Raw genomic sequence first — 72,089 nt, 5'->3', positions numbered from 1 at the left:
TAAACCTCTTCTGTGAGTCCAGTTGAAGATACCGATGCTTCACTTCAGGTTTACTGTATACCTTGGACCTTCTTATTGACGATGAAACACAGAAATTGCATCCAAATTTAATACAAATGGCACAATGCCCACTTAAGCACAAGAAGACTGACACTCTATCTTTCTATGATTTGAACTTCTCCTGTGAGTCCAGTTTTAGATTCCGATGCTTGACTTCAGGTTTACTGTATACCTTGGACCTTCCTATTGACGATGAAACACAGAAATTGCATCCGAATTTAATACAAAAGGCACAATGCCGACTTAAGTGCAAGAGGAATGACACTCTAACATTCTATGATTTTAACCACTACTGTGAATCCAGTTTTAGATTCCGATGCTTCTCTTCAGGTTTACTGTATAGTGTGGACCTTCTTATTGACGATGAAACACAGAAATTGCATCCGAATTTAACACAAAAGGCACAATGCCGACTTATGTACAGGAGGACTGACAATCGAACTTTCTACGATTTGAACCTCTCCTGTGAGTCCTGTTTTAGATTCCGATGCTTCACTTCAGGTTTACTGTATCCCTTGGACCTTCTTATTGACGATGAAACACAGAAGTTGCATCCGAATTTAATACAAAAGGCACAATGCCGCGTTAAGTACAAGAGGACTGACACTCTAACTTTTAATGATTTGAACCTCTCCTGTGAGTCCAGTTATAGATTCCGATGCTTCACTTTAGGTTTACTGTATCCCTCGGAACTTCTTATTGACGATGAATCACAGAAATTGCATCCAAATTTAATACAAAAGGCACAATGCCGACTTGAGCACAATAAGACTGACACTCTAACTTTCTACAATTTGAACTTCTCCTGTGTGTCCAGTTTTAGATTCCGGTGCCTCACTTCAGGTTTACTGTATACATTGGACCTTCTTATTGACGATGAAACACAGAAATTGCATCCGCATTGAATACAAATGGCACAATGCCGACTTAAGTACAAGAGGACTGACACTCTAACTTCCTATGATTTGAACCTCTCCAGTGAGTCCAGTTTTAGATTGCGATGCTTCACTTCAGGTTTACTGTATACCCTGGACTTTCTTATTGACGATGAAGCACAGTAATTGCATCCGCATTCAATACTAATGGCACAATGCCGACTTAAGTACAAGAGGACTGACACTCTAACTTTCAAAGGTTTGAACCTCTCCTGTGAGTTAAGTTTCAGATTCCGATGCTTCACTTCAGGTTTACCGTATACCCTGGACCTTCTTATTGACGATGAAACACAGAAATTGGATCCGCATTTAATGCAAAAAGCACAATGCCGACTTAAGTATTAGAGGACTGACACTATAAATTTCTATGATTTAAACCTCTTCTGTGAGTCCAGTTTTAGATACCGAAGCTTCACTTCAGGTTTACTGTATCCCTTGGACCTTCTTATTGGCGATGAAACACAGAAATTGCATCCAAATTTAATACAAAAGGCACAATGCCGACTTAAGCACAAGAAGACTGACACTCTAACTTTCTTTGATTTGAAATTCTCCTGTGAGTCCAGTTTTAGATTCCGATTCTTCACTTCAGGTTTACTGTATACCTTGGACCTTCTTATTGACGATGAAACACAGAAATTGCATCCGAATATAATACAAAAGGCACAATGCCGACATAAGTACAAGAGGACTGACACTCTAACTTCCTATGATTTGAACCTCTCCTGTGAGTCCAGTTTTAGATTGCGATGCTTCGGTTCAGGTTAGTGTATACCATGGACATCCTTATTGACGATGAAGCACACAAATTGCATCCGCATTCAATACAAATGGCACAATGCCGACTTAAGTACAAGAGGACTGACACTCTAACTTTCAAAGGTTTGAACCTCTCCTGTGAGTTGAGTTTTAGATTCTGATGCTTCACTTCAGGTTTACTGTATACCCTGGACCTTCTTATTAACGATGAAACACAGAAATTGCATCCCAATTTAATACAAAAGGCACAATGCCGACTTAAGTAAAAGAGGACTGAAACTCTAACTTTCAATGATTTGAACCTCTCCTGTGAGTCCAGTTATAGATTCCGATGCTTCACTTCAGGTTTACTGTATTCCTTGGACCTTCTTATAGACGATGAAACACAGAGGTATCATCCGAATTTAATACAAAAGGCACAATGCCGACTTAAGTACAAGAGGACGGACACTCTAACTTTCAAAGGTTTGAACCTCTCTTTGAGTTGAGTTTTAGATTCCGATGCTTCACTTCAGATTTACTGTATACCCTGGACCTTCTTATTGACGATGAAACACGGAAACTGCATCCGAATTTAATACAATATGCACAATTCCGACTTAACTACAAGAGTACTGACACTCTACCTTTCTGTAATTTGAACCTCTCCTGAGAAACCAGTTTTAGATTCCGATGCTTCACTTCAGGTATACTGTAGCCCTTGGACCTTCTTATTGACGATGAAACACAGAAGTTGCATCCGAATTTAATACAAAAGGCACAATGCCGCGTTAAGTACAAGAGGACTGACACTCTAACTTTTAATGATTTGAACCTCTCCTGTGAGTCCAGTTATAGATTCCGATGCTTCACTTTAGGTTTACTGTATCCCTCGGAACTTCTTATTGACGATGAATCACAGAAATTGCATCCAAATTTAATACAAAAGGCACAATGCCGACTTGAGCACAATAAGACTGACACTCTAACTTTCTACAATTTGAACTTCTCCTGTGTGTCCAGTTTTAGATTCCGGTGCCTCACTTCAGGTTTACTGTATACATTGGACCTTCTTATTGACGATGAAACACAGAAATTGCATCCAAATTTAATACAAAAGCCACAATGCTGACTTAAGCACAAGAGGACTGACACTCTAACTTTCTATGATTTGAACCTCTCCTGTGAGTCCAGTTTTAGATTCCGATGCTTCACTTCTGGTTAACTGGATACCTTAAAAATTCTCGTTGACGATGAAATACAGAAATTGCATCCGAATTTAATACAAAAGGCACAATGCCGACTTAAGCACAAGAAGACTGACACTCTAACTTTCTATGATTTGAAATTCTCCTGTGAGTCCAGTTTTAGATTCCGATTCTTCACTTCAGGTTTACTGTATACCTTGGACCTTCTTATTGACGATGAAACACAGAAAGTGCATCCGAATATAATACAAAAGGCACAATGCCGACTTATGTATAAGAGGACTGACACTCTAACTTTCTATGATTAAAACCTCTCCTGTGAGTCCAGTTTTAGATTGCGATGCTTCGCTTCAGGTTTACTGTATACCCTGGACTTTCTTATTGACGATGAAGCACAGAAATTGCATCCGCATTCAATACGAATGGCACAATGCCGACTTAAGTACAAGATGACTGACACTCTAACTTTCAAAGGTTTGAACCTCTCCTGTGAGTTGAGTTTTAGAATCCGATGCTTCACTTCAGGTTTACTGTATACCTTGGACCTTCTTATTGACGTTGAAACACAGAAATTGCATCCGAATATAATACAAAAGGCACAATGCCGACATAAGTACAAGAGGACTGACAATCTAACTTACTATGATTTGAACCTCACCTGTGAGTCCAGTTTTAGATTCCGATGCTTCACTTCAGATTTACTGTATACCTTGGACCTTCTTATTGACGACGAAACACAGAAATTGCATCCGAATTTAATACAAAAGGCACAATGACGACTTAAGTACAGGAGTACCTACACTATAACTTCCTATGATTTAAACCTCTCCTCCGAGTCCAGTTTTAGATTCCGATGGTGCACTCCAGGTTTACTGTATCCCTTGGACGTTCTTATTGACGATGAAACACAGCAATTGCATCCGAATTTAATACAAAAGGCACAATGCCGACTTAAGTACATAAGGACTGACACTCAAACTTTCTGTGATTTGAACCTCTCCTGTGAGTCCAGTTTTAGATTCCAATGCTTCACTTCAGGTTTACTGTATCCCTTGGACCTTCCTATTGCCGATGAAACACAGAAATTGCATCCGAATTTAATACAAAAGGCACAATGCCGACTTAAGTACAAGAGGACTGAAACTCTAACTTTCTGTGATTTGAACCTCTCCTGTGAGTCCAGTTATAGATTCCGATGCTTCACTTCAGGTTTACTGTATCCCTTGGACTATCGTATTGACGATGAAACACAGAGATTGCATCCGAATTTAATACAAAAGGCACAATGCCGACTTAAGTACAAGAGGACTGACACTCTAACTTTCTGTGATTTGAACCTCTCCTGTGAGTCCAGTTTTAGATTCCGATGCTTCACTTCAGGTTTACTGTATCCCTTGGACCTTCTTATTGACGATGAAACACAGAAAATGCATCCAAATTTAATACAAAAGCCACAATGCCAACTTAAGCGCAAGAGGACTGACACTCTAACTTTCTATGGTTTGAACCTCTCCTGTTAGTCCAGTTTTAGATTCCGATGCTTCACTTCTGGTTAACTGTATACCTTGGACCTTCTTCTTGACGATGAAACACAGAAATTGCATCCGAATTTAATACAAAAGGCACAATGCCGACTTAAGTACAAGAGGACTGACACTCTAACTTCCTATGATTTTAACCTCTCCTGTGAGTCCAGTTTTAAATTGCGATGCTTCACTTCAGGTTTACTGTATACCCTGGCCTTTCTTATTGACGATGAAGCACAGACATTGCATCCCAATTTAATACAAAAGGCACAATGCCGACTTAAGTACAAGAGGACTGACACTCTAAATTTCAAAGATTTGTACCTCTCCTGTGAGTTGAGTTTTAGATTCCGATGCTTCACTTCAGGTTTACTGTATACCTTGGACCTTCTTATTGAGGATGAAACACAGAAATTGCATCCGAATTTAATACAAAAGGCACAATGCCGACTTAAGTACTAGAGGACAGACACTCTAACTTTCTATGATTTAAACCCCTCCTGTTAGTCCAGTTTTAGATTCCGATGCTTCACTTCAGGTTTACTGTATACCTTGGACCTTCTCATTGACGATGAAACACAAAATTGCATCCGAATTTAATACAAACGGCACAATGCCGACTTCAGTACAAGAGGACTGACACTCTAACTTTCAAAGGTTTGAACCTCTCCTGTGAGTTGAGTTTTAGAATCCGATGCTTCACTTCAGGTTTACTGTATACCTTGGACCTTCTTATTGACGTTGAAACACAGAAATTGCATCCGAATATAATACAAAAGGCACAATGCCGACATAAGTACAAGAGGACTGACAATCTAACTTACTATGATTTGAACCTCACCTGTGAGTCCAGTTTTAAAATCCGATGCTTCACTTCAGATTTACTGTATACCTTGGACCTTCTTATTGACGACGAAACACAGAAATTGCATCCGAATTTAATACAAAAGCACAATGACGACTTAAGTACAGGAGTACCTACACTATAACTTCCTATGATTTAAACGTCTCCTCCGAGTCCAGTTTTAGATTCCGATGCTGCACTCCAGGTTTACTGTATCCCTTGGACGTTCTTATTGACGATGAAACACAGCAATTGCATCCGAATTTAATACAAAAGGCACAATGCCGACTTAAGTACATAAGGACTGACACTCTAACTTTCTGTGATTTGAACCTCTCCTGTGAGTCCAGTTTTAGATTCCAATGCTTCACTTCAGGTTTACTGTATCCCTTGGACCTTCCTATTGACGATGAAACACAGAAATTGCATCCGAATTTAATACAAAAGGCACAATGCCGACTTAAGTACAAGAGGACTGAAACTCTAACTTTCTATGATTTGAACCTCTCCTGTGAGTCCAGTTATAGATTCCGATGCTTCACTTCAGGTTTACTGTATCCCTTGGACTTTCGTATTGACGATGAAACACAGAGATTGCATCCGAATTTAATACAAAAGGCACAATGCCGACTTAAGTACAAGAGGACTGACACTCTAACTTTCTGTGATTTGAACCTCTCCTGTGAGTCCAGTTTTAGATTCCGATGCTTCACTTCAGGTTTACTGTATCCCTTGGACCTTCTTATTGACGATGAAACACAGAAAATGCATCCAAATTTAATACAAAAGCCACAATGCCAACTTAAGCGCAAGAGGACTGACACTCTAACTTTCTATGGTTTGAACCTCTCCTGTTAGTCCAGTTTTAGATTCCGATGCTTCACTTCTGGTTAACTGTATACCTTGGACCTTCTTCTTGACGATGAAACACAGAAATTGCATCCGAATTTAATACAAAAGGCACAATGCCGACTTAAGTACAAGAGGACTGACACTCTAACTTCCTATGATTTTAACCTCTCCTGTGAGTCCAGTTTTAAATTGCGATGCTTCACTTCAGGTTTACTGTATACCCTGGCCTTTCTTATTGACGATGAAGCACAGACATTGCATCCCAATTTAATACAAAAGGCACAATGCCGACTTAAGTACAAGAGGACTGACACTCTAAATTTCAAAGATTTGTACCTCTCCTGTGAGTTGAGTTTTAGATTCCGATGCTTCACTTCAGGTTTACTGTATACCTTGGACCTTCTTATTGAGGATGAAACACAGAAATTGCATCCGAATTTAATACAAAAGGCACAATGCCGACTTAAGTACTAGAGGACAGACACTCTAACTTTCTATGATTTAAACCCCTCCTGTTAGTCCAGTTTTAGATTCCGATGCTTCACTTCAGGTTTACTGTATACCTTGGACCTTCTCATTGACGATGAAACACAAAATTGCATCCGAATTTAATACAAACGGCACAATGCCGACTTCAGTACAAGAGGACTGACACTCTAACTTTCAAAGGTTTGAACCTCTCCTGTGAGATGAGTTTTAGAATCCGATGCTTCACTTCAGGTTTACTGTATACCTTGGACCTTCTTATTGACGTTGAAACACAGAAATTGCATCCGAATATAATACAAAAGGCACAATGCCGACATAAGTACAAGAGGACTGACAATCTAACTTACTATGATTTGAACCTCACCTGTGAGTCCAGTTTTAAAATCCGATGCTTCACTTCAGATTTACTGTATACCTTGGACCTTCTTATTGACGACGAAACACAGAAATTGCATCCGAATTTAATACAAAAGCACAATGACGACTTAAGTACAGGAGTACCTACACTATAACTTCCTATGATTTAAACGTCTCCTCCGAGTCCAGTTTTAGATTCCGATGCTGCACTCCAGGTTTACTGTATCCCTTGGACGTTCTTATTGACGATGAAACACAGCAATTGCATCCGAATTTAATACAAAAGGCACAATGCCGACTTAAGTACATAAGGACTGACACTCTAACTTTCTGTGATTTGAACCTCTCCTGTGAGTCCAGTTTCAGATTCCAATGCTTCACTTCAGGTTTACTGTATCCCTTGGACCTTCCTATTGACGATGAAACACAGAAATTGCATCCGAATTTAATACAAAAGGCACAATGCCGACTTAAGTACAAGAGGACTGAAACTCTAACTTTCTATGATTTGAACCTCTCCTGTGAGTCCAGTTATAGATTCCGATGCTTCACTTCAGGTTTACTGTATCCCTTGGACTTTCGTATTGACGATGAAACACAGAGATTGCATCCGAATTTAATACAAAAGGCACAATGCCGACTTAAGTACAAGAGGACTGACACTCTAACTTTCTATGATTTGAACCTCTCCTGTGAGTCCAGTTTTAGATTGCGATGCTTCACTTCCAGTGTACTGTATCCCTTGGACCTTCTTATTGACGATGAAACACGGAAACTGCATCCGAAATTAATACAATATGCACAATTCCGACTTAACTACAAGAGTACTGACACTCTAACTTTCTGTGATTTGAACCTCTCCTGTGAGTCCAGTTTTAGATTCCGATGCTTCACTTCAGGTTTACTGTATCCCTTGGACCTTCTTATTGACGATGAAACAAAGAAAATGCATCCAAATTTAATACAAAAGCCACAATGCCAACTTCAGCGCAAGAGGACTGTAACTCTAACTTTCTATGGTTTGAACCTCTCCTGTGAGTCCAGTTTTAGATTCCGATGCTTCACTTCTGGTTAACTGTATACCTTGGACCTTCTTCTTGACGATGAAACACAGAAATTGCATCCGAATTTAATACAAAAGGCACAATGCCGACTTAAGTACAAGAGGACTGACACTCTAACTTCCTATGATTTTAACCTCTCCTGTGAGTCCAGTTTTAAATTGCGATGCTTCACTTCAGGTTTACTGTATACCCTGGCCCTTCTTATTGACGATGAAGCACAGACATTGCATCCGAATTTAATACAAAAGGCACAATGCCGACTTAAGTACAAGAGGACTGACACTCTAAATTTCAATGATTTGAACCTCTCCTGTGAGTTGAGTTTTAGATTCCGATGCTTCACTTCAGGTTTACTGTATACCTTGGACCTTCTTATTGAGGATGAAACACAGAAATTGCATCCGAATTTAATACAAAAGGCACAATGCCGACATAAGTACTAGAGGACAGACACTCTAACATTCTATGATTTAAACCCCTCCTGTTAGTCCAGTTTTAGATTCCGATGCTTCACTTCAGGTTTACTGTATACCTTGGACTTTCTCATTGACGATGAAACACAAAATTGCATCCGAATTTAATACAAACGGCACAATGCCGACTTAAGTACAAGAATACTGACACTCTAACTTTCTATGATTTGAGCCTCTCCTGTGAGTCCAGTTATAGATTCCGATGCTTCACTTCAGGTTTACTGTATCCCTTGGACCTTCTTATTGACGATGAAACACAGGGATTGCATCCGAATTTAATACAAAAGGCACAATGCCGACTTAAGTACAAGAGGACTGACACTCTAACTTTCTATGATTTGAACCGCTCCTGTGAGTCCAGTTTTAGATTCCGATGTTTAACTTCAGGTTTACTGTATACTTTGGACCTTCTTATTGACGATGAAACACAGAAATTGCATCCGAATTTAATACAAAAGGCACAATTCCGTACAAGAGGACTAACACTCTAACTTTCTGTGATTTGAACCTCTCCTGTAGGTCCAGTTTTAGATTCCGATGCTTCACTTCAGGTTCACTGTATCCCTTCTACCTTCTTATTGACGATGAAACACAGAAATTGCATGCAAATTTAATAAAAAAGGCACAATGCCGACTTAAGCACAAGAGGACTGACACTCTAACTTTCTATGATTTGAACGTCTCCTGTGAGTCCAGTTTCAGATTCCGTTGCTTCACTTCAGGTTTACTGCATACCTTCGACCTTCTTATTGACGATGAAACACAGAAATTGCATCGGAATTTAATACAAAAGGCACAATGCCGACTTAAGTACAAGAGGACTGACACTATAACTTCCTATGATTTGAACCTCTCCTGTAAGTCCAGTTTTAGTTTGCGATGCTTCACTTCAGGTTTACTGTATCCCTTGGACCTTCTTATTGACGATGAAACACAGAAAATGCATCCAAATTTAATACAAAAGCCACAATGCAGACTTAAGCACAAGAGGACTGACACTCTAACTTTCTATGATTTGAACCTTTCCTGTGAGTCCAGTTTGAGATTGTGATTTTTCACTTCAGGTTTACTGTATCCCTTGGACCTTCTTATTGACGATGAAACACAGAAATTGCATCCGAATTTAATACAAGAGACTCAATGCCGACTTACGTACAAGAGGTTTGACACTATAACTTTCTATGATTTGAACCTCTCCTGTGAGTCCAGTTTTAGATTCCGATGCTTCACTTCAGGTTTACAGTATCCCTTGGACCATCTTATTGACGATGAAACACAGAAATTGCATCCGAATTCAATACAAAATGCACAATGCCGACTTAAGTACAAGAGGACTGACACTCTCACTTTCAATGATTTGACCCTGTCCTGTGGGCTGAGTTTTAGATTCCGATGCTTCACTTCATTTTTACTTTATACCTTGGACCTTCAAATTGACGATGAAACACAGAAATTGCGTCCGAATTTAATACAAAAGGCACAATGCCGACTTAAGTACAAGAGGACTGACACTCTTACTTTCTATTATTTAAACCTCTTCTGTGAGTCCAGTTTTAGATACCGATGCTTCACGTCAGGTTTACTGTATACCTTGGACCTTCTTATTGACGATGAAACACAGAAATTGCATCCGAATTTAATACAAAAGGCACAATGCCGACTTAAGTACAAGAGGACTGACACTCTAACTTTCTATTATTTGAACCTCTCCTGTGAGTCCAGTTATAGATTCCGATGCTTCACTTTAGGTTTACTGTACCCTTGGACCTTCTTATAGACGATGAAACACAGAAATTGCATCCAAATTTAATACAAAAGGCACAATGCCGACTTAAGCACAAGAAGACTGACACTGTAACTTTCTATGAATTGAACTTCTCCTGTGAGTCCAGTTTTAGATTCCGATGCTTCACTTCAGGTTTACTGTATACCTTGGACCTTCTTATTGACGATGAAACACAGAAATTTCATCCGAATTTAATACAAAAGGCACAATGCCGACTTAAGTACAAGAGGACTGACACTCTAACTTCCTATGATTTGAACCTCTCCTGTGAGTCCAGTTTTAGATTGCGATGCTTCGCTTCAGGTTCACTGTATACCCTGGACTTTCTTATTGACGATGAAGCACAGAAATTGCATCCGCATTCAATACAAAAGTCACAATGCCGACTGAAGTACAAGAGGACTGACACTCTAACTTTCAAAGGTTTGAACCTCTCCTGTGAGTTGAGTTTTAGATTCCGATGCTTCACTTCAGGTTTACTGTATACCTTGGACCTTCTTATTGACGATGAAACACAGAAATTGCATCCAAATTTTTGTACAATATGCACAATTCCGACTTAAGTACAAGAGGACTGACACTCTTACTTTCTGTGATTTGAACCTCTCCTGTGAGTCCAGTTTTAGATTCCGATGCTTCACTTCAGGTTTACTGTTTCCATTAGACCTTCTTATTGACGATGAAGCACGGAAATTGCATCCGAATTTAATACAATATGCACAATTCCGACTTAAGTACAAGAGGACTGACACTCTAACTTTCTGTGATTTGAACCTCTCCTGTGAGTCTAGTTTGAGATTCCGATGCTTCACTTCAGGTTTACTGTATCCATTGGACCTTCTTATTGACGATGAAACACAGAAAATGCATCCAAATTTAATACTAAAGCCACAATGCCGACTTAAGCACAAGAGGACTGACACTCTAACTTTCTATGATTTGAACCTCTCCTGTGAGTCCAGTTTTAGATTCCGCTGCTTCACTTCTGGTTAACTGTATACCTTGGACATTCTTCTTGACGATGAAACACAGAAATTGCATCCGAATTTAATACAAAAGGCACAATGCCGACTTAAGTACAAGAGGACTGACACTCTAACTTTCAAAGATTTGAACCTCTCCTGTGAGTTGAGTTTTAAATTCCGATGCTTCACTTCAGGTTTACTGTATACCTTGGACCTACTTATTGACGATGAAACACAGAAATTGCATCCGAATTTAATACAAAAGGCACAATGCCGACATAAGTACAAGAGGACTGACACTCTAACTTTCTATGATTTAAACCTCTCCTGTGAGTCCAGTTTTAGATTCCGATGCTTCACTTCAGGTTTACTGTATACCTTGGACCTTCTCATTGACGATGAAACACAAAATTGCACCTGAATATAATACAAACGGCACAATGCTGAGTTAAGTGCAAGAGGACTGACACACTAACTTTCTGTGATTTAAACCTCTTCTGTGAGTCCAGTTTTAGATACCGATGCTTCACTTCAGGTTTACTGTATACCTTGGACCTTCTTATTGACCATGAGACACAGAAATTGCATGCGAATTTAATACAAGAGGCACAATGCCGACTTAAGTACAGGAGGACTTACACTCTAACTTTCTATGAATTAAACCTCTCTTGCGAGTCCAGTTTTAGATTCCGATGTTGCACTTCAGGTTTACTGTATCCCTTGGACCTTCTTATTGACGATGAAACACAGAAATTGCATCCGAATTTAATACAAAAGGCTCAATGCCGTCTTAAGTACAAGAGGTTTGGCACTCTAATTTTCTATGATTTGAACCTCTCCTGTGAGTCCAGTTGTAGATTCCGATGCTTCACTTCAGGTTTACAGTATCCCTTGGAACTTCATATTGACGATGAAACACAGAAATTGCATCCGAATTTATTACAAAAGGCACAACGCCGACTTGAGTACAAGAGGACTGACACTCTAACTTTCTGTGATTTGAACCTCTCCTGTGAGTCCAGTTATATATTCCGATGCTTCACTTTAGGACTACTGTATCCCTTGGACCTCCTTATTGACGATGAAACACAGAGATTGCATCCGAATTTAATACAAATGGCACAATGCGACTTAAGTACAAGAGGACTGACACTCTAACATTCTATGATGTGAACCTCTCCTGTGAGTCCAGTTTCAGATTCCGATGCTTAACTTCAGGTTAACCGTATACCTTGGACCTTCTTATTGACGATGAAACACAGAAATTGCATCCGAATTTAATACAAAAGGCACAATGCCGACTTAAGTACAAGAGGACTGACACTCTAAATTTCTGTGATTTGAACCTCTCCTGTGGGTCCACTTTTAGATTCCGATGCTTCACTTCAGGTTCACTGTATCCCTTCTACCTTCTTATTGACGATGAAACACAGAAATTGCATGCAAATTTAATACAAAAGGCACAATGCCGACTTAAGCACAAGAGGCCTGACACTCTAACTTTCTATGATTTGAACGTCTCCTGTGAGTCCAGTTTTAGATTCCGATGCTTCACTTCAGGTTTACTGCATACCTTCGACCTTCTTATTGACGATGGAACACAGAAATTGCATCGGAATTTAATACAAAAGGCACAATGCCGACTTAGGTACAAGGGGACTGACACTCTAACTTCCTATGATTTGAAACTCTCCTGTAAGTCCAGTTTTAGTTTGCGATGATTCACTGCAGGTTTACTGTATACCCTGGACCTTCTTATTGACGATGAAGCACAGATATTGCATCCGAATTTAATACAAAATGCACAATGCCGATTTAAGTATAAGAGGACTGGCACTCTAACTTTCTATGATTTAAACCTCTACTGTGAAACAAGTTTTAGATTCCGATGCTTCACTTCAGGTTTACTGAATACCTTGGACCTTCTTATTGATGTTGAAACACAGAAATTGCATCCGAATTTAATACAAAAGGCACAATACCGACTTAAGTGAAAGAGGACTGACACTCTAACTTTCTATGATTTGAACCTCTCCTGTGAGTCCAGTTTTAGATTCCGATGCTTCACTTCAGGTTTACTGTATAATTTGTACCTTCTTATTGACGATGAAACACAGAAATTGCATCCGAGTTTAATACCAAATTTACAATGCCGACTTAAGTACAAGAGGACTGACACTCGAAATTTTAAGATCTGAACCTCTCCTGTGAGTCCAGTTTTAGATACCGATGCTTCACATCAGGTTTACTGTATCCCTTGGTCCTTCTTATTGACGATGAAACACAGAAATTGCATCCGAATTTAATACAAAAGGCACAATGCCGACTTAAGTACAAGAGGACTGACACTCTAACTTTCTACGATTTGAACCTCTCCTGTGAGTCCAGTTATAGATTCCGATGCTTCACTTTAGGTTTACTGTACCCTTGGACCTTCTTATTGACGATGAAACACAGAAATTACATCCAAATTTGATACAAAAGGCACAATGCCGACTTAAGCACAAGAAGACTGACACTCTAACTTTCTATGAATTGAACTTCTCCTGTGAGTCCAGTTTTAGATTCCGATGTTGCACTTCAGGTTTACTGTATCCCTTGGACCTTCGTATTGACGATGAAACACAGAAATTGCATCCGAATTTAATACAAAAGGCACAATGCCGACTTAAGTACAAGAGGACTGACACACTAACTTTCTATGATTTGAACCTCTGCGGTGTGGCCAGTTTTAGATTCCGATGCTTCACTTCAGGTTTACTGTATACCTTGGACCATCTTATTGACGATGAAGCACAGAAATTGCATCCGAATTTAATACAAAAGGCACAATGCCGACTTAAGTGCAAGAGGACTGACACTCTAACTTACTATGATTTGAACCTCACCTGTGAGTCCAGTTTTAGATTCCGATGCTTCACTTCAGATTTACTGTATACCTTGGACCTTGTTATTGACGATGAAACACAGAAATAGCATCCGAATTTAATACAAAAGGCACAATGCCGACTTAAATACAGGAGGACTTACACCATAACTTTCTATGGTTTAAACCTCTCCTGCAAGTCCAGTTTTAGATTCCGATGCTGCACTTCAGGTTTACTGTATCCCTTGGATCTTCTTATTGACGATGGAACACAGAAATTGCATCCGAATTTAATACAAAAGGCACAATGCCGACTTAAGTACAAGAGGACTGACACTCTAACTTTCTATGATTTGAACCTCTCCTGTGAGTCCAGTTTTAGATTCCGATGGTTCACTTCTGGTTAACTGTATACTTTGGGCCTTCTTCTTGACGATGAAACACAGAAATTGCATCCGAATTTAATACAAAAGGCACAATGCCGACTTAAGTACAAGAGGACTGACACTCTAACTTCCTATGAATTGAACCTCTCCTGTGAGTCCAGTTTTAAATTGCGATGCTTCACTTCAGGTGTACCGTATACCCTGGCCCTTCTTATTGACGATGAAGCTCAGAAATTGCATCCGAATTTAATACAAGAGGCACAATGCCGACTTAAGTACAAGAGGACTGACACTCTAACTTTCAAAGGTTTGAACCTCTCCCGTGAGTTGAGTATTAGATTCCGATGCTTCACTTCAGGTTTACTGTATACCTTGGACCTTCATATTGACGATGAAACACAGAAATTGCATCCGAATTTAATACAATTTGCACAATTCCGACTTAAGTACAAGAGGACTGACACTCTAACTTTCTGTGATTTGAACCTCTCCTGTGAGTCCAGTTTTAGATTCCGATGCTTCACTTCAGGTTTACTGTATCCATTGGACCTTCTTATTGACGATGAAGCACAGAAATTGGATCCGAATTCAATACAATATCCACAATTCCGACTTAAGTACAAGAGGACTGACACTCAAACTTTCTGTGATTTGAACCGCTCCTGTGTGTCCAGTTTTAGATTCCGATGCTTCACTTCAGGTTTACTGTATCCATTGGACCTTCTTATTGACGATGAAACACAGAAAATGCATCCAAATTTAATACAAAAGCCACAATGCCGACTTAAGCACAAGAGGACTGAGACTCAAACTTTCTATGATTTGAACCTCTCCTGTGAGTCCAGTTTTAGATTCCGATGTTTCACTTCTGGTTAACTGTATACCTTGGACCTTCTTCGTGACGATGAAACACAGAAATTGCATCCGAATTTAATACAAAAGGCACAATGCCGACATAAGAACAAGAGGACTGACACTCTAACTTCCTATGATTTGAACCTCTCCTGTGAGTCCAGTTTTAAATTGCGATGCTTCACTTCATTTTTACTGTATACCCTGGCCCTTCTTATTGACGATGAAGCACAGAAATTGCATCCGAATTTAATACAAACGGCACAATGCCGACTTAAGTACAAGAGGACTGACACTCTAAATTTCTGTGATTTGAACCTCTCCTGTGGGTCCACTTTTAGATTCCGATGCTTCACTTCAGGTTCACTGTATCCCTTCTACCTTCTTATTGACGATGAAACACAGAAATTGCATGCAAATTTAATACAAAAGGCACAATGCCGACTTAAGCACAAGAGGCCTGACACTCTAACTTTCTATGGTTTGAACGTCTCCTGTGAGTCCAGTTTTAGATTCCGATGCTTCACTTCAGGTTTACTGCATACCTTCGACCTTCTTATTGACGATGGAACACAGAAATTGCATCGGAATTTAATACAAAAGGCACAATGCCGACTTAGGTACAAGGGGACTGACACTCTAACTTCCTATGATTTGAAACTCTCCTGTAAGTCCAGTTTTAGTTTGCGATGCTTCACTGCAGGTTTACTATATACCCTGGACCTTCTTATTGACGATGAAGCACAGATATTGCATCCGAATTTAATACATAATGCACAATGCCGACTTAAGTATAAGAGGACTGACACTCTAACTTTCTATGATTTAAACCTCTACTGTGAGACAAGTTTTAGATTCCGATGCTTCACTTCAGGTTTACTGAATACCTTGGACCTTCTAATTGATGTTGGAACACAGAAATTGCATCCGAATTTAATACAAAAGGCACAATACCGACTTAAGTGAAAGAGGACTGACACTCTAACTTTCTATGATTTGAACCTCTCCTGTGAGTCCAGTTTTAGATTCCGATGCTTCACTTCAGGTTTACTGTATAATTTGTACCTTCTTATTGACGATGAAACACAGAAATTGCATCCGAATTTAATACCAAATGCACAATGCCGACTTAAGTACAAGAGGACTGACACTCGAAATTTTAAGATTTGAACCTCTCCTGTGAGTCCAGTTTTAGATACCGATGCTTCACTTCAGGTTTACTGTATCCCTTGGTCCTTCTTATTGACGATGAAACACAGAAATTGCATCCGAATTTAATACAAAAGGCACAATGCCGACTTAAGTACAAGAGGACTGACACTCTAACTTTCTATGATTTGAACCTCTCCTGTGAGTCCAGTTATAGATTCCGATGCTTCACTTTAGGTTTACTGTACCCTTGGACCTTCTTATTGACGATGAAACTCAGAAATTACATCCAAATTTGATACAAAAGGCACAATGCCGACTTAAGCACAAGAAGACTGACACTCTAACTTTCTATGAATTGAACTTCTCCTGTGAGTCCAGTTTTAGATTCCGATGTTGCACTTCAGGTTTACTGTATCCCTTGGACCTTCTTATTGACGATGAAACACAGAAATTGCATCCGAATTTAATACAAAAGGCACAATGCCGACTTAAGTACAAGAGGACTGACACTCTAACTTTCTATGATTTGAACCTCTGCTGTGTGGCCAGTTTTAGATTCCGATGCTTCACTTCAGGTTTACTGTATACCTTGGACCATCTTATTGACGATGAAGCACAGAAATTGCATCCGAATTTAATACAAAAGTCACAATGCCGACTTAAGTACAGGAGGACTGTCACTGTAACATTCTATGATTTAAACCTCTCCTGCGAGTCCAGTTTTAAATTCCGATGCTTCACTTCAGGTTTGCTGTATACCTTGGACCTTCTTATTGACGATGAAACACAGAAATTGCATCCGAATTTAATACAAAAGGCACAATGCCGGCTTAAGTGCAAGAGGACTGACACTCTAACTTTCTATGATTTGAACCTCTCCTGTGAGTCCAGTTTTAGATTCCGATGGTTCACTTCTGGTTAACTGTATACCTTGGGCCTTCTTCTTGACGATGAAACACAGAAATTGCATCCGAATTTAATACAAAAGGCACAATGCCGACTTAAGTACAAGAGGACTGACACTCTAACTTCTTATAAATTGAACCTCTCCTGTGAGTCCAGTTTAAAATTGCGATGCTTCACTTCAGGTTTACCGTATACCCTGGCCCTTCTTATTGACGATGAAGCTCAGAAATTGCATCCGAATTTAATACAAAAGGCACAATGCCGACTTAAGTACAAGAGGACTGACGCTCTAACTTTCAAAGGTTTGAACCTCTCCCGTGAGTTGAGTTTTAGATTCCGATGCTTCACTTCAGGTTTACTGTATACCTTGGACCTTCATATTGACGATGAAACACAGAAATTGCATCCGAATTTAATACAATTTGCACAATTCCGACTTAAGTACAAGAGGACTGACACTCTAACTTTCTGTGATTTGAACCTCTCCTGTGAGTCCAGTTTTAGATTCCGTTGCTTCACTTCAGGTTTACTGTATACATTGGACCTTCTTATTGAGGATGAAGCACAGAAATTGGATCCGAATTTAATACAATATCCACAATTCCGACTTACGTACAAGAGGTCTGACACTCAAACTTTCTATGATTTGAACCGCTCCTGTGAGTCCAGTTTTAGATTCCGATGCTTCACTTCAGGTTTACTGTATCCATTGGACCTTCTTATTGACGATGAAACACAGAAAATGCATCCAAATTTAATACAAAAGCCACAATGCCGACTTAAGCACAAGAGGACTGAGACTCAAACTTTCTATGATTTGAACCTCTCCTGTGAGTCCAGTTTTAGATTCCGATGTTTCACTTCTGGTTAACTGTATACCTTGGACCTTCTTCGTGACGATGAAACACAGAAATTGCATCCGAATTTAATACAAAAGGCACAATGCCGACATCAGAACAAGAGGACTGACACTCTAACTTCCTATGATTTGAACCTCTCCTGTGAGTCCAGTTTTAAATTGCGATGCTTCACTTCAGGTTTACTGTATACCCTGGCCCTTCTTATTGACGATGAAGCACAGAAATTGCATCCGAATTTAATACAAACGGCACAATGCTGACTTAAGTACAAGAGGACTGGCACACTAACTTTCTATGATTTGAACCTCTCCTGTGAGTCCAGTTTGAGATTCTGATTTTTCACTTCAGGTTTACTGTATCCCTTGGACCTTCTTATTGACGATGAAACACAGAAATTGCATCCGAATTTAATACAAAAGGCAGAATGCCAACTTAAGTACAAGAGGTTTGACACTATAACTTTCAAAGATTTGAACCTCTCCTGTGAGCTGAGTTTTAGATTCCGATGCTTCACTTCAGGTTTACTTTATATCTTGGACCTTCATATTGACGATGAAACACAGAAATTGCATCCGAATTTAATACAAAAGGCACAATGCCGACTTCAGTACATGAGGACTGACACTCTAACTTTCTATGATTTAAACCTCTTCTGTGAGTCCACTTTTAGATAGCGATGCTTCACTTCAGGTTTACTGTATACCTTGGACGTTCTTATTGACGATGAGACACAGAAATTGCATCCGAATTTAATACAAGAGGCACAATGCCGACTTAAGTACGGGAGGACTTACACTCTAACTTTCTACGAATAAACCTCTCCTGCGAGTCCAGTTTTACATTCCGATGTTGCACTTCAGGTTTACTGTATACCTTGGACCTTCTTATTGACGATGAAACACAGAAATTGCATCCGAATTTGATACAAAAGGCTCAATGCCGACTTAAGTACAAGAGGTTTGACACTCTAATTTTCTATGATTTGAACCTCTCCTGTGAGTCCAGTTATAGATTCCGATGCTTCACTTTAGGACTACTGTATCCCTTGGACCCCATTATTGCCGATGAAACACAGAGATTGCATCCGAATTTAATACAAAAGTCACAATGCGACTTAAGTACAAGAGGACTGACACTCCAACGTTCTATGATTTGAACATCTCCTGTGAGTCCAGTTTTAGTTTGGGATGCTTCTCTTCAGGTTTACTGTATACCCTGGACCTTCTTATTGACGATGAAGCACAGATATTGCATCCGAATTTAATACAAAAGGCACAATGCCGACTTAAGTACAAGAGGACTGACACTCCAACTATCAAAGATTTGAACCTCTCCTGTGAGTTGAGTTTTAGATTCCGATGCTTCACTTCAGGTTTACTGTATCCCTTGGACCTTCTTATTGACGATGAAACACAGAGATTGCATCCGAATTTAATACAAAATGCACAATTCCGACTTAAGTACAAGAGGACTGACACTCTAACTTTCTGTGATTTGAACCTCTCCTGTGAGTCCAGTTTTAGATTCCGATGCTTCACTTCAGATTTACTGTATCCCTTGGACCTTCTTATTGACGATGAAACACAGAAAACGCATCCAAATTTAATACAAAAGACACTATGCCGACTTAAGCACAAGAGGGCTGACACTCTAACTTTCTATGATTTAAACCTCTCCTGTAAGTCAAGTTTTAGATTCCGATGCTTCACTTCAGGTTAACTCTATACCTTGGACCTTCTTCTTGACGATGAAACACAGAAATTGCATCCGAATTTAATACAAAAGGCACAATGCCGACTTAAGTACAAGAGGACTGACACTCTAACTTCCTATGAATTGAACCTCTCCTGTGAGTCCAGTTTTAAATTGCGATGCTTCACTTCAGGTTTACCGTATACCCTGGCCCTTCTTATTGACGATGAAGCTCAGAAATTGCATCCGAATTTAATACAAAAGGCACAATGCCGACTTAAGTACAAGAGGACTGACACTCTAACTTTCAAAGGTTTGAACCTCTCCCGTGAGTTGAGTTTTAGATTCCGATGCTTCACTTCAGGTTTACTGTATACCTTGGACCTTCATATTGACGATGAAACACAGAAATTGCATCCGAATTTAATACAATTTGCACAATTCCGACTTAAGTACAAGAGGACTGACACTCTAACTTTCTGTGATTTGAACCTCTCCTGTGAGTCCAGTTTTAGATTCCGATGCTTCACTTCAGGTTTACTGTATCCATTGGACCTTCTTATTGACGATGAAGCACAGAAATTGGATCCGAATTTAATACAATATCCACAATTCCGACTTAAGTACAAGAGGACTGACACTCAAACTTTCTGTGATTTGAACCGCTCCTGTGAGTCCAGTTTTAGATTCCGATGCTTCACTTCAGGTTTACTATATCCATTGGACCTTCTTATTGACGATGAAACACAGAAAATGCATCCAAATTTAATACAAAAGCCACAATGCCGACTTAAGCTCAAGAGGACTGAGACTCAAACTTTCTATGAGTTGAACCTCTCCTGTGAGTCCAGTTTTAGATTCCGATGTTTCACTTCTGGTTAACTGTATACCTTGGACCTTCTTCGTGACGATGAAACACAGAAATTGCATCCGAATTTAATACAAAAGGCACAATGCCGACATAAGAACAAGAGGACTGACACTCTAACTTCCTATGATTTGAACCTCTCCTGTGAGTCCAGTTTTAAATTGCGATGCTTCACTTCAGGTTTACTGTATACCCTGGCCCTTCTTATTGACGATGAAGCACAGAAATTGCATCCGAATTTAATACAAACGGCACAATGCTGACTTAAGTACAAGAGGACTGGCACACTAACTTTCTATGATTTGAACCTCTCCTGTGAGTCCAGTTTGAGATTCTGATTTTTCACTTCAGGTTTACTGTATCCCTTGGACCTTCTTATTGACGATGAAACACAGAAATTGCATCCGAATTTAATACAAAAGGAAGAAAGCCAACTTAAGTACAAGAGGTTTGACACTATAACTTTCAAAGATTTGAACCTCTGCTGTGAGCTGAGTTTTAGATTCCGATGCTTCACTTCAGGTTTACTTTATACCTTGGACCTTCATATTGACGATGAAACACAGAAATTGCATCCGAATTTAATACAAAAGGCACAATGCCGACTTAAGTACATGAGGACTGACACTCTAACTTTCTATGATTTAAACCTCTTCTGTGAGTCCACTTTTAGATAGCGATGCTTCACTTCAGGTTTACTGCATACCTTGGACGTTCTTATTGACGATGAGACACAGAAATTGCATCCGAATTTAATACAAGAGGCACAATGCCGACTTAAGTACAGGAGGACTTACACTCTAAGTTTCTACGAATAAACCTCTCCTGCGAGTCCAGTTTTACATTCCGATGTTGCACTTCAGGTTTACTGTATACCTTGGACCTTCTTATTGACGATGAAACACAGAAATTGCATCCGAATTTGATACAAAAGGCTCAATGCCGACTTAAGTACAAGAGGTTTGACACTCTAATTTTCTATGATTTGAACCTCTCCTGTGAGTCCAGTTATAGATTCCGATGCTTCACTTTAGGACTACTGTATCCCTTGGACCCCATTATTGCCGATGAAACACAGAGATTGCATCCGAATTTAATACAAAAGTCACAATGCGACTTAAGTACAAGAGGACTGACACTCCAACGTTCTATGATTTGAACATCTCCTGTGAGTCCAGTTTTAGTTTGGGATGCTTCACTTCAGGTTTACTGTATACCCTGGACCTTCTTATTGACGATGAAGCACAGATATTGCATCCGAATTTAATACAAAAGGCACAATGCCGACCTAAGTACAAGAGGACTGTCACTCCAACTATCAAAGATTTGAACCTCTCCTGTGAGTTGAGTTTTAGATTCCGATGCTTCACTTCAGGTTTACTGTATCCCTTGGACCTTCTTTTTGACGATGAAACACAGAGATTGCATCCGAATTTAATACAAATTGCACAATTCCGACTTAAGTACAAGAGGACTGACACTCTAACTTTCTGTGATTTGAACCTCTCCTGTGAGTCCAGTTTTAGATTCCGATGCTTCACTTCAGATTTACTGCATCCCTTGGACCTTCTTATTGACGATGAAACACAGAAAACGCATCCAAATTTAATACAAAAGACACTATGCCGACTTAAGCACAAGAGGGCTGACACTCTAACTTTCTATGATTTAAACCTCTCCTGTAAGTCAAGTTTTAGATTCCGATGCTTCACTTCAGGTTAACTCTATACCTTGGACCTTCTTCTTGACGATGAAACACAGAAATTGCATCCGAATTTAATACAAAAGGCACAATGCCGCCTTAAGTATAAGAGGAGTGATACTCTAACTTTCTATGATTTGAACCTATCCTGTGAGTCCAGTTTTAGATTCCGATGCTTCACTTCAGGTTTACTGTATCATTTGGACCTTCTTATTGACGATGAAACACAGAAATTGCATCCGAATTTAATACAAAAGGCACAATGCCGACTTAGGTACAAGAGGACTGACACTCGAAATTTCTATGTTTTGAACCTCTCCTGTGAGTCCAGTTTTAGATTCCGATGCTTCACATCAGTTTTACTGTATCCCTTGGACCTTCTTATTGACGATGAAACACAGAAATTGCATCCGAATTTAATACAAAAGGCACAATGCCGACTTAAGTGCAAGAGGACTGACACTCTAACTTTCTATGATTTGAACCTCTCCTGTGAGTCCAGTTTTAGATTCCGATGCTTCACTTCAGGTTTACTGTATAATTTGGACCTTCTTATTGACGATGAAACACAGAAATTGCATCCGAATTTAATACAAAAGGCACAATGCCGACTTAGGTACAAGAGGACTGACACTCGAAATTTCTATGATTTGAACCTCTCCTGTGAGTCCAGTTTTAGATTCTGATGCTTCACATCAGGTTTACTGTATCCCTTGGACCTTCTTATTGACGATGAAACACAGAAATTGCATCCGAATTTAATACAAAAGGCACAATGCCGACTTAAGTGCAAGAGGACTGACACTCTAACTTTCTATGATTTGAAACTCTCCTGTGAGTCCAGTTTTAGATTCCGATGCTTCACTTCAGGTTTACTGTATAATTTGGACCTTCTTATTGACGATGAAACACAGACATTGCATCCAAAATTAATACAAAAGGCACAATGCCGACTTAAGCACAAGAAGACTGACACTCTAACTTTCTATGAATAGAACTTCTCCTGTGAGTCCAGTTTTAGATTCCGATGCTTCACTTCAGGTTTACTGTATACCTTGGACCTTCTTATTGACGATGAAACACAGAAATTGCATCCGAATTTAATACAAAAGGCACAATGCCGGCTTAAGTGCAAGAGGACTGACACTCTAACTTTCTATGATTTGAACCTCTCCTGTGAGTCCAGTTTTAGATTCCGATGGTTCACTTCTGGTTAACTGTATACCTTGGGCCTTCTTCTTGACGATGAAACACAGAAATTGCATCCGAATTTAATACAAAAGGCACAATGCCGACTTAAGTACAAGAGGACTGACACTCTAACTTCCTATGAATTGAACCTCTCCTGTGAGTCCAGTTTTAAATTGCGATGCTTCACTTCAGGTTTACCGTATACCCTGGCCCTTCTTATTGACGATGAAGCTCAGAAATTGCATCCGAATTTAATACAAAAGGCACAATGCCGACTTAAGTACAAGAAGACTGACACTCTAACTTTCAAAGGTTTGAACCTCTCCCGTGAGTTGAGTTTTAGATTCCGATGCTTCACTTCAGGTTTACTGTATACCTTGGACCTTCATATTGACGATGAAACACAGAAATTGCATCCGAATTTAATACAATTTGCACAATTCCGACTTAAGTACAAGAGGACTGACACTCTAACTTTCTGTGATTTGAACCTCTCCTGTGAGTCCAGTTTTAGATTCCGATGCTTCACTTCAGGTTTACTGTATCCATTGGACCTTCTTATTGACGATGAAGCACAGAAATTGGATCCGAATTTAATACAATATCCACAATTCCGACTTAAGTACAAGAGGACTGACACTCAAACTTTCTGCGATTTGAACCGCTCCTGTGAGTCCAGTTTTAGATTCCGATGCTTCACTTCAGGTTTACTGTATCCATTGGACCTTCTTATTGACGATGAAACACAGAAAATGCATCCAAATTTAATACAAAAGCCACAATGCCGACTTAAGCACAAGAGGACTGAGACTCAAACTTTCTATGATTTGAACCTCTCCTGTGAGTCCAGTTTTTGATTCCGATGTTTCACTTCTGGTTAACTGTATACCTTGGACCTTCTTCGTGACGATGAAACACAGAAATTGCATCCGAATTTAATACAAAAGGCACAATGCCGACATAAGAACAAGAGGACTGACACTCTAACTTCCTATGATTTGAACCTCTCCTGTGAGTCCAGTTTTAAATTGCGATGCTTCACTTCAGGTTTACTGTATACCTTGGACGTTCTTATTGACGATGAGACACAGAAATTGCATCCGAATTTAATACAAGAGGCACAATGCCGACTTAAGTACAGGAGGACTTACACTCTAACTTTCTACGAATAAACCTCTCCTGCGAGTCCAGTTTTACATTCCGATGTTTCACTTCAGGTTTACTGTATACCTTGGACCTTCTTATTGACGATGAAACACAGAAATTGCATCCGAATTTGATACAAAAGGCTCAATGCCGACTTAAGTACAAGAGGTTTGACACTCTAATTTTCTATGATTTGAACCTCTCCTGTGAGTCCAGTTATAGATTCCGATGCTTCACTTTAGGACTACTGTATCCCTTGGACCCCATTATTGCCGATGAAACACAGAGATTGCATCCGAATTTAATACAAAAGTCACAATGCGACTTAAGTACAAGAGGACTGACACTCCAACGTTCTATGATTTGAACATCTCCTGTGAGTCCAGTTTTAGTTTGGGATGCTTCACTTCAGGTTTACTGTATACCCTGGACCTTCTTATTGACGATGAAGCACAGATATTGCATCCGAATTTAATACAAAAGGCACAATGCCGACCTAAGTACAAGAGGACTGACACTCCAACTATCAAAGGTTTGAACCTCTCCTGTGAGTTGAGTTTTAGATTCCGATGCTTCACTTCAGGTTTACTGTATCCCTTGGACCTTCTTATTGACGATGAAACACAGAGATTGCATCCGAATTTAATACAAATTGCACAATTCCGACTTAAGTACAAGAGGACTGACACTCTAACTTTCTGAGATTTGAACCTCTCCTGTGAGTCCAGTTTTAGATTCCGATGCTTCACTTCAGATTTACTGTATCCCTTGGACCTTCTTATTGACGATGAAACACAGAAAACGCATCCAAATTTAATACAAAAGACACTATGCCGACTTAAGCACAAGAGGGCTGACACTCTAACTTTCTATGATTTAAACCTCTCCTGTAAGTCAAGTTTTAGATTCCGATGCTTCACTTCAGGTTAACTCTATACCTTGGACCTTCTTCTTGACGATGAAACACAGAAATTGCATCCGAATTTAATACAAAAGGCACAATGCCGACTTAAGTATAAGAGGACTGACACTCTAACTTTCTATGATTTGAACCTATCCTGTGAGTCCAGTTTTAGATTCCGATGCTTCACTTCAGGTTTACTGTATCATTTGGACCTTCTTATTGACGATGAAACACAGAAATTGCATCCGAATTTAATACAAAAGGCACAATGCCGACTTAGGTACAAGAGGACTGACACTCGAAATTTCTATGTTTTGAACCTCTCCTGTGAGTCCAGTTTTAGATTCCGATGCTTCACATCAGTTTTACTGTATCCCTTGGACCTTCTTATTGAGGATGAAACACAGAAATTGCATCCGAATTTAATACAAAAGGCACAATGCCGACTTAAGTGCAAGAGGACTGACACTCTAACTTTCTATGATTTGAACCTCTCCTGTGAGTCCAGTTTTAGATTCCGATGCTTCACTTCAGGTTTACTGTATAATTTGGACCTTCTTATTGACGATGAAACACAGAAATTGCATCCGAATTTAATACAAAAGGCACAATGCCGACTTAGGTACAAGAGGACTGACACTCGAAATTTCTATGATTTGAACCTCTCCTGTGAGTCCAGTTTTAGATTCTGATGCTTCACATCAGGTTTACTGTATCCCTTGGACCTTCTTATTGACGATGAAACACAGAAATTGCATCCGAATTTAATACAAAAGGCACAATGCCGACTTAAGTGCAAGAGGACTGACACTCTAACTTTCTATGATTTGAAACTCTCCTGTGAGTCCAGTTTTAGATTCCGATGCTTCACTTCAGGTTTACTGTATAATTTGGACCTTCTTATTGACGATGAAACACAGACATTGCATCCAAAATTAATACAAAAGGCACAATGCCGACTTAAGCACAAGAAGACTGACACTCTAACTTTCTATGAATAGAACTTCTCCTGTGAGTCCAGTTTTAGATTCCGATGCTTCACTTCAGGTTTACTGTATACCTTGGACCTTCTTATTGACGATGAAACACAGAAATTGCATCCGAATTTAATACAAAAGGCACAATGCCGGCTTAAGTGCAAGAGGACTGACACTCTAACTTTCTATGATTTGAACCTCTCCTGTGAGTCCAGTTTTAGATTCCGATGGTTCACTTCTGGTTAACTGTATACCTTGGGCCTTCTTCTTGACGATGAAACACAGAAATTGCATCCGAATTTAATACAAAAGGCACAATGCCGACTTAAGTACAAGAGGACTGACACTCTAACTTCCTATGAATTGAACCTCTCCAGTGAGTCCAGTTTTAAATTGCGATGCTTCACTTCAGGTTTACCGTATACACTGGCCCTTCTTATTGACGATGAAGCTCAGAAATTGCATCCGAATTTAATACAAAAGGCACAATGCCGACTTAAGTACAAGAGGACTGACACTCTAACTTTCAAAGGTTTGAACCTCTCCCGTGAGTTGAGTTTTAGATTCCGATGCTTCACTTCAGGTTTACTGTATACCTTGGACCTTCATATTGACGATAAAACACAGAAATTGCATCCGAAATTAATACAATTTGCACAATTCCGACTTAAGTACAAGAGGACTGACACTCTAACTTCCTATGATTTGAACCTCTCCTGTGAGTCCAGTTTTAAATTGCGATGCTTCACTTCAGGTTTACTGTATACCCTGGCCCTTCTTATTGACGATGAAGCACAGAAATTGCATCCGAATTTAATACAAACGGCACAATGCTGACTTAAGTACAAGAGGACTGGCACACTAACTTTCTATGAGTTGAACCTCTCCTGTGAGTCCAGTTTGAGATTCTGATTTTTCACTTCAGGTTTACTGTATCCCTTGGACCATCTTATTGACGATGAAACACAGAAATTGCAACCGAATTTAATACAAAAGGCAGAATGCCAACTTAAGTACAAGAGGTTTGACACTATAACTTTCAAAGATTTGAACCTCTCCTGTGAGCTGAGTTTTAGATAACGATGCTTCACTTCAGGTTTACTTTATACCTTGGACCTTCATATTGACGATGAAACACAGAAATTGCATCCGAATTTAATACAAAAGGCACAATGCCGACTTAAGTACATGAGGACTGACACTCTAACTTTCTATGATTTAAACCTCTTCTGTGAGTCCACTTTTAGATAGCGATGCTTCACTTCAGGTTTACTGTATACCTTGGACGTTCTTATTGACGATGAGACACAGAAATTGCATCCGAATTTAATACAAGAGGCACAATGCCGACTTAAGTACAGGAGGACTTACACTCTAACTTTCTACGAATAAACCTCTCCTGCGAGTCCAGTTTTACATTCCGATGTTTCACTTCAGGTTTACTGTATACCTTGGACCTTCTTATTGACGATGAAACACAGAAATTGCATCCGAATTTGATACAAAAGGCTCAATGCCGACTTAAGTACAAGAGGTTTGACACTCTAATTTTCTATGATTTGAACCTCTCCTGTGAGTCCAGTTATAGATTCCGATGCTTCACTTTAGGACTACTGTATCCCTTGGACCCCATTATTGCCGATGAAACACAGAGATTGCATCCGAATTTAATACAAAAGTCACAATGCGACTTAAGTACAAGAGGACTGACACTCCAACGTTCTATGATTTGAACATCTCCTGTGAGTCCAGTTTTAGGTTGGGATGCTTCACTTCAGGTTTACTGTATACCCTGGACCTTCTTATTGACGATGAAGCACAGATATTGCATCCGAATTTAATACAAAATTCACAATGCCGACTTAAGTACAAGAGGACTGACACTCCAACTATCAAAGATTTGAACCTCTCCTGTGAGTTGAGTTTTAGATTCCGATGCTTCACTTCAGCTTTACTGTATCCCTTGGACCTTCTTATTGACGATGAAACACAGAGATTGCATCCGAATTTAATACAAAATGCACAATTCCGACTTAAGTACAAGAGGACTGACACTCTAACTTTCTGTGATTTGAACCTCTCCTGTGAGTCCAGTTTTAGATTCCGATGCTTCACTTCAGATTTACTGTATCCCTTGGACCTCCTTATTGACGATGAAACACAGAAAACGCATCCAAATTTAATACAAAAGACACTATGCCGACCTAAGCACAAGAGGGCTGACACTCTAACTTCCTATGATTTAAACCTCTCCTGTAAGTCAAGTTTTAGATTCCGATGCTTCACTTCAGGTTAACTCTATACCTTGGACCTTCTTCTTGACGATGAAACACAGAAATTGCATCCGAATTTAATACAAAAGGCACAATGCCGCCTTAAGTATAAGAGGACGGACACTCTAACTTTCTATGATTTGAACCTATCCTGTGAGTCCAGTTTTAGATTCCGATGCTTCACTTCAGGTTTACTGTATCATTTGGACCTTCGTATTGACGATAAAACGCAGAAATTGCATCCTAATTTAATACAAAAGGCACAATGCCGACTTAGGTACAAGAGGACTGACACTCGAAATTTCTATGATTTGAACCGCTCCTGTGAGTCCAGTTTTAGATTCCGATGCTTCACATCAGTTTTACTGTATCCCTTGGACCTTCTTATTGACGATGAAACACAGAAATTGCATCCGAATTTAATACAAAAGGCACAATGCCGACTTAAGTGCAAGAGGACTGACACTCTAACTTTCTATGATTTGAACCTCTCCTGTGAGTCCAGTTTTAGATTCCGATGCTTCACTTCAGGTTTACTGTATAATTTGGACCTTCTTATTGACGCTGAAACACAGAAATTGCATCCGAATATAATACAAAAGGCACAATGCCGACTTAGGTACAAGAGGACTGACACTCGAAATTTCTATGATTTGAACCTCTCCTGTGAGTCCAGTTTTAGATTCTGATGCTTCACATCAGGTTTACTGTATCCCTTGGACCTTCTTATTGACGATGAAACACAGAAATTGCATCCGAATTTAATACAAAAAAGCACAATGCCGACTTAAGTGCAAGAGGACTGACACTCTAACTTTCTATGATTTGAAACTCTCCTGTGAGTCCAGTTTTAGATTCCGATGCTTCACTTCAGGTTTACTGTATGATTTGGACCTTCTTATTGACGATGAAACACAGACATTGCATCCAAAATTAATACAAAAGGCACAATGCCGACTTAAGCACAAGAAGACTGACACTCTAACTTTCTATGAATAGAACTTCTCCTGTGAGTCCAGTTTTAGATTCCGATGCTTCACTTCAGGTTTACTGTATACCTTGGACCTTCTTATTGACGATGAAACACAGAAATTTCATCCGAATTTAATACAAAAGGCACAATGCCGACTTAAGTACAAGAGGACTGACACTCTAACTTCCTATGATTTGAACCTCTCCTGTGAGTCCAGTTTTAGTTTGCGATGCTTCGCTTCAGGTTTACTGTATACCCTGGACTTTCTTATTGACGATGAAGCACAGAAATTGCATCCGCATTCAATACAAAAGGCACAATGCCGACCTAAGTATAAGAGGACTGACACTCTAACTTTCAAAGGTTTGAACCTCTCCTGTGAGTTGAGTTTTAGATTCAGATACTTCACTTCAGGTTTACTGTATACCCTGGACCTTCTTATTGACGATGAAACACAGATATTGCATCCGAATTTAATACAAAAGGCACAATGCCGACATAAGTATTAGAGGACTGACACTCTAAATTTCTATGATTTAAACCTCTTCTGTGAGTCCAGTTTTAGATACCGATGCTTCACTTCAGGTTTACTGTATACCTTGGACTTTCTTATTGACGATGAAACACAGAAATTGCATCCGAATTTAATACAAAAATCACAATGCCGACTTAAGTGCAAGAGGACTGACACTCTAACTTACTATGATTTTAACCTCACCTGTGAGTCCAGTTTTAGATTCCGATGCTTCACTTCAGATTTACTGTATACCTTGGACCTTCTTATTGACGATGAAACACAGAAATTGCATCCGAATTTAATACAAAAGCACAATGCCGACTTAAGTACAGGAGGACTTACACTATAACTTTCTATGATTTAAACCTCTCCTGCGAGTCCAGTTTTAGATTCCGATGCTGCACTTCAAGTTTACTGTATCCCTTGGACCTTCTTATTGACGATGAAACACAGAAATTGCATCCGAATTTAATACAAAAGGCACAATGCCGACTTAAGTACATGAGGACTGACACTCTAACTTTCTGTGATTTAAACCTCTTCTGTGAGTCCAGTTTTAGATTCCGATGCTTCACTTTAGGACTACTGTATCCCTTGGACCTCATTATTGCCGATGAAACACAGAGATTGCATCCGAATTTAATACAAAAGGCACAATGCGACTTAAGTACAAGAGGACTGACACTCCAACATTCTATGATTTGAACATCTCCTGTGAGTCCAGTTTTAGTTTGCGATGCTTCACTTCAAGGTTTACTGTATACCCTGGACGTTCTTATAGACGATGAAGCACAGATATTGCATCCGAATTTAACACAAAAGGCACAATGCTGACTTAAGTACAAGAGGACTGACACTCTAACTTTCAAAGATTTGAACCTCTCCTGTGAGTTGAGTTTTAGATTCCGATGCTTCACTTCAGGTTTACTGTATACCTTGGACCTTCTTATTGACGATGAAACACAGAAATTGCATCCGAATTTAATACAAAAGGCACGATGCCGACTTAAGTACAAGAGGACTGACACTCTAACTTCCTATGATTTGAACCTCTCCTGTGAGTCCGGTTTTGGATTCCGATGCATGACTTCAGGTTTACTGTATCACTTGGACCTTCTTATTGACGATGAAACACAGAAATTGCATCCGAATTTAGTACTAAAAGGACAATGCCGACTTAAGTACAAGAATACTGACACTCTAACTTTCTATGTTTTGAACCTCTCCTGTGAGTCCACTTTTAGTTTCCGATGCTTGACTTCAATTTTACAGTATCCCTTGGACCCTCTTATTGACGATGAAACACAGAAATTGCATCCGAATTTAATACAAAAGGCACAATGCCGAATTAAGTACAGAGGACTGACACTCTAACTTTCAATGATTTGAACCTCTCCTGTGAGTCCAGTTTTAGATTCCGATGCTTCACTTCAGGTTTACTGTATACCTTGGACCTTCATATTGATGATGAGACACAGAAATTGCATCTGAATCAAATACAAAAGGCACAATGCCGACTTAAGTACAAGAGGACTGACACTCTAATTTTCAATGATATGAACCTCTCCTGTGAGTCCAGTCATAGATTACGATGCTTCACCTCAGGGTTACTGTATCCCTTGGACCTTGTTATTGACGATGAAACGCAGAAATAGCATCCGTATTTAATACAAAAGGCACAATGCCGACTTAAGTACAAGAGGACTGACACTCTAACTTTTCTATGATTTGAACCTCTCCTGTGAGTCCAGTTTTAGATTCCGATGCTCCACTTCAGGTTTACTGTATCACTTGGACCTTCTTATAGACGTCGAAGCACAGATATTGCATCCGAATTTAATACAAAAGGCACAATGCCGGCTTAAGTACAAGAGGACTGACACTCTAACTTTCAATGATTTAAACCTGTCCTGCGAGTCCAGTTTTGTTTCCGATGTTTCACTTCAGGTTTACTGTATCCCTTGGACCTTCTTATTGACGATGAAACACAGAAATTGCATCCGAATTTAATACAAAAGGCACAATGCAGACTTAAGTACAAGAGGACTGACACTCTAATTTTCTATGATTAGAACCGCTTCTGTGAGTCCATTTTTACATTCCGATGCTTCACTTCAGGTTTACTGTAGTCCTTGGACCTTCTTATTGACGATGAGACACAGAAATTGCATCCGAATTTAATACAAAAGGCACAATGCCGACTTAAGTACAGGAGGACTGACACTCTAATTTTCTATGAATAGAACCGCTCCTGTGAGTCCAGTTTTAGAATCCGATGCTTCACTTCAGGTTTTCTGTATCCCTTGGACCTTCTTATTGACGATGAAACACAGAAATTACATCCGAATTTAATAGAAATGGCACAATGCCGACTTAAGAACAAGAGGACTGATACTCTAACTTTCTGTGATTTAAACCTCTCCTGTGAGTCTAGTTTTAGATTCCGATGCTTCACTTCAGGTTTACTGTATCCCTTGGATCTTCTTATTGACGATGAAACACAGTAATTGCACCCGAATTTAATATAAAAGGCACAATGCCGACTTAAGTAAAAGAGGACTGGCACTCTAACTTTCTACGATATGAACCTCTCCTGTAAGTCCAGTTTTTGATTCCGATGCTTCACTTCAGGCTTACTGTATCCCTTGGACCTTCTTATTGTCGATGAAACACAGAATTTGCATCCGAATTTAATACAAAAGGCACAATGCCGACTTAAGTACAAGAGGACTGACACTCTAACTTTCTATGATTTGAACCTCTCCTGTGAGTCCAGTTTTAGATTCCGATGCTTCACTTCAGGTTTACTGTAATCCTTGGACCTTCTTATTGACGATGAAACACTAAAATAGCATTTGAATTTAATGCAAAAGGCACAATGCCGACTTAAGTACAATAGGACTGACGCTCTAATTTTCTATGGTTTGAACCACCTCTGTGAGTCCAGTGTTAGATTCCGATGCTTCAGTTCAGGTTTAGTGTATACCTTGGACCTTCTTATTGACGATGAAACACAGAAATTGCATCCGAATTTAATACAAGTCACAATGCCGACTTAAGTACAAGTGGACTGAAACTCTAACTGTCTATGATTTGAACCTCTCCTGTGAGTCCAGGTTTAGATTCCGATGCTCCACTTCAGGTCTACTGTATACCTTGATCCTTCTTATTGCCGATGAAACACAGAAATTGCATCCGAATTTAATACAAAAGGCACAATGCCGACTTAATTACATGAGGACTGACACTTAAACTTTCAATGATTTGAACCTCTCCTGAGAGTCCAGTTTTAGATTCCGATGTTTCACTTCAGGTTTACTGTATACCATGGACCTTCTTATTGACGATGAAACACAGAAATTGCATCCGAATATAATACAAAAGGCACAATGCCGACTTAAGTACAAGAGGACTGACACTCCAACTATCAAAGATTTGAACCTCTCCTGTGAGTTGAGTTTTAGATTCCGATGCTTCACTTCAGGTTTACTGTATCCCTTGGACCTTCTTATTGACGATGAAACACAGAGATTGCATCCGAATTTAATACAAAATGCACAATTCCGACTTAAGTACAAGAGGACTGACACTCTAACTTTCTGTGATTTGAACCTCTCCTGTGAGTCCAGTTTTAGATTCCGATGCTTCACTTCAGATTTACTGTATCCCTTGGACCTCCTTATTGACGATGAAACACAGAAAACGCATCCAAATTTAATACAAAAGACACTATGCCGACTTAAGCAGAAGAGTGCTGACACTCTAACTTCCTATGATTTAAACCTCTCCTGTAAGTCAAGTTTTAGATTCCGATGCTTCACTTCAGGTTAACTCTATACCTTGGACCTTCTTCTTGACGATGAAACACAGAAATTGCATCCGAATTTAATACAAAAGGCACAATGCCGCCTTAAGTATAAGTGGACGGACACTCTAACTTTCTATGATTTGAACCTATCCTGTGAGTCCAGTTTTAGATTCCGATGCTTCACTTCAGGTTTACTGTATCATTTGGACCTTCTTATTGACGATAAAACGCAGAAATTGCATCCGAATTTAATACAAAAGGCACAATGCCGACTTAGGTACAAGAGGACTGACACTCGAAATTTCTATGATTTGAACCACTCCTGTGAGTCCAGTTTTAGATTCCGATGCTTCACATCAGTTTTACTGTATCCCTTGGACCTTCTTATTGACGATGAAACACAGAAATTGCATCCGAATTTAATACAAAAGGCACAATGCCGACTTAAGTGCAAGAGGACTGACACTCTAACTTTCTATGATTTGAACCTCTCCTGTGAGTCCAGTTTTAGATTCCGATGCTTCACTTCAGGTTTACTGTATAATTTGGACCTTCTTATTGACGCTGAAACACAGAAATTGCATCCGAATATAATACAAAAGGCACAATGCCGACTTAGGTACAAGAGGACTGACACTCGAAATTTCTATGATTTGAACCTCTCCTGTGAGTCCAGTTTTAGATTCTGATGCTTCACATCAGGTTTACTGTATCCCTTGGACCTTCTTATTGACGATGAAACACAGAAATTGCATCCGAATTTAATACAAAAAAGCACAATGCCGACTTAAGTGCAAGAGGACTGACACTCTAACTTTCTATGATTTGAAACTCTCCTGTGAGTCCAGTTTTAGATTCCGATGCTTCACTTCAGGTTTACTGTATAATTTGGACCTTCTTATTGACGATGAAACACAGACATTGCATCCAAAATTAATACAAAAGGCACAATGCCGACTTAAGCACAAGAAGACTGACACTCTAACTTTCTATGAATAGAACTTCTCCTGTGAGTCCAGTTTTAGATTCCGATGCTTCACTTCAGGTTTACTGTATACCTTGGACCTTCTTATTGACGATGAAACACAGAAATTTCATCCGAATTTAATACAAAAGGCACAATGCCGACTTAAGTACAAGAGGACTGACACTCTAACTTCCTATGATTTGAACCTCTCCTGTGAGTCCAGTTTTAGTTTGCGATGCTTCGCTTCAGGTTTACTGTATACCCTGGACTTTCTTATTGACGATGAAGCACAGAAATTGCATCCGCATTCAATACAAAAGGCACAATGCCGACCTAAGTATAGGAGGACTGACACTCTAACTTTCAAAGGTTTGAACCTCTCCTGTGAGTTGAGTTTTAGATTCCGATACTTCACTTCAGGTTTACTGTATACCCTGGACCTTCTTATTGACGATGAAACACAGATATTGCATCCGAATTTAATACAAAAGGCACAATGCCGACATAAGTATTAGAGGACTGACACTCTAAATTTCTATGATTTAAACCTCTTCTGTGAGTCCAGTTTTAGATACCGATGCTTCACTTCAGGTTTACTGTATACCTTGGACTTTCTTATTGACGATGAAACACAGAAATTGCATCCGAATTTAATACAAAAATCACAATGCCGACTTAAGTGCAAGAGGACTGACACTCTAACTAACTATGATTTTAACCTCACCTGTGAGTCCAGTTTTAGATTCCGATGCTTCACTTCAGATTTACTGTATACCTTGGACCTTCTTATTGACGATGAAACACAGAAATTGCATCCGAATTTAATACAAAAGCACAATGCCGACTTAAGTACAGGAGGACTTACACTATAACTTTCTATGATTTAAACCTCTCCTGCGAGTCCAGTTTTAGATTCCGATGCTGCACTTCAAGTTTACTGTATCCCTTGGACCTTCTTATTGACGATGAAACACAGAAATTGCATCCGAATTTAATACAAAAGGCACAATGCCGACTTAAGTACATGAGGACTGACACTCTAACTTTCTATGATTTAAACCTCTTCTGTGAGTCCAGTTTTAGATTCCGATGCTTCACTTTAGGACTACTGTATCCCTTGGACCTCATTATTGCCGATGAAACACAGAGATTGCATCCGAATTTAATACAAAAGGCACAATGCGACTTAAGTACAAGAGGACTGACACTCCAACATTCTATGATTTGAACATCTCCTGTGAGTCCAGTTTTAGTTTGCGATGCTTCACTTCAAGGTTTACTGTATACCCTGGACCTTCTTATAGACGATGAAGCACAGATATTGCATCCGAATTTAACACAAAAGGCACAATGCTGACTTAAGTACAAGAGGACTGACACTCTAACTTTCAAAGATTTGAACCTCTCCTGTGAGTTGAGTTTTAGATTCCGATGCTTCACTTCAGGTTTACTGTATACCTTGGACCTTCTTATTGACGATGAAACACAGAAATTGCATCCGAATATAATACAAAAGGCACGATGCCGACTTAAGTACAAGAGGACTGACACTCTAACTTCCTATGATTTGAACCTCTCCTGTGAGTCCGGTTTTGGATTCCGATGCATGACTTCAGGTTTACTGTATCACTTGGACCTTCTTATTGACGATGAAACACAGAAATTGCATCCGAATTTAGTACTAAAAGGACAATGCCGACTTAAGTACAAGAATACTGACACTCTAACTTTCTATGTTTTGAACCTCTCCTGTGAGTCCACTTTTAGTTTCCGATGCTTGACTTCAATTTTACAGTATCCCTTGGACCCTCTTATTGACGATGAAACACAGAAATTGCATCCGAATTTAATACAAAAGGCACAATGCCGAATTAAGTACAAGAGGACTGACACTCTAACTTTCAATGATTTGAACCTCTCCTGTGAGTCCAGTTTTAGATTCCGATGCTTCACTTCAGGTTTACTGTATACCTTGGACCTTCATATTGATGATGAGACACAGAAATTGCATCTGAATCAAATACAAAAGGCACAATGCCGACTTAAGTACAAGAGGACTGACACTCTAATTTTCAATGATATGAACCTCTCCTGTGAGTCCAGTCATAGATTACGATGCTTCACCTCAGGGTTACTGTATCCCTTGGACCTTGTTATTGACGATGAAACGCAGAAATAGCATCCGTATTTAATACAAAAGGCACAATGCCGACTTAAGTACAAGAGGACTGACACTCTAACTTTTCTATGATTTGAACCTCTCCTGTGAGTCCAGTTTTAGATTCCGATGCTCCACTTCAGGTTTACTGTATCCCTTGGACCTTCTTATAGACGTCGAAGCACAGATATTGCATCCGAATTTAATACAAAAGGCACAATGCCGGCTTAAGTACAAGAGGACTGACACTCTAACTTTCAATGATTTAAACCTGTCCTGCGAGTCCAGTTTTGTTTCCGATGTTTCACTTCAGGTTTACTGTATCCCTTGGACCTTCTTATTGACGATGAAACACAGAAATTGCATCCGAATTTAATACAAAAGGCACAATGCAGACTTAAGTACAAGAGGACTGACACTCTAATTTTCTATGATTAGAACCGCTTCTGTGAGTCCATTTTTACATTCCGATGCTTCACTTCAGGTTTACTGTAGTCCTTGGACCTTCTTATTGACGATGAGACACAGAAATTGCATCCGAATTTAATACAAAAGGCACAATGCCGACTTAAGTACAGGAGGACTGACACTCTAATTTTCTATGAATAGAACCGCTCCTGTGAGTCCAGTTTTAGAATCCGATGCTTCACTTCAGGTTTTCTGTATCCCTTGGACCTTCTTATTGACGATGAAACACAGAAATTACATCCGAATTTAATAGAAATGGCACAATGCCGACTTAAGAACAAGAGGACTGATACTCTAACTTTCTGTGATTTAAACCTCTCCTGTGAGTCTAGTTTTAGATTCCGATGCTTCACTTCAGGTTTACTGTATCCCTTGGATCTTCTTATTGACGATGAAACACAGTAATTGCACCCGAATTTAATATAAAAGGCACAATGCCGACTTAAGTAAAAGAGGACTGGCACTCTAACTTTCTACGATATGAACCTCTCCTGTAAGTCCAGTTTTTGATTCCGATGCTTCACTTCAGGCTTACTGTATCCCTTGGACCTTCTTATTGTCGATGAAACACAGAATTTGCATCCGAATTTAATACAAAAGGCACAATGCCGACTTAAGTACAAGAGGACTGACACTCTAACTTTCTATGATTTGAACCTCTCCTGTGAGTCCAGTTTTAGATTCCGATGCTTCACTTCAGGTTTACTGTAATCCTTGGACCTTCTTATTGACGATGAAACACTAAAATAGCATTTGAATTTAATGCAAAAGGCACAATGCCGACTTAAGTACAATAGGACTGACGCTCTAATTTTCTATGGTTTGAACCACCTCTGTGAGTCCAGTGTTAGATTCCGATGCTTCAGTTCAGGTTTAGTGTATACCTTGGACCTTCTTATTGACGATGAAACACAGAAATTGCATCCGAATTTAATACAAGTCACAATGCCGACTTAAGTACAAGAGGACTGAAACTCTAACTGTCTATGATTTGAACCTCTCCTGTGAGTCCAGGTTCAGATTCCGATGCTCCACTTCAGGTCTACTGTATACCTTGATCCTTCTTATTGCCGATGAAACACAGAAATTGCATCCGAATTTAATACAAAAGGCACAATGCCGACTTAATTACATGAGGACTGACACTTAAACTTTCAATGATTTGAACCTCTCCTGAGAGTCCAGTTTTAGATTCCGATGTTTCACTTCAGGTTTACTGTATACCTTGGACCTTCTTATTGACGATGAAACACAGAAATTGCATCCGAATATAATACAAAAGGCACAATGCCGACTTAAGTACAAGTGGACAGACACTCTAACTTTCAATGATTTGAACCTCTCCTGTGAGTCCAGATTTAGATTCCAATGCTTCACTTCAGCTTTACTGTATCCCTTGGACCTTCTTATTGACGACGAAACACAGAAATTGCATCCGAATTTAATACAAAAGGCACAATGTCGACTTAAGTACAGGAGGACTGACACTCTGACTTTCTATGATTTGAACCTCTCCTGTGAGTCCAGTTATAGATTACGATGCTTCACCTCAGGGCTACTGTATCCCTTGGACCTTCTTATTAACGATGAAACACAGAAATAGCATCCGAATTTAATACAAAATGCACAATGCCGACTTAAGTACAAGAGGACTGACACTCCAAATTTCTATAACTTGAACCTCTCCTGTGAGTCCAGTTTTAGATTCCAATGCTTCACTTCAGGTTTACTGTATCCCTTGGACCTTCTTATTGACGATGAAACACAGAAATTGCATCCGAATTTAATACAAAAGGCACAATGCCGACTTAAGTACAAGAGGACTGACACTCTAATTTTCTATGATTAGAACCGCTTCTGTGAGTCCATTTTTACATTCCGATGCTTCACTTCAGGTTTACTGTAGTCCTTGGACCTTCTTATTGACGATGAGACACAGAAATTGCATCCGAATTTAATACAAAAGGTACAATGCCGACTTAAGTACAAGAGGACTGACACTCTAACTTTCTATGAATAGAACCGCTCCTGTGAGTCCAGTTTTAGAATCCGATGCTTCACTTCAGGTTTTCTGTATCCCTTGGACCTTCTTATTGACGATGAAACACAGAAATTACATCCGAATTTAATAGAAATGGCACAATGCCGACTTAAGAACAAGAGGACTGATACTCTAACTTTCTGTGATTTAATCCTCTCCTGTGAGTCTAGTTTTAGATTCCGATGCTTCAGTTCAGGTTTACTGTATGCCTTGGACCTTCTTATTGACGAAGAAACACAGAAATTACATCCGAATTTAATACAAATGGCACATTGATGACTTAAGTACAAGAATACTGACACTCTAACTTTCTATGATTTAAACCTCTCCTGTGAGTCCAGTTTTAGATTCCGATGCTTCACTTCAGGTTTAGTGTATACCTTGGACCCTCTTATTGACGATGAAACACAGAAATTGCATCCGAATTTAATACAAGTCACAATGCCGATTTAAGTACAAGAGGACTGAAACTCTAACTTTCTATGATTTGAACCTCTCCTGTGAGTCCAGGTTTAGATTCCGATGCTCCACTTCAGGTCTACTGTATACCTTGGACCTTCGTATTGCCGATCAAACACAGAAATTGCATCCGAATTTAATACAAAAGGCACAATGCGGACATAAGTAAAAGAGGACAAACACTCTAACTTTCTATGATTTGAACCTCTCCTATGAGTCCAGTTTTAGATTCCTATGCTTCACTTCAGGTTTACTGTATCCCTTGGATCTTCTTATTGACGATGAAACACAGTAATTGCATCCGAATTTAATATAAAAGGCACAATGCCGACTTAAGTAAAAGAGGACAGGCACTCTAACTTTCTACGATTTGAACCTCTCCTGTAAGTCCAGTTTTTGATTCCGATGTTTCACTTCAGGCTTACTGTATCCCTTGGACCTTCTTATTGTCGATGAAACACAGAATTTGCATCCGAATTTAATACAAAAGGCACAATGCCGACTTAAGTACAAGAGGACTGACACTCTAACTTTCTATGATTTGAACCTCTCCTGTGAGTCCAGTTTTAGATTCCGATGCTTCACTTCAGGTTTACTGTAATCCTTGGACCTTCTTATTGACGATGAAACACTAAAATAGCATTTGAATTTAATGCAAAAGGCACAATGCCGACTTAAGTACAATAGGACTGTTGCTCTAATTTTCTATGGGTTGAACCTCTTCTGTGAGTCCAGTGTTAGATTCCGATGCTTCAGTTCAGGTTTACTGTATGCCTTGGACCTTCTTATTGACGATGAGGCACAGAAATTGCATCCGAATCTAATACAAAAGGCACAATGCCGACTTAAGTACAAGAGGACTGACACTCTAACTTTCTATGATTTGAACCGCTTCTGTGAGTCCAGTTTTAGATTCCGATGCTTCACTTCAGATTTACTGTATTCCTTGGTCCTTCTTATTGACGATGAGACACAGAAATTGCATCCGAATTTAATACAAAGGGCACAATGCCGACTTAAGTACAAGAGGACTCATACTCTAAATTTCTATGATTTGAACCTCTCCTGTGAGTCCAGTTATAGATTCCGATGCTTCACTTCAGGTTTGCTGTATCATTTGGACCTTCTTATTGACGATGAAACACAGAAATTGCATCCGAATTCAATATAAGAGGCACAATGCCGACTTAAGTACATGAGGACTGACACTCTAACTATCTATGATTTGAACCTCTCCTGTGAGTCCAGTTTTAGATTCCGATGCTTCAGTTCAGGTTTACTGTATGCCTTGGACCTTCTTATTGACGATGAGGCACAGAAATTGCATCCCAATCTAATACAAAAGGCACAATGCCGACTTAAGTACAAGCTTACTGACACTCTAACTTTCTATGATTTGAACCGCTTCTGTGAGTCCAGTTTCAGATTCCGATGCTTCACTTCAGATTTACTGTATTCCTTGGTCCTTCTAATTGACGATGAGACACAGAAATTGCATCCGAATTTAATACAAAAGGCACAATGCCGACTTAAGTACAAGAGGACTCATACTCTGACTCTCTATGATTTGAATCTCTCCTATGAGTCCAGTTTTAGATTCCGATGCTTCACTTCAGGTTTACTGTATCCCTTTGACCTTCTTATTGACGATGAAACACAGAAATTGCATCCGAAATTAATACAAAAGGAACAATGCCGACTTAAGTACATGAGGACTGACACTCTAATTTTCTATGATTTGAACCACTTCTGTGAGTCCAGTTTTAGATTCCGATGATTCACTTCAGGTTTCCTGTATTCCTTGGACCTTCTTATTGACGATGAGACACAGAAATTGCATCCGAATTTAATACAAAAGGCACAATGCCGATTTACGTACAAGAGGACTGACACTCTAACTTTCTCTGATTTGAACCTCTCCTGTGAGTCCTGTTATAATTCCGATGCTTCACTTCAGGTTTGCTGTATCCCTTGGACCTTCTTATTGACGATGAAACACAGTAATTGCATCCGAATTTAATACAAAAGGCACAATGCCGACTTAAGTACATAGGACTGACATTCTAACTCTCTATGATTTGAACCTCTCCTGTGAGTCCAGTTTTAGATTCCGATGCTTAACTTCAGATTTACTGTATCCCTTGGACCTTCGTATTGACGATGAAACACAGAAATTTCATCCGAATTTTCTACAAAAGGCACAATGCCAACTTAAGTACAAGAGGAATGACACTCTAACCCTCTATGATTTGAATCTCTCCTGTGAGTCCAGTTTTAGATTCCGATGCTTCACTTCAGGTTTACCGTATCCTTTGGACCTTCTTATTGACGATGAAACGCAGAAATTACATCCGAATTTAATACAAATGGCACATTGATGACTTATGTACAAGAGGACTGACACTCTAATTTTCTATGATTAGAACCGCTTCTGTGAGTCCATTTTTACATTCCGATGCTTCACTTCAGGTTTACTGTAGTCCTTGGACCTTCTTATTGACGATGAGACACAGAAATTGCATCCGAATTTAATACAAAATGCACAATGCCGACTTAAGTACAAGAGGACTGACACTCTAACTTTCTATGAATGGAACCGCTCCTGTGAGTCCAGTTTTAGATTCCGATGCTTCACTTCAGGTTTACTGTATCCCTTGGACCTTCCTATTGACGATGAAACACAGAAATTGCCTCCGAATTTAGTACAAAAGGCATAATGCCGACTTTAGTACAAGGGGACGGACACTCTAACTTTCTATGATTTGAACCTCTCCTGTGAGTCCAGTTATAGATTCCGATGCTACACTTCAGGTTTACTGTATCCCTTGGACCTTCTTATTGACGATGAAACACAGAGATTGCATCCGAATTTAATACAAAATGCACAATTCCGACTCAAGTACAAGAGGACTGACACTCCATCTTTCTGTGATTTGAACCTCTCCTGTGAGTCCAGTTTTAGATTCCGATGCTTCACTTCAGATTTACTGTATCATTTGGACCTTCTTATTGACGATGAAACACAGAAAATGCATCCAAATTTAATACAAAAGGCACAATGCCGACTTAAGCACAAGAGGACTGACACTCTAACTTTCTATGATTTAAACCTCTCCTGTGAGTCAAGTTTTAGATTCCGATGCTTCACTTCAGGTTAACTGTATACCTTGGACCTTCTTCTTGACGATGAAACACAGAAATTGCATCCGAGTTTAATACAAAAGGCACAATGCCGCCTTAAGTATAAGAGGACTGACACTCTAACTTTCTATGATTTGAACCTCTCCTGTGAGTCCAGTTTTAGATTCCGATGCTTCACTTCAGGTTTACTGTATAATTTGGACCTTCTTATTGACGATGAAGCACAGAAATTGCATCCGAATTTAATACAAAAGGCACAATGCCGACTTAGGTACAAGAGGACTGACACTCGAAATTTCTATGATTTGAACCTCTCCTGTGAGTCCAGTTTTAGATTCCGATGCTCAGATCAGTTTTACTGTATCCCTTGGACCTTCTTATTGACGATGAAACACAGAAATTGCATCCGAATTTAATACAAAAGGCACAATGTCGACTTAAGTGCAAGAGGACTGACACTCTAACTTTCTATGATTTGAACCTCTCCTGTGAGTCCAGTTTTAGATTCCGATGCTTCACTTCAGGTTTACTGTATAATTTGGACGTTCTTATTGACGATGAAACACAGAAATTGCATCCGAATTTAATACAAAAGGCACAATGCCGACTTAGGTACAAGAGGACTGACACTCTAACTTTCTATGATTTGAACCTCTCTGTGAGTCCAGTTTCAGATTCCGATGCTTCACTTCAGGTTTTACTGTATAATTTGGACCTTCTTATTGACGATGAAACACAGACATTGCATCCAAAATTAATACCAAAGGCACAATGCCGACTTAAGCACAAGAAGACTGACACTCTAACTTCTATGATTTGAACCTCTCCTGTGAGTCCAGTTTTAGATTGCGATGCTTCGCTTCAGGTTTACTGTATACCCTAGACTTTCTTATTGACGATGAAGCACAGAAATTGCATCCGCATTCAATACAAAAGGCACAATGCCGACTTAAGTACAAGAGGACTGACACTCTAACTTTCAAAGGTTTGAACCTCTCCTGTGAGTTGAGTCTTAGATTCCGATGCTTCACTTCAGGTTTACTGTATACCCTGGACCTTCTTATTGTCGATGAAACACAGATATTGCATCCGAATTTAATACATAAGGCACAATGCCGACATAAGTATTAGAGGACTGACACTCTAAATTTCTATGATTTAAACCTCTTCTGTGAGTCCAGTTTTAGATACCGATGCTTCACTTCAGGTTTACTATATACCTTGGACTTTCTTATTGACGATGAAACACAGACATTGCATCCGAATTTAATACAAAATGCACAATGCAAACTTAAGTGCAAGAGGACTGACACTCTAACTTACTATGATTTGAACCTCACCTGTGAGTCCAGTTTTAGATTCCGATGCTTCACTTCAGATTTACTGTATACCTTGAACCTTCTTATTGACGATGAAACACAGAAATTGCATCCGAATTTAATACAAAAGGCACAATGCCGACTTAAGTACAGGAGGACTTACACTATAAGTTTCTATGATATAAACCTCTCCTGCGAGTCCAGTTTTAGATTCCGATGCTGTACTTCAAGTTTACTGTATCCCTTGGACCTTCTTATTGACGATGAAACACAGAAATTGCATCCGAATTTAATACAAAAGGCACAATGCCGACTTAAGTACAAGAGGACTGACACTCTAACTTTCTATGATTTGAACCTCTCCTGTGAGTCCAGTTTTAGATTCCAATGCTTCACTTCAGTTTTACTGTATCCCTTGGACTTTCCTATTGACGATGAAGCACAGAAATTGCATCCGAATTTAATACAAAAGGCACAATGCCGAATTAAGTACAAGAGGACTGACACTCTATCTTTCTATGATTTGAACCTCTCCTGTGAGTCCAGTTTTAGAGTCCGATGCTTCGCTTCAGGTTTACTGTATCCCTTGGACCTTCTTATTGACGTTGAAACACAGAGATTGCATCCGAATTTAATACAAAAGGCACAATGCCGACTTAAGTACAACAGGAGCTTTCTATGATTTGAACCTCTCCTGTGAGTCCAGTTATAGATTCCGATGCTTCACTTCAGATTTACTGTATCCCTGGGACATTCTTATTGACGATGAAACACGGAAATTGCATCTGAATTTAATACAAAATGCACAATTCCGACTTATGTACAAGAGGACTGACACTCTAACTTTCTGTGATTTGAACCTCTCCTGTGAGTCCAGTTTTAGATTCCGATGCTTCACTTCAGATTTACTGTATCCCTTGGACCTTCTTATTGACGATGAAACACAGAAAATGCATCCAAATTTAATACAAAAGGCACAATGCCGACATAAGCACAAGAGGACTGACACTATAACTTTCTATGATTTAAACCTCTCCTGTGAGTCAAGTTTTAGATTCCGATGCTTCACTTCAGGTTAACTGAATACCTTGGACCTTCTTATTGATGATGAAACACAGAAATTGCATCCGAATTTAATACAAAAGGCACAATGCCGACTTTAGTGCAAGAGGACTGACACTCTAACTTTCTATGGTTAGAACCTCTCCTGTGAGTCCAGTTTTAGATTCCGATGCTTCACTTCATCTTTACTGTATAATTTGGACCTTCTTACTGACGATGAAACACAGAATTTGCAACCGAATTTAATACAAAAGGCACAATGCCGACTTAAGTACAAGAGGACTGACACTCGAAATTTCTATGATTTGAACCTCTCCTGTGAGTCCAGTTTTAGATTCCGATGCTTCACATCAGGTTTACTGTATCCCTTGGACCTTCTTATTGACGATGAAACACAGAAATTGCATCCGAATTTAATACAAAGGGCACAATGCCGACTTAAGTAAAAGAGGACTGACACTCTAACTTTCTATGATTTGAATCTCTCCTGTGAGTCCAGTTATAGATTCCGATGCTTCACTTTAGGTTTACTGTACCCTTGGACCTTCTTATTGACCATGAAACACAGACATTGCATTGAAAATTAATACAAAAGGCACAATGCCGACTTAAGCACAAGAAGACTGACACTCTAACTATCAATGAATAGAACTTCTCCTGTGAGTTTAGTTTTAGATTCCGATGCTTCACTTCAGGTTTACTGTATACCTTGGACCTTCTTATTGACGATGAAACACAGAAATTTCATCCGAATTTAATACAAAAGGCACAATGCCGACTTAAGTACAAGAGGACTGACACTCTAACTTCCTATGATTTGAACCTCTCCTGTGAGTCCAGTTTTAGATTGCGATGCTTCGCTTCAGGTTTACTGTATACCTTGGACTTTCTTATTGACGATGAAGCACAGAAATTGCATCCGCATTCAATACAAAAGGCACAATGCCGACTTAAGTACAAGAGGACTGACACTCTAACTTTCAAAGGTTTGAACCTCTCCTGTGAGTTGAGTTTTAGATTCCGATGCTTCACTTCAGGTTTACTGTATACCCTGGACCTTCTTATTGACGATTAAACACAGATATTGCATCCGAATTAAATACAAAAGGCACAATGCCGACATAAGTATTAGAGGACTGACACTCTAAATTTCCATGATTTTAACCTCTTCTGTGAGTCCAGTTTTAGATACCGATGCTTCACTTCAGGTTTACTGTATACCTTGGACTTTCTTATTGACGATGAAACACAGAAATTGCATCCGAATTTAATACAAAAGGCACAATGCCGACTTAAGTGCAAGAGGACTGACACTCTAACTTTCTATGATTTAAACGTCTCCTGTGAGTCCAGTTTTAGATTCCGATGCTTCACTTCAGGTTTACTGTATCCCTTGGACCTTCTTATTGACGTAGAAACACGGAAATTGCATCCGAATTTAATACAAAATGCACAATTCCGACTTAAGTACAAGAGGACTGACACTCTAACTTTCTGTGATTTGAACCTCTCCTGTGAGTCCAGTTTTAGATTCCGATGTTTCACTTCAGATTTACTGTATCCCTTGGACCTTCTTATTGACGATGAAACACAGAAAATGCATCCAAATTTAATACAAAAGGCACAATGCCGACTTAAGTACAAGAGGACTGACACTCTAACTTTCAAAGATTTGAACCTCACCTGTGAGTTGAGTTTTAGATTCCGATGCTTCACTTCAGGTTTACTGTATACCTTGGACCTTCTTATTGACGATGAAACACAGAAATTGCATCTGAATTTAATACAGAAGGCACAATGCCGACTTAAGTACAAGAGGACTGACACTCTAGCTTCCTATGATTTGAACCTCTCCTGTGAGTCCAGTTATAAATTGCGATGCTTCACTTCAGGTTTACTGTATACCCTGGCCCTTCTTATTGACGATGAAGCACAGAAATTGCATCTGAATTTAATACAAAAGGCACAATGCCGACTTAAGTACAAGAGGACTGACACTCTAACTTTCAAAGATTTGGACCTCACTAGTGAGTTGAGTTTTAGATTCCGATGCTCCATTTCAGGTTTACTGTATACCATGGACATTCTTATTGACGATGAAACACAGAAATTGCATCTGAATTTAATACAAAAGGCACAATGCCGACTTAAGTACAAGAGGACTGACACTCTAACTTTCTATGATTTAAACCTCTCCTGTGAGTCCAGTTTCAGATTCCGATGCTTCACTTCAGGTTTACTGTATACCTTGGACCTTCTTATTGACGATGAAACACAAAATTGCATCCGAATTTAATACAAACGGCACAATGCCTACTTAAGTACTAGAGGACTGACACACTAACTTTCTATGTTTTGAACCTCTCCTGTGAGTCCAGTTTTAGATTCTGATGTTTCACTTCAGGTTTACTGTATCCCTTGGACCTTCTTATTGACGATGAAACACAGAAATTGCATCCAAATTGAGTACAGAAGGCACAATGCCGACTTAAGTACAAGAAGACTGACACTCTAACTTTCTATGATTTGAACGTCTCCTGTGAGTCCAGTTTTAGATTCCGATGCTTCACTTCAGGTTTACTGTATCCCTTAAACCTTCTTATTGACGATGAAACACAGAAATTGCATCCGAATTTAATACAAAAGGAACAATGAAGACTTAAGTACAAGAGGACTGACACTCTAACTTTCTATGATTTGAACCTCACCTGTGACTCCAGTTTTAGATTCCGATGCTTCACTTCAGATTTACTGTATACCTTGGACCTTCATATTGAAGATGAAACACAGAAATTGCATCCGAATTTAAAACAAGCGGCACAATGCCGACTTAAGTACAGGAGGAATTACACTCTAACTTTCTATGATTTAAACCTCTCCTGCAAGTCCAGTTTTAGATTCCGATGCTGCACTTCAGGTTTACTGTATCCCTTGGACCTTCTTTTTGACGATGAAACACAGAAATTGCATCCGAATTTAATACAAATGGCTCAATGCCGACTTAAGTACAAGAGGTTTGACACTCTAACTTTCTATGATTTGAACGTCTCCTGTTAGTCCAGTTATAGATTCCGATGCTTCACTTCAGGTTTACTGTATCCCTTGGACCTCCTCATTGACGATGAAACACAGTGATTGCATCCGAATTTAATACAAGAGGCTCAATGCCAACTTAAGTACAAGAGGACTGACACTCTAATTTTCTATGATTTGAACCTCTCCTGTAAGTGCAGTTTTAGATTCCATTGCTTCACTTCAGGTTTACTGTATACCTTGGACCTTCTTATTGACGATGAAACACAGAAATTGCATCCGAATTTAACACAAATGGCACAATTCCGACTTAAGTACGAGAGGACTGACACTCTAACTTTCTGTGATTTGAAACTCTCCTGTGGGTCCAGTTTTAGATTCCGATGCTTCACTTCAGGTTTTTCTGTATCCCTTGGACCTTCTTATTGACGATGAAACACTGAAATTGCATCCAAATTAAATACAAAAGGCACAATGCCGACTTAAGCACAAGAGGACGGACACTCTAACTTTCTATGATTTGAACGAGTCCTGTGAGTCCAGTTTTAGATTCTGATGCTTCACTTCAGGTTTACTGTATACCTTGGACCTTTTTATTGACGATGAAACACAGAAATTGCATCCGAATTTAATACATAAGGCACAATGCCGACTTAAGTACAAAAGGACTGACACTCTAACTTCCAATGATTTGAACCTTTCCTGTAAGTCCAGTTTTAGATTGCGATGCTTCATTTCAGGTTTCCGTATACCCTGGACCTTCTTATTGACGATGAAGCACAGAAATTGCATCCGAATGTAATACAAAAGGCACAATGCCGACTTAAGCACAAGAGGACTGACACTCTAACTTTCCAAGATTTGAACCCCTCCTGTGCGTTGCGTTTTAGATTCCGATGGTTCACTTCAGGTTTACTGTATACCTTGGACCTTCTTGTTGACGATTAAACACAGAAATTACATCCGAATTTAATACAAAATTGACAATGCCGACTTCAGTACAAGAGGACTGACACTCTAACTTTCTAAGATTTGAACCTCTCCTGTGAGTTGAGTTTTAGATTCCGAAGCTTCACTTCAGGTTTACTGTATCCCTTGTACATTCTTATTGACGATGAAACACAGAGATTGCATCCGAATTTAATACAAAAGGCACAATGCCGACTCAAGTACAAGAGGACTGACATTCTAACTTTCTATGATTTGAACTTCTCCTGTGAGTCCAGTTTTCGATTCCGATGCTTCACTTTAGGTTTACTGTATACCTTGGACCTTTTTATTGACGATGAAACACAGAAATTGCATCCGAATTTAATACATAAGGCACAATGCCGACTTAAGTACAAGAGGACTGACAGTCTAACTTCCTATGATTTGAACCTTTCCTGTAAGTCCAGTTTTAGATTGCGATGCTTCATTTCAGGTTTACCGTATACACTGGACCTTCTTATTGACGATGAAGCACAGAAATTGCATCCGAATTTAATACGAAATTGACAATGCCGACTTCAGTACAAGAGGACTGACACTCTAACTTTCTAAGATTTTAACCTCTCCTGTGAGTTGAGTTTTAGATTCCGAAGCTTCACTTCAGGTTTACTGTATACCTTGGACCTTCTTATTGACGATGAAACACAGAAAGTGCATCCGCATTCAATACAAAAGGCACAATGCCGACTTAAGTACAAGAGGACTGACACTCTAACTTTCAAAGGTTTGAACCTCTCCTGTGAGTTGAGTTTTAGATTCCGATGCTTCACTTCAGGTTTACTGTATACCCTGGACCTTCTTATTGACGATTAAACACAGATATTGCATCCGAATTAAATACAAAAGGCACAATGCCGACATAAGTATTAGAGGACTGACACTCTAAATTTCCATGATTTAAACCTCTTCTGTGAGTCCAGTTTTAGATACCGATGCTTCACTTCAGGTTTACTGTATACCTTGGACTTTCTTATTGACGATGAAACACAGAAATTGCATCCGAATTTAATACAAAAGGCACAATGCCGACTTAAGTGCAAGAGGACTGACACTCTAACTTTCTATGATTTAAACCTCTCCTGTGAGTCCAGTTTTAGATTCCGATGCTTCACTTCAGGTTTACTGTATCCCTTGGACCTTCTTATTGACGTAGAAACACGGAAATTGCATTCGAATTTAATACAAAATGCACAATTCCGACTTAAGTACAAGAGGACTGACACTCTAACTTTCTGTGATTTGAACCTCTCCTGTGAGTCCAGTTTTAGATTCCGATGTTTCACTTCAGATTTACTGTATCCCTTGGACCTTCTTATTGACGATGAAACACAGAAAATGCATCCAAATTTAATACAAAAGGCACAATGCCGACTTAAGCACAAGAGGACTGACACTCTAACTTTCAAAGATTTGAACCTCACCTGTGAGTTGAGTTTTAGATTCCGATGCTTCACTTCAGGTTTACTGTATACCTTGGACCTTCTTATTGACGATGAAACACAGAAATTTCATCTGAATTTAATACAGAAGGCACAATGCCGACTTAAGTACAAGAGGACTGACACTCTAGCTTCCTATGATTTGAACCTCTCCTGTGAGTCCAGTTATAAATTGCGATGCTTCACTTCAGGTTTACTGTATACCCTGGCCCTTCTTATTGACGATGAAGCACAGAAATTGCATCCGAATTTAATACAAAAGGCACAATGCCGACTTAAGTACAAGAGGACTGACACTCTAACTTTCAAAGATTTGGACCTCACTAGTGAGTTGAGTTTTAGATTCCGATGCTCCATTTCAGGTTTACTGTATACCATGGACATTCTTATTGACGATGAAACACAGATATTGCATCTGAATTTAATACAAAAGGCACAATGCCGACTTAAGTACAAGAGGACTAACACTCTAACTTTCTATGAATTAAACCTCTCCTGTGAGTCCAGTTTCAGATTCCGATGCTTCACTTCAGGTTTACTGTATACCTTGGACCTTCTTATTGACGATGAAACACAAAATTGCATCCGAATTTAATACAAACGGCATAATGCCTACTTAAGTACTAGAGGACTGACACACTAACTTTCTATGATTTGAACCTCTCCTGTGAGTCCAGTTTTAGATTCTGATGTTTCACTTCAGGTTTACTGTATCCCTTGGACCTTCTTATTGACGATGAAACACAGAAATTGCATCCAAATTGAGTACAGAAGGCACAATGCCGACTTAAGTACAAGAAGACTGACACTCTAACTTTCTATGATTTGAACGTCTCCTGTGAGTCCAGTTTTAGATTCCGATGCTTCACTTCAGGTTTACTGTATCCCTTAAACCTTCTTATTGACGATGAAACACAGAAATTGCATCCGAATTTAATACAAAAGGAACAATGAAGACTTAAGTACAAGAAGACTGACACTCTAACTTTCTATGATTTGAACCTCACCTGTGACTCCAGTTTTAGATTCCGATGCTTCACTTCAGATTTACTGTATACCTTGGACCTTCATATTGAAGATGAAACACAGAAATTGCATCCGAATTTAAAACAAGAGGCACAATGCCGACTTAAGTACAGGAGGAATTACACTCTAACTTTCTATGATTTAAACCTCTCCTGCAAGTCCAGTTTTAGATTCCGATGCTGCACTTCAGGTTTACTGTATCCCTTGGACCTTCTTTTTGACGATGAAACACAGAAATTGCATCCGAATTTAATACAAATGGCTCAATGCCGACTTAAGTACAAGAGGTTTGACACTCTAACTTTCTATGATTTGAACGAGTCCTGTGAGTCCAGTTTTAGATTCTGATGCTTCACTTCAGGTTTACTGTATACCTTGGACCTTTTTATTGACGATGAAACACAGAAATTGCATCCGAATTTAATACATAAGGCACAATGCCGACTTAAGTACAAAAGGACTGACACTCTAACTTCCAATGATTTGAACCTTTCCTGTAAGTCCAGTTTTAGATTGCGATGCTTCATTTCAGGTTTACCGTATACCCTGGACCTTCTTATTGACGATGAAGCACAGAAATTGCATCCGAATGTAATACAAAAGGCACAATGCCGACTTAAGCACAAGAGGACTGACACTCTAACTTTCCAAGATTTGAACCCCTCCTGTGCGTTGCGTTTTAGATTCCGATGGTTCACTTCAGGTTTACTGTATACCTTGGACCTTCTTGTTGACGATTAAACACAGAAATTACATCCGAATTTAATACAAAATTGACAATGCCGACTTCAGTACAAGAGGACTGACACTCTAACTTTCTAAGATTTAAACCTCTCCTGTGAGTTGAGTTTTAGATTCCGAAGCTTCACTTCAGGTTTACTGTATCCCTTGGACCTTCTTATTGACGATGAAACACAGAGATTGCATCCGAATTTAATACAAAAGGCACAATGCCGACTCAAGTACAAGAGGACTGACATTCTAACTTTCTATGATTTTAACTTCTCCTGTGAGTCCAGTTTTCGATTCCGATGCTTCACTTTAGGTTTACTGTATACCTTGGACCTTTTTATTGACGATGAAACACAGAAATTGCATCCGAATTTAATACATAAGGCACAATGCCGACTTAAGTACAAGAGGACTGACACTCTAACTTCCTATGATTTGAACCTTTCCTGTAAGTCCAGTTTTAGATTGCGATGCTACATTTCAGGTTTACCGTATACACTGGACCTTCTTATTGACGATGAAGCACAGAAATTGCATCCGAATTTAATACGAAATTGACAATGCCGACTTCAGTACAAGAGGACTCACACTCTAACTTTCTAAGAATTTAACCTCTCCTGTGAGTTGAGTTTTAGATTCCGAAGCTTCACTTCAGGTTTACTGTATCCCTTGGACCTTCTTATTGACGATGAAACACAGAGATTGCATCCGAATTTAATACAAAAGGCACAATGCCGACTCAAGTACAAGAGGACTGACATTCTAACTTTCTATGATTTAAACCTCTCCTGTGAGTCCAGATTTCGATTCCAATGCTTCACTTCAGGTTTACTGTATACCTTGGACCTTCTTATTGACGACGAAACACAGAAAGTGCATCCGAATTTAATACCAAAGGCTCAATGCCGACTTCAGTACAAGTGGACTGACACTCTAACTTTCTATGATTTGAACCTCTCCTGTGAGTCCAGTTTTAGATTCCGATGCTTCACTTCAATTTTACTGTATAATTTGGACCTTCTTATTGCCGATGAAACACAGAAATTGCATTCGAATTTAATACAAAAGGCACAATGCCGTCTTAAGTACAAGTGGACTGACACTCGAACTCTCTATGATTTGAACCTCTCCTGTGAGTCCAGTTTTAGATTCCGATGCTTCACTTCAGGTTTACTGTATCCCTTGGACCCTCTTATTGACGAAGAAACACAGGAATTGCATCCGAATATAATACAAAAGGCACAATGCCGACTTAAGTACAAGAGGACTGACACTCTAACTTTCTATGATTTGAACCTCTCCTGTGAGTCCAGTTATAGATTCCGATGCTTCACTTCAGGTTTACTGTATCCCTTTGGACCTTCTTATTGACGATGAAACACAGATATTGCATCCAAATTTAGTACAAAAGGCTCAATGCCGACTTAAGCACAGGAGAACTGACACTCTACCTTTCTATGATTTGAACTTCTCCTGTGAGTCCAGTTTTCGATTCCGATGCTTCACTTCAGGTTTACTGTATACCTTGGACCTTCTTATTGATGATGAAACACAGAAATTGCATCCGAATTTAATACAAAAGGCACAATGCCGACTTAAGTACAAGAGGACTGACACTCTAACTTCCTATGATTTGAACCTCTCCTGTGAATCCAGATTTAGATTACGATCCTTCGCTTCAGGTTTACTGTATACCCTGGACTTTCTTATTGACGATGAAGCACAGAAATTGCATCCGAATTCAATACAAAAGGCAGAATTCCGACTTAAGTACAAGCGGACTGACACTCAAACTTTCTATGATTTGAACCTCACCTGTGAGTCCAGTTTTAGATTCCGATGCTTCACTTCAGATTTACTGTATACCTTGGACCTTCTTATTGACGATGAAACACAGATATTGCATCCGAATTTAATACAAAAGGCACAATGCCGACTTAAGTACAGGAGGACTTACAGTCTAACTTTCAATGATTTAAACCTCCCCTGCGAATCCAGTTTTAGATTCCGATGCTGCACTTCAGGTTTACTGTATTCCTTGGACCTTCTTATTGACGATGAAACACAAAAATTGATTCCGAATTTAATACAAGAGGCTCAATGCCGACTTAAGTACAAGAGGTTTGACACTCTAACTTTCTATGATTCGAACCTCTCCTGTGAGTCCAGTTTTAGATTACGATGCTTCACTTCAGGTTTACAGTATCCCTTGGACCTTCTTATTGACGATGAAACACAGAAATTGCATCCGAATTTAACACAAAAGGCACAATGCCGACTTGAGTACAAAAGAACTGACACTCTAACTTTCTATGATTTGAACCTCTCCTGTGAGTCCAGTTATAGATTCCGATGCTTCACTTCAGGTTTACTGTATCCCTTGGACCTCCTTATTGACGATGAAACACAGAGATTGCATCCGAATTTAATACAAAAGCCTCAATGCCGACTTAAGTACAAGTGGACTGACACTCTAACTTTGTATGATTTGAACCTCTCCTGTGAGTCCAGTTTTAGATTCCGATGCTTCACTTCAGGTTAACTGTATGCCTTGGACCTTCTTACTGACGATGAAACATAGAAATTGCATCCGAATTTAATACAAATGGCACAATTCCGACTTAAGTACGAGAGGACTGACACTCTAACTTTCTGTGATTTGAACCTCTCCTGTGGGTCCAGTTTTAGATTCCGATGCTTCACTTTACATTTACGGTATCCCTTGGACCTTCTTATTGACGATGAAACACTGAAATTGCATCCAAATTTAATACAAAAGGCACAATGTGACATAAGCACAAGAGGACGGACACTCTAACTTTCTATGATTTGAACCTCTCCTGTGAGTCCAGTTTTAGATTCCGATGCTTCACTTCAGGTTTACTGTATACCTTAGACCTTCTTATTGACGATGAATCACAGAAATTGCATCCGAATTTAAAAAAAAAGGCACAATGCCGACTTAAGTACAAGTGGACTGACACTCTAACTTCCTATGATTTGAACGTCTCCTGTGAATCCAGATTTAGATTGCGATGCTTCGCTTCAGGTTAACTGTATACCCTGGACTTTCTTATTGACGATGAAGCACAGAAATTGCATCCGAATTCAAACCAAAGGCACAATGCCGACTTAAGTTTATGAGGACTGACACTCGAACTATCAAAGATTTGAACCACTCCTGTGAGCTGAGTTTTAGATTCCGATGCTTCACTACAGGTTTACTGTATACCTTGGACCTTCCTATTGACGTTGAAACACGGAAATTGCATCCGAATTTAATACAAAAGGCACAATGCCGACTTAAGTACAGGAGGACTTACACTCTAACTTTCAATGATTTAAACCTCCCTTGCGAGTCCTGTTTTAGATTCCGATGCTGCACATCAGGTTTACTGGACCCCTTGGACTTTCTTATTGACGATGAAACACAGAAATCGCACCCGAATTTAATACAAAAGGCACAATGCCGACATAAGTACAAGAGGATTGACACACTAACTTTCTATGATTTAAACCTCTCCTGTGAGTCCAGTTCTAGATTCCGATGCTTCACTTCAGGTTTACTGTATACCTTGGACCTTCTTATTGACGATGAAGCACAGAAATTGCATCCGAATTTAATACAAAAGGCATAATTCCGACTTCAGTTCAAGAGGACAGACACTCTAACTTTCTATGATTTAAACCTCTCCTGTGAGTCCTGTTTTAGATTCCGATGCTTCACTTCAGGTGTACTGTATACCTTGGACCTTCATATTGGCGATGAAACACAGAAATTGCATCCGAATTTAATACAAAAGCCACAATGCCGACTGAAGTACAAGAGGACTGACACTCTAACTTTCTATGACTTAAACCTCTTCTGTGAGTCCAGTTTTAGATACGGATGCATCACTTCAGGTTTACTGTATACCTTGGACCTTCTTATTGACGATGAAACACAGAAATTGCATCCGAATTTAATACAAACAGCACAATGCCGACTGAAGTACAAGAGGACTGACACACCAACTTTCTATGATTTGAACCTCTCCTGTGAGTGCAGTTTTAGATTCCGATGCTTCACTTCAGGTTTACTGTATCCCTTGGACCTTCTTATTGACGATGAAACAAAGAAATTGCATCCGAATTTAATACAAAAGGCACAATGCCGACTTAAGTACAAGAAGACTGACACTCTAGCTTTCTATGATTTGAACGTCACCTGTGAGTCCAGTTTTAGATTCTGATGATTCACTTCAGGTTTACTGTATCCCTTGGACCTTCCTATTGACGATGAAACACAGAAATTGCATCCGAATTTAATACAAAAGGCAAAATGCTGACTTAAGTACAGGAGGACTTACACACTAACTTTCAATGATTTAAACCTCCCCTGCGAGTCCAGTTTTAGATTCCGTAGCTGCACTTCAGGTTTACTGTATCCCTTGGACTTTCTTATTGACGATGAAACACAGAAATTGCATCCGAATTTAATACAAAAGGCTCAATGTCGACTTAAGTACAAAAGGACTGATACTCTAACTTTCTATGATTTGAACCTCTCCTGTGAGTCCAGTTTTAGTTTCCGATGCTTCACTTCAGGTTTACTGTATCCCTTGGCCCTTCTTATTGACGATGAAATCCAGAAATTGCATCCGAATTTAATACAAAAGGCACAAAGCCAGCTTAAGTACAAGAGGACTGACAATCTAACATCTTATGATTTTAACCTCTCCTGTAAGTCCAGTTTTAGATTGCGATGCTTTACTTCAGGTTTACTGCATACCCTGGGCATTCTTATTGACGATGGAGCACAGAAATTGCATCCGAATTTAATACCAAAGGCACAATGCTAACTTAAGTACAAGAGGACTGACACTCTAACTTTCAAAGATTTGAACCCCTCCTGTGAGTTGCGTTTTAGATTCCGATGCATGACTTCAGGTTTATTGTATACCTTGGACCTTCTTATTGACGATGGAACACAGAAATTGCATCCGAATTTAATACAAAAGGCACAATGCCAACTTAAGTACAAGAAGACTGACACTCTAACTTTCTATGATTTAAACCTCTCTTGTGAGTCCAGTTTTAGATTCCGATGCTTCACTTCAGGTTTACTGTACACCTTGGACCTTCTTATTGACGATGGAACACAGAAATTGCATCCAAATTTAATACAAACGGGACAATGCCGACTTAAGTACAAGAGGACTGACATACTAACATTCAATGCTTTGAACCTCTCCTGTGAGTCCAGTTATAGATTCCGATTCATCACTTCATATTTTCTGTATCCCTTGGACCTTCTTATTGACGAGGAAACACAGAAATTGCATCTGAATTTAACACAAAAGGTGCAATGCCGACTTAAGTACAAGAGGACTGACACTCTAACTTTCTATGAATTGAACCTATCCTGTGAGTCCAGTTATAGATTCCGACGCTTCACTTCATGTTTACTGTATACCTTGGACCTTCTTATTGACGATGAAACACTGAAATTGTAACCAAATTTAATACAAAAGGCACAATGACGACTTAAGCACAAGAGGACGGACACTCTAACTTTCTATGATTTGAACGAGTCCTGTGAGTCCAGTTTTAGATTCCGATGCTTCACTTCAGGTTTACTGTATACCTTGGACCTTTTTATTGACGATGAAACACAGAAATTGCATCCGAATTTAATACATGAGGCACAATGCCGACTTAAGTACAAGAGGACTGACACTCTAACTTCCTATGATTTGAACCTTTCCTGTAAGTCCAGTTTTTGATTGCGATGCTTCACTTCAGGTTTACCGTATACCCTGGACCTTGTTATTGACGATGAAGCACAGAGATTGCATCCGAATGTAATACAAAAGGCACAATGCCGACTTAAGCACAAGAATACTGACACTCTAACTTTCAAAGATTTGAACCCCTCCTGTGAGTTGAGTTTTAGATTCCGATGGTTCACTTCAGGTTTACTGTATACTTTGGACCTTCTTGTTGACGATTAAATACAGAAATTGCATCCAAATTTAATACAAAATTGACAATGCCGACTTCAGTACAAGAGGACTGACACACTAACTTTCTAAGATTTGAACCTCTCCTGTGAGTTGAGTTTTAGATTCCGAAGCTTCACTTCAGGTTTACTGTATCCCTTGGACCTTCTTATTGACGATGAAACACAGAGATTGCATCCGAATTTAATACAAAAGGCACAATGCCGACTCAAGTACAAGAGGACTGACATTCTAACTTTCTATGATTTAAACCTCTCCTGTGAGTCCAGTTTTCGATTCCGATGCTTCACTTCATGTTTACTGTATACCTTGGACCTTCTTATTGACGATGAAACACAGAAAGTGCATCCGAATTTAATACCAAAGGCTCAATGCCGACTTCAGTACAAGTGGACTGACACTCTAACTTTCTATGATTTGAACCTCTCCTGTGAGTCCAGTTTTAGATTCCGATGCTTCACTTCAATTTTACTGTATAATTTGGACCTTCTTATTGCCGATGAAACACAGACATTGCATTCGAATTTAATACAAAAGGCACAATGCCGTCTTAAGTACAAGTGGACTGACACTCGAACTCTCTATGATTTGAACCTCTCCTGTGAGTCCAGTTTTAGATTCCGATGCTTCACTTCAGGTTTACTGTATCCCTTGGACCCTCTTATTGACGAAGAAACACAGGAATTGCATCCGAATATAATACAAAAGGCACAATGCCGACTTAAGTACAAGAGGACTGACACTCTAACTTTCTATGATTTGAACCTCTCCTGTGAGTCCAGTTATAGATTCCGATGCTTCACTTCAGGTTTACTGTATCCCTTTGGACCTACATATTGACGATGAAACACAGAAATTGCATCCAAGGTTAATACAAAAGGCTCAATGCCGACTTAAGCACAGGAGAACTGACACTCTACCTTTCTATGATTTGAAATTCTCCTGTGTGTCCAGTTTTCGACTCCGATGCTTCACTTCAGGTTTACTGTATACCTTGGACTTACTTATTGACGATGAAACACAGAAATTGCATCCGAATTTAATACAAAAGGCACAATGCCGACTTAAGTACAAGAGGACTGACACTCTAACTTCCTATGATTTGAACCTCTCCTGTGAATCCAGATTTAGATTACGATCCTTCGCTTCAGGTTTACTGCATACCCTGGACGTTCTTATTGACGATGAAGCACAGAAATTGCATCCGAATTCAATACAAAAGGCTCAATTCCGACTTAAGTACAAGCGGAATGACACTCAAACTTTCTATGATTTGAACCTCACCTGTGAGTCCAGTTTTAGATTCCGATGCTACACTTCAGATTTACTGTATACCTTGGACCTCCTTATTGACGATGAAACACAGATATTGCATCCGAATTTAATACAAAAGGCACAATGCCGACTTAAGTACAGGAGGACTTACATTCTAACTTTCAATGATTTAAACCTCCCCTGCGAGTCCAGTTTTAGATTCCGATGCTGCACTTCAGGTTTACTGTATTCCTTGGACCTTCTTATTGACGATGAATCACAAAAATTGATTCCGAATTTAATACAAAAGGCTCAATGCCGACTTAAGTACAAGAGGTTGGACACTCTAACTTTCTATGATTCGAACCTCTCCTGTGAGTCCAGTTTTAGATTACGATGCTTCACTTCAGGTTTACAGTATCCCTTGGACCTTCTTATTGACGATGAAACACTGAAATTGGATCCGAATTTAATACAAAAGGCACAATGCCGACTTGAGTACAAGAGAACTGACACTCTAACTTTCTATGATTTGAACCTCTCCTGTGAGTCCAGTTATAGATTCCGATGCTTCACTTCAGGTTTACTGTATCCCTTGGACCTCCTTATTGACGATGAAACAAAGAGATTGCATCCGAATTTAATACAAAAGGCTCAATGCCGACTTAAGTACAAGAGGACTGACACTCTAACTTTCTATGATTTGAACCTCTCCTGTGAGTCCAGTTTTAGATTCCGATGCTTCACTTCAGGTTAACTGTATGCCTTGGACCTTCTTACTGACGATGAAACACAGAAATTGCATCCGAATTTAATACAAATGGCACAATTCCGACTTAAGTACGAGAGGAGTGACACTCTAACTTTCTGTGATTTGAACCTCTCCTGTGGGTCCAGTTTTAGATTCCGATGGTTCACTTTAAATTTACGGTATCCCTTGGACCTCCTTATTGACGATGAAACACTGAAATTGCATCCAAATTTAATACAAAAGGCACAATGCCGACATAAGCACAAGAGGACGGACTCTCTAACTTTCTATGATTTCAACCTCTCCTGTGAGTCCAGTTTTAGATTCCGATGCTTCACTTCAGGTTTACTGTATACCTTAGACCTTCTTATTGACGATGAATCACAGAAATTGCATCCGAATTTAATACAAAAGGCACAATGCCGACTTAAGTACAAGTGGACTGACACTCTAACTTCCTATGATTTGAACGTCTCCTGTGAATCCAGATTTAGATTGCGATGCTTCGCTTCAGGTTAACTGTATACCCTGGACTTTCTTATTGACGATGAAGCACAGAAATTGCATCCGAATTCAAACCAAAGGCACAATGCCGACTTGAGTACATGAGGACTGACACTCGAACTATCAAAGATTTGAACCACTCCTGTGAGCTGAGTTTTAGATTCCGATGCTTCACTTCAGGTTTACTGTATACCTTGGACCTTCCTATTGACGATGAAACACAGAAATTGCATCCGAATTTAATACAAAAGGCACAATACCGACTTAAGTACAGGAGGACTTACACTCTAACTTTCAATGATTTAAACCTCCCTTGCGAGTCCTGTTTTAGATTCCGATGCTGCACTTCAGGTTTACTGGACCCCTTGGACTTTCTTATTGACGATGAAACACAGAATTGCATCCGAATTTAATGCAAAAAGCTCAATGCCAACTTAAGTACAAGAGGACTGATACTCTAACTTTCTATGATTTGAACCTCTCCTGAGACTCCAGTTTTAGATTCCGATGCTTCACTTCAGGTTCACTGTATTCCTTGGCCCTTCTTATTGACGATGATACACAGAAATTGCATCCGAATTTAATACAAAAGGCACAATGCCGACTTAAGTAAAAGAGGACTGACAATCCAACATCTTATGATTTTAACCTCTCCTGTAAGTCCAATTATAGATTGCGATGCTTCACTTCAGGTTTACTGCATACCCTGGACATTCTTATTGACGATGGAGCACAGAAATTGCATCCGAATTTAATACAAAAGGCACAATACCGACCTAAGTACAAGAGGACAGACACTCTAACTTTCTATGATTTAAACCTCTCCTGTGAGTCCAGTTCTAAGTTCCGATGCTTCACTTCAGGTTTACTGTATACCTTGGACCTTCTCATTGACGATGAAACACAGAAATCGCAACCCAAATTAATACAAAAGGCACAATGCCGACATAAGTACAAGAGGATTGACACTCTAACTTTCTATGATTTAAACCTCTCCTGTGAGTCCAGTTCTAGATTCCGATGCTTCACTTCAGGTTTACTGTATACCTTGGACCTTCTTATTGACGATGAAGCACAGAAATTGCATCCGAATTTAATACAAAAGGCATAATTCCGACTTCAGTTCAAGAGGACAGACACTCTAACTTTCTATGATTTAAACCTCTCCTGTGAGTCCTGTTTTAGATTCCGATGCTTCACTTCAGGTTTACTGTATACCTTGGACCTTCATATTGGCGATGAAACACAGAAATTGCATCCGAATTTAATACAAAAGCCACAATGCCGACTGAAGTACAAGAGGACTGACACTTTAACTTTCTATGACTTAAACTTCTTCTGTGAGTCCAGTTTTAGATACGGATGCATCACTTCAGGTTTACTGTATACCTTGGACCTTCTTATTGACGATGAAACACAGAAATTGCATCCGAATTTAATACAAACAGCACAATGCCGACTCAAGTACAAGAGGACTGACACACTAGCTTTCTATGATTTGAACCTCTCCTGTGAGTCCAGTTTTAGTTCCGATGCTTCACTTCAGGTTTACTGTATCCCTTGGACCTTCTTATTGACGATGAAACACAGAAATTGCATCCGAATTTAATACAAGAGGCACAATGCCGACTTAAGTACAGGAAGACTGACACTCTAGCTTTCTATGATTTGAACGTCACCTGTGAGTCCAGTTTTAGATTCTGACGATTCACTTCAGGTTTACTGTATCCCTTGGACCTTCCTATTGACGATGAAACACAGAAATTGCATCCGAATTTAATACAAAAGGCACAATGCTGACTTAAGTACAGGAGGACTTGCACACTAACTTTCAATGATTTAAACCTCCAGTGCGAGTCCAGTTTCAGATTCCGATACTGCACTTCAGGTTTACTGTATCCCTTGGACTTTCTTATTGACGATGAAACACAGAAATTGCATCCGAATTTAATACAAAAGGCTCAATGTCGACTTAAGTACAAGAGGACTGATACTCTAACTTTCTATGATTTGAACCTCTCCTGTGAGTCCAGTTTTAGATTCCGATGCTTCACTTCAGGTTTACTGTATCGCTTTGGACCTTCTTATTGACGATGAAACACAGATATTGCATCCAAATTTAATACAAAAGGCACAAAGCCGACTTAAGTACAAGAAGACTGACACTCTAGCTTTCTATGATTTGAACGTCACCTGTGAGTCCAGTTTTAGATTCTGACGATTCACTTCAGGTTTACTGTATCCCTTGGCCCTTCTTATTGACGATGAAATCCAGAAATTGCATCCGAATTTAATACAAAAGGCACAAAGCCAGCTTAAGTACAAGAGGACTGACACTCTAACTTTCTATGATTTAAACCTCTCTTGTGAGTCCAGTTTTAGATTCCGATGCTTCACTTCAGGTTTACTGTATACCTTGGACCTTCTTATTGACGAAGGAACACAGAAATTGCATCCAAGTTTAATACAAACGGGGCAATGCCGACTTAAGTACAAGAGGACTGACATACTAACATTCTATGCTTTGAACCTCTCCTGTGAGTCCAGTTATAGATTCCGATTCATCACTTCATATTTTCTGTATCCCTTGGACCTTCTTATTGACGAGGAAACACAGAAATTGCATCTGAATTTAATACAAAAGGTGCAATGCCGACTTAAGTACAAGAGGACTGACACTCTAACTTTCTATGATTTGAACCTATCCTGTGACTCCAGTTATAGATTCCGACGCTTCACTTCATGTTTACTGTATACCTTGGACCTTCTTATTGACGATGAAACACTGAAATTGTAACGAAATTTAATACAAAAGGCACAATGACGACTTAAGCACAAGAGGACGGACACTCTAACTTTCTATGATTTGAACGAGTCCTGTGAGTCCACTTTTAGATTCCGATGCTTCACTTCAGGTTTACTGTATACCTTGGACCTTTTTATTGACGATGAAACACAGAAATTGCATCCGAATTTAATACATAAGGCACAAAGCCGACTTAAGTACAAGAGGACTGACACTCTAACTTCCTATGATTTGAACCTTTCCTGTAAGTCCAGTTTTTGATTGCGATGCTTCACTTCAGGTTTACCGTATACCCTGGACCTTGTTATTGACGATGAAGCACAGAAATTGCATCCGAATGTAATACAAAAGGCACAATGCCGACTTAAGCACAAGAATACTGACACTCTAACTTTCAAAGATTTGAACCCCTCCTGTGAGTTGAGTTTTAGATTCCGATGGTTCACTTCAGGTTTACTGTATACTTTGGACCTTCTTGTTGACAATTAAATACAGAAATTGCATCCAAATTTAATACAAAATTGACAATGCCGACTTCAGTACAAGAGGACTGACACACTAACTTTCTAAGATTTGAACCTCTCCTGTGAGTTGAGTTTTAGATTCCGAAGCTTCACTTCAGGTTTACTGTATCCCTTGGACCTTCTTATTGACGATGAAACACAGAGATTGCATCCGAATTTAATACAAAAGGCACAATGCCGACTCAAGTACAAGAGGACTGACATTCTAACTTTCTATGATTTAAACCTCTCCTGTGAGTCCGGTTTTCGATTCCGATGCTTCACTTCAGGTTTACTGTATACCTTGGACCTTCTTATTGACGATGAAACACAGAAAGTGCATCCGAATTTAATACCAAAGGCTCAATGCCGACTTCAGTACAAGTGGACTGACACTCGAACTTTCTATGATTTGAACCTCTCCTGTGAGTCCAGTTATAGATTCCGATGCTTCACTTCAGGTTTACTGTATCCCTTTGGACCTACATATTGACGATGAAACACAGAAATTGCATCCAAGTTTAATACAAAAGGCTCAATGCCGACTTAAGCACAGGAGAACTGACACTCTACCTTTCTATGATTTGAAATTCTCCTGTGAGTCCAGTTTTCGATTCCGATGCTTCACTTCAGGTTCACTGTATACCTTGGACCTACTTATTGACGATGAAACACAGAAATTGCATCCGAATTTAATACAAAAGGCACAATGCCGACTTAAGTACAAGAGGACTGACACTCTAACTTCCTATGATTTGAACCTCTCCTGTGAATCCAGATTTAGATTACGATCCTTCGCTTCAGGTTTACTGCATACCCTGGACGTTCTTATTGACGATGAAGCACAGAAATTGCATCCGAATTCAATACAAAAGGCACAATTCCGACTTAAGTACAAGCGGAATGACACTCAAACTTTCTATGATTTGAACCTCACCTGTGAGTCCAGTTTTAGATTCCGATGCTACACTTCAGATTTACTGTATACCTTGGACCTCCTTATTGACGATGAAACACAGATATTGCATCCGAATTTAATACAAAAGGCACAATGCCGACTTAAGTACAGGAGGACTTACATTCTAACTTTCAATGATTTAAACCTCCCCTGCGAGTCCAGTTTTAGATTCCGATGCTGCACTTGAGGTTTACTGTATTCCTTGGACCTTCTTATTGACGATGAAACACAAAAATTGATTCCGAATTTAATACAAAAGGCTCAATGCCGACTTAAGTACAAGAGGTTGGACACTCTAACTTTCTATGATTCGAACCTCTCCTGTGAGTCCAGTTTTAGATTACGATGCTTCACTTCAGGTTTACAGTATCCCTTGGACCTCCTTATTGACGATGAAACACAGAAATTGGATCCGAATTTAATACAAAAGGCACAATGCCGACTTGAGTACAAGAGAACTGACACTCTAAGTTTCTATGATTTGAACCTCTCCTGTGAGTCCAGTTTTAGATTCCGATGCTTCACTTCAGGTTAACTGTATGCCTTGGACCTTCTTACTGACGATGAAACACAGAAATTGCATCCGAATTTAATACAAATGGCACAATTCCGACTTAAGTACGAGAGGACTGACACTCTAACTTTCTGTGATTTGAACCTCTCCTGTGGCTCCAGTTTTAGATTCCGATGGTTCACTTTAAATTTACGGTATCCCTTGGACCTCCTTATTGACGATGAAACACTGAAATTGCATCCAAATTTAATACAAAAGGCACAATGCCGACATAAGCACAAGAGGACGGACACTCTAACTTTCTATGATTTGAACCTCTCGTGTGAGTCCAGTTTTAGATTCCGATGCTTCACTTCAGGTTTACTGTATACCTTAGACCTTCTTATTGACGATGAATCACAGAAATTGCATCCGAATTTAATACAAAAGGCACAATGCCGACTTAAGTACAAGTGGACTGACACTCTAACTTCCTATGATTTGAACGTCTCCTGTGAATCCAGATTTAGATTGCGATGCTACGCTTCAGGTTAACTGTATACCCTGGACTTTCTTATTGACGATGAAGCACAGAAATTGCATCCGAATTCAAACCAAAGGCACAATGCCGACTTAAGTACATGAGGACTGACACTCGAACTATCAAAGATTTGATCCACTCCTGTGAGCTGAGTTTTAGATTCCGATGCTTCACTTCAGGTTTACTGTATACCTTGGACCTTCCTATTGACAATGAAACACAGAAATTGCATCCGAATTTAATACAAAAGGCACAATACCGACTTAAGTACAGGAGGACTTACACTCTAACTTTCAATGATTTAAACCTCCCTTGCGAGTCCTGTTTTAGATTCCGATGCTGCACTTCAGGTTTACTGGACCCCTTGGACTTTCTTATTGACGATGAAACACAGAAATTGCATCCGAATTTAATGCAAAAAGCTCAATGCCAACTTAAGTACAAGAGGACTGATACTCTAACTTTCTATGATTTGAACCTCTCCTGAGACTCCAGTTTTAGATTCCGATGCTTCACTTCAGGTTTACTGCATACCCTGGACATTCTTATTGACGATGGAGCACAGAAATTGCATCCGAATTTAATACAAAAGGCACAATACCGACCTAAGTACAAGAGGACAGACACTCTAACTTTCTATGATTTAAACCTCTCCTGTGAGACCAGTTCTAAGTTCCGATGCTTCACTTCAGGTTTACTGTATACCTTGGACCTTCTTATTGACGATGAAACACAGAAATCGCACCCCAATTTAATACAAAAGGCACAATGCCGACATAAGTACAAGAGGATTGACACTCTATCTTTCTATGATTTAAACCTCTCCTGTGAGTCCAGTTCTAGATTCCGATGCTTCACTTCAGGTTTACTGTATACCTTGGACCTTCTTATTGACGATGAAGCACAGAAATTGCATCCGAATTTAATTCAAAAGGCATAATTCCGACTTCAGTTCAAGAGGACAAACACTCTAACTTTCTATGATTTAAACCTCTCCTGTGAGTCCTGTTTTAGATTCCGATGCTTCACTTCAGGTTTACTGTATACCTTGGACCTTCATATTGGCGATGAAACACAGAAATTGCATCCGAATTTAATACAAAAGCCACAATGCCGACTGAAGTACAAGAGGACTGACACTCTAACTTTCTATGACTTAAACCTCTTCTGTGAGTCCAGTTTTAGATACGGATGCATCACTTCAGGTTTACTGTATACCTTGGACCTTCTTATTGACGATGAAACACAGAAATTGCATCCGAATTTAATACAAACAGCACAATGCCGACTCAAGTACAAGAGGACTGACACACTAACTTTCTATGATTTGAACCTCTCCTGTGAGTCCAGTTTTAGATTCCGATGCTTCACTTCAGGTTTACTGTATCCCTTGGACCTTCTTATTGACGATGAAACACAGAAATTGCATCCGAATTTAATACAAGAGGCACAATGCCGACTTAAGTACAAGAAGACTGACACTCTAGCTTTCTATGATTTGAACGTCACCTGTGAGTCCAGTTTTAGATTCTGACGATTCACTTCAGGTTTACTGTATCCCTTGGACCTTCCTATTGACGATGAAACACAGAAATTGCATCCGAATTTAATACAAAAGGCACAATGCTGACTTAAGTACAGGAGGACTTACACACTAACTTTCAATGATTTAAACCTCCCCTGCGAGTCCAGTTTTAGATTCCGATGCTGCACTTCAGGTTTACTGTATCCTTTGGACTTTCTTATTGACGATGAAACACAGAAATTGCATCCGAATTTAATACAAAAGACTCAATGTCGACTTAAGTACAAGAGGACTGATACTCTAACTTTCTATGATTTGAACCTCTCCTGTGAGTCCAGTTTTAGATTCCGATGCTTCACTTCTGGTTTACTGTATCCCTTTGGACCTTCTTATTGACGATGAAACACAGATATTGCATCCAAATTTAATACAAAAGGCACAATGCCGACTTAAGTACAAGAAGACTGACACTCTAGCTTTCTATGATTTGAACGTCACCTGTGAGTCCAGTTTTAGATTCTGACGATTCACTTCAGGTTTACTGTATCCCTTGGCCCTTCTTATTGACGATGAAATCCAGAAATTGCATCCGAATTTAATACAAAAGGCACAAAGCCAGCTTAAGTACAAGAGGACTGACAATCTAACATCTTATGATTTTAACCTCTCCTGTAAGTCCAGTTTTAGATTGCGATGCTTTACTTCAGGTTTACTGCATACCCTGGACATTCTTATTGACGATGGAGCACAGAAATTGCATCCGAATTTAATACCAAAGGCACAATGCCAACTTACGTACAAGAGGACAGACACTCTAACTTTCAAAGATTTGAACCTCTCCTGTGAGTTGCGTTTTAGATTCCGATGCATGACTTCAGGTTTACTGTATACCTTGGACCTTCTTATTGACGATGGAACACAGAAATTGCATCCGAATTTAATACAAAAGGCACAATGCCAACTTAAGTACAAGAAGACTGACACTCTAACTTTCTATGATTTAAACCTCTCTTGTGAGTCCAGTTTTAGATTCCGATGCTTCACTTCAGGTTTACTGTATACCTTGGACCTTCTTATTGACGATGGAACACAGAAATTGCATCCAAGTTTAATACAAACGGGGCAATGCCGACTTAAGTACAAGAGGACTGACATACTAACATTCTATGCTTTGAACCTCTCCTGTGAGTCCAGTTATAGATTCCGATTCATCACTTCATATTTTCTGTATCCCTTGGACCTTCTTATTGACGAGGAAACACAGAAATTGCATCTGAATTTAATACAAAAGGTGCAATGCCGACTTAAGTACAAGAGGACTGACACTCTAACTTTCTATGATTTGAACCTCTCCTGTGAGTCCAGTTTTAGATTCCGATGCTTCACTTCTGGTTTACTGTATCCCTTTGGACCTTCTTATTGACGATGAAACACAGATATTGCATCCAAATTTAATACAAAAGGCACAATGCCGACTTAAGTACAAGAAGACTGACACTCTAGCTTTCTATGATTTGAACGTCACCTGTGAGTCCAGTTTTAGATTCTGACGATTCACTTCAGGTTTACTGTATCCCTTGGCCCTTCTTATTGACGATGAAATCCAGAAATTGCATCCGAATTTAATACAAAAGGCACAAAGCCAGCTTAAGTACAAGAGGACTGACAATCTAACATCTTATGATTTTAACCTCTCCTGTAAGTCCAGTTTTAGATTGCGATGCTTTACTTCAGGTTTACTGCATACCCTGGACATTCTTATTGACGATGGAGCACAGAAATTGCATCCGAATTTAATACCAAAGGCACAATGCCAACTTACGTACAAGAGGACAGACACTCTAACTTTCAAAGATTTGAACCTCTCCTGTGAGTTGCGTTTTAGATTCCGATGCATGACTTCAGGTTTACTGTATACCTTGGACCTTCTTATTGACGATGGAACACAGAAATTGCATCCGAATTTAATACAAAAGGCACAATGCCAACTTAAGTACAAGAAGACTGACACTCTAACTTTCTATGATTTAAACCTCTCTTGTGAGTCCAGTTTTAGATTCCGATGCTTCACTTCAGGTTTACTGTATACCTTGGACCTTCTTATTGACGATGGAACACAGAAATTGCATCCAAGTTTAATACAAACGGGGCAATGCCGACTTAAGTACAAGAGGACTGACATACTAACATTCTATGCTTTGAACCTCTCCTGTGAGTCCAGTTATAGATTCCGATTCATCACTTCATATTTTCTGTATCCCTTGGACCTTCTTATTGACGAGGAAACACAGAAATTGCATCTGAATTTAATACAAAAGGTGCAATGCCGACTTAAGTACAAGAGGACTGACACTCTAACTTTCTATGATTTGAACCTATCCTGTGAGTCCAGTTATAGATTCCGACGCTTCACTTCATGTGTACTGTATACCTTGGACCTTCTTATTGACGATGAAACACTGAAATTGTAACCAAATTTAATACAAAAGGCACAATGACGACTTAAGCACAAGAGGACGGACACTCTAACTTTCTATGATTTGATCGAGTCCTGTGAGTCCAGTTTTAGATTCCGATGCTTCACTTCAGGTTTACTGTATACCTTGGACCTTTTTATTGACGATGAAACACAGAAATTGCATCCGATATTAATACATAAGGCACAATGCCGACGTAAGTACAAGAGGACTGACACTCTAACTTCCTATGATTTGAACCTTTCCTGTAAGTCCAGTTTTAGATTGCGATGCTTCACTTCAGGTTTACCGTATACCCTGGACCTTGTTATTGACGATGAAGCACAGAAATTGCATCCGAATGTAATACAAAAGGCACAATGCCGACTTAAGCACAAGAATACTGACACTCTAACTTTCAAAGATTTGAACCCCTCCTGTGAGTTGAGTTTTAGATTCCGATGGTTCACTTCAGGTTTACAGTTTACTTTGGACCATCTTGTTGACGATTAAATACAGAAATTGCATCCAAATTTAATACAAAATTGACAATGCCGACTTCAGTACAAGAGGACTGACACTCTAACTTTCTAAGATTTGAACCTCTCCTGTGAGTTGAGTTTTAGATTCCGAAGCTTCACTTCATGTTTACTGTATCCCTTGGACCTTCTTATTGACGATGAAACACAGAGATTGCATTCGAATTTAATACAAAAGGCACAATGCCGACTCAAGTACAAGAAGACTGACATTCTAACTTTCTATGATTTGAACCTCTCCTGTGAGTCCAGTTTTCGATTCCGATGCTTCACTTCAGGTTTACTGTATACCTTGGACTTTCTTATTGACGATGAAACACAGAAAGTGCATCCGAATTTAATACCAAAGGCCCAATGCAGACATAAGTACAAGAATACTGACACTCTAACTTTCTATGATTTGAACCTCTCCTGTGAGTCCAGTTTTTGATTCCGATGCTTCACTTCAATTTTACTGTATAATTTGGACCTTCTTATTGCCGATGAAACACAGAAATTGCATCCGAATTTGATACATAAGGCACAATGCCGACTTAAGTACAAGTGGACTGA

This window comes from Schistocerca americana, unplaced genomic scaffold (genome assembly GCF_021461395.2).
Source record: "Schistocerca americana isolate TAMUIC-IGC-003095 unplaced genomic scaffold, iqSchAmer2.1 HiC_scaffold_16, whole genome shotgun sequence".
In the NCBI taxonomy this organism is placed as follows: domain Eukaryota; kingdom Metazoa; phylum Arthropoda; class Insecta; order Orthoptera; family Acrididae; genus Schistocerca; species Schistocerca americana.
The sequence above is the reverse complement of the archived record's forward strand: the minus strand, read 5'-3'. Positions refer to the sequence as shown.